At 36.9% G+C, this 72,089-nt stretch overlaps 3 protein-coding genes across 4 annotated transcripts; 2 read left to right on the plus strand and 1 right to left on the minus strand.

The window, feature by feature from the left end:
* The first annotated feature begins 3,871 nt into the window (after positions 1–3,871).
* Positions 3,872–6,148, plus strand: LOC145115525 (Concanavalin A-like lectin protein kinase family protein). The gene has a single exon (XM_079051819.1). The coding sequence runs from the start codon at positions 4,116–4,118 to the stop codon at positions 6,000–6,002; it is 1,887 nt and encodes a 628-aa protein (XP_078907945.1). The 5' UTR covers positions 3,872–4,115; the 3' UTR covers positions 6,003–6,148.
* A 767-nt stretch (positions 6,149–6,915) lies between these two features.
* On the minus strand, positions 6,916–11,401 carry FRO8 (ferric reduction oxidase 8). Of its 2 annotated transcripts, none has more exons than XM_079051642.1 (8): positions 10,836–11,401; positions 10,639–10,732; positions 10,353–10,541; positions 9,811–10,048; positions 8,790–9,117; positions 8,443–8,707; positions 7,313–8,001; positions 6,916–7,222 (listed from the first exon to the last, which is right to left on the minus strand). In XM_079051642.1, the coding sequence occupies exons 1-8, from the start codon at positions 10,987–10,989 to the stop codon at positions 7,041–7,043; spliced, it is 2,139 nt and encodes a 712-aa protein (XP_078907768.1). In that variant the 5' UTR covers positions 10,990–11,401; the 3' UTR covers positions 6,916–7,040. The 2 variants fall into 2 exon arrangements, with proteins under 2 accessions (XP_078907768.1, XP_078907769.1); XM_079051643.1 differs by having other exon boundaries at positions 10,353–10,538; positions 10,836–11,400.
* A 6,306-nt stretch (positions 11,402–17,707) lies between these two features.
* On the plus strand, positions 17,708–19,546 carry LOC145115811 (U-box domain-containing protein 33-like). The gene is made up of 4 exons (XM_079052163.1): positions 17,708–18,139; positions 18,690–18,808; positions 18,891–19,009; positions 19,097–19,546. The coding sequence occupies exons 1-4, from the start codon at positions 17,857–17,859 to the stop codon at positions 19,338–19,340; spliced, it is 765 nt and encodes a 254-aa protein (XP_078908289.1). The 5' UTR covers positions 17,708–17,856; the 3' UTR covers positions 19,341–19,546.
* Positions 19,547–72,089: the final 52,543 nt, after the last annotated feature.

A 72,089-nucleotide genomic window follows, 5' to 3' on the forward strand; every position in this document is an offset into this window, starting at 1 on the left:
AGATATTTTAATTAATTCAATATGATTATTTTTGTTTTACTAAAAATAAAACTTGACTTTTAGTGTATTAAGTGCTTCTTTGACCATCAATTTTTCTATACCATAACACTTGAGTTTTTCGTCCTTTATTCATTTTGCTTTGTAATTTGTTATTGTACCTGTTGTTTTGCCCTTGTGTTTCATTTTGCTTTGTAATTTGTTATTGTACCCGTTATTTTGCCCTCGTGTTTTCATTTTGCTTTCTAAGAAGTTGTGCCTTTTATATATTTTGCAGTTTAAAAAAAAATGTAAATTTAGAAGCATTCACCCAACTTTTCACAATCTTAACATCAATTTCATTCTTGATCGTTCAATTAGAAAAACCAACACTTCTTATATTTTTTTTTCATATCTCTAATTAATTATCAATATATGTCGATGCTTAAAGATCTCCTCCATTTAAATTTGGTCGGCCGAACCACAAGTTGGGCTAATGGTCCCAATTGTCCCAATTGTGCATCAGTGAAGTTGACACTAATGTTATGAGTAATGAAAAAGTCATAGTAAGGAGACCAAGCAAGAAGCATAGTGAATCAAGACCTTTTCATTAAGCCCCAAATGTTGCTAGGGTGGCCAACCTAATCCTGGGTCTCTTTGAAATAAAATAAAAATATAAATTATATTTTTTTATTCTTCAAAAAACTCATACAACATAACATAAGGTAATGTTTGTTTGATTCATAGAAAGTGATAGCTCAAAATTTAGATAAAATGGACAAAAATCTGGTCGATGAAACTCTGACGCCTATTTGGTTGTCAATTTGGATGAAATGTGAATTTCATTCATTCCATCAAAATAATCAATTGCCTTATAAACAGGTTTTTTATGGGTTGTGCTATGGGTTATGAATTAGATATAACAACTCCCTTTCATTCCTCATAGAGATCCAAACATAGTGAAAAATCATTTAAAGCAACATTGTGCTTGGAAATCATTTAGAAGCCAAAATCTGATTTTTTTTTTGGGTTTGGAAGTTGTTTCAGAACCTACTCTTTATCAAGATACATTTAACCTGTGAATTTGATTGATTCGATCTCACTTTTGCTTATTGTTATTGATTTGTTTAAGATAACACTGATTTTGAGTTTTGTAGATTTAGGCTTTAGTTTTGCATTTTTGTGAAGGTGTTGAATTTTTATTATGGAGGAGACCATGAATGGAACATGAGGGAATGGTCACCGGAGAAGAAGGATCAGAAGAAAATGGTAGGCGTAGGGTGGGTGAGCAGGAGGGTAGGAGATGATGACGGGGTGGTGTGGGTTATTGAATCAAACCAATATAATATTTAACTAATACTTTTTCATATTTAATTAACTGATAACTAAAAAAAAAAAGTAAAAATAAATCAGTAAGGGTAAATCAGTCTTTTTAGAAAGGACAGGACCAAGTGTGCAACAAAAATATAAAGTATGGATAATCTGAGTTAAAAAAAAAGTTGTTAGAGACCAAGCATGCGGATTACCCTAAACCACATGGACCATCCGTTTAATTTACTCTATATAAAAAGTATTTTTCGTGTTCTTGAGTTGAGAAAGAGAAAAATGCAAATATATTTTGTTATTATTTTCTCTCATACATGTTTTGTTGTGTATTGGTCATAAGAATCATTTTACTTTTGGTACATATTGTTAGCCTAATAAGATTTTGGTCTTTATTTTGTATTGGGTTTTATGTTGGCTCAATAGCTAGAAAACTTAATTAGCTAGTCTATATATTATGACTTTTCCTTTCATTATAACTTGTACTTCTCCTTTGATAATAATATAAAACCCTAGTTGTTCTATGTCTTGATAGTTCGCATGGTATCAGAGCTGGGTTTGATCATCCGTATTTTTGTTTTTGGGGGCGAGTTGTAGTAGACACGACGTTGCGAGGATCGATGGGAGACTGATTTGGTCTTTTGGGTATGGTTTTCTTGCTTGTTTCTGTATTCCGTTTGATTTGATTTGTTCGTTTCATCGATTTCGAGGGTTTCGTTTCGTCTGTTAGTTTTGTTGATTTAGAGATCTTGATTGTTGTTGTTGTTACTCGTATTTACTGTTATTTTGGTTATTCTCGTTTGACTGATATTGGAAATATGGCCCGGAAAGATGATTTTCTTCAGTCCATTAGTATCCAACTTGATGGCAAGAACTATGCCTATTGGAGTTATGTTATGAAAAATTTCTTACGAGGCAAGACTATGTGGGGGATTGTTATAGGTGACAAGAAGAAACCAACAGACGAGAATACTACTAATTATGCAACCTTACTGGATTTATGGGAGACTGATAAATCTAATATCATTACTTTGATTAATAATTATGTTATCCGGTCTATTGGTACTCAGTTGGCAAAGTATGACACAACAAAGGAGGTTTGGGATCACTTGGCTAGGCTGTATACTCTGTCTAAATTTGCAAAGCAGTATCAGTTAGGGTTTGATATTCGACCCCTCCAACAGAACAATCTCAGTGTTCAGGAATTTATGTATCTATGTCGGATTTGTGGGATTAGTTGGCTCTTACAGAACCTGATGTGTTGAAGGCTTTTAAGCCTTATATTGATAGAAGGGAAGAGCAATGTTTGGTTCAGTTCTAGGTGGCACTACGTTAAAATTTTGAAGGCTTGCATGGATCAATCTTGCATCACACACCTCTTCCCACTGTTGATTCGATTGTTCACGAGTTGATTGCTGAAGAAACTCTTGTCAAGTCCCATGCTGACAAAGGTCCCAAACTATGAACTTAGAATGATGGGTTAAGCTATAAAAGGGTATATTGGTCATTTGACAACCTTATGATGATGATAATAGGTGTTGACATAGAAGCATAAGTTTGAATAGGTTTTATCCAAGCGAAGAAGAATGTTGTGTTGCTACGCATTAGACTAAGGCGAGTTTACCGAGAGCATATGTCCTAAACTATGAACTTGCCTTTAAAAAGTTTTCATATGATATGATTTGCAAATATGATATGAAACGTTTTGGTGATCCTTATGTTTTCTTACATGCTACATGCTTTCCATAAATACTAGTCGGGAATATTAATACAAAAAATATTTTGGAAAATAAAAGGGTTTACCTTAAAAGTTGAAATGATGATAAAATGATTTATGGTGATTTATTGATATTCTCTTTTAAAAAGGTTTTCTTTTAAAAGAAAAATGATGTTTTATGATGATATGATGTTTTTTTATAATAAAATGATGTTTCTGTTGAAATAATGTTTTATGATGAATTGATGTTTTATAATTTAATGATGTTTTATGATTTGGGGAATTTAACATGTACATACAATCTAGGATGGGTTCCTATCTGAGCTTATCATTATATCAGTACGAGATTGACCATTATGATATATCATGACAATGAGTGATTTTTGGAAAATTGTTAGTATGCACAAGTGGGATAATATCCATTATGTGGTATTCATATGATGGTTCATGAATACCTAACTTATGATGTGAACTTGGAAGATGTTTGTTTGGAATACGTTAAAAAAATATGACTTCCTGACATCCAAAATTGGGGTGTAATATGTCAATGAAATGTCTTTGTTACAAATAAAACGATGAAAAAAATCAACTTAAATAAAGTCCATATGAAAAAATTATAAATGTTCGAAGTTTGAAAAAAAAAACAAAATCAATTTGAAAAGCATATGCCCCAAATACAAAATCAAGGCTATTTTAGTCATTTTCTTTCACTTTTATAGCTATTTCATGGTAAAAAAAAAACTTTTAAAAAATAACTATTATTATCATTTTTCATATTTATAGAGTATTAAATTACATATTATTCCGTTGATGAAGAATGATTTCTTACCCAAAAAAGTATACATTTGGAAATGGTCTTTTGCTAATTTTGAAATGGCAAATGACTTGCGAGCTTTCCCGATAGAGATGTTATCTATACAAGATCTAATTCGTATAAAAGAAACCCAAATCTTCAACTTTCAAGTTTGAAGAGACATTGTCCCATGTTTGATTTGAATGTCTTATAGTCAGATATCAATAAACACAATTTGTAGATTTGCTGTAAAACAATTTCTTCAGGTATGAAAACTCTTTTCCCATCTGCAAATATTCTCCGAAAATGAATCCCGGAAGCCTTGTAATCACTCTACTCTTCCTCCTATCACCACCCATCGCCGCCGTGGACTTCCTTTTCAACTCCTTCAACACAACCGCCAACCTCCTGCTAGTACGTGACGCCCGCATCGAGCCACCGGTGATCCGCTTATCTAATGACTCCAATCAGTGGTCAATCGGCCGAGCTTTCTACTCAACGCCAATTCAAATGTTCCGGCAAGGATCCAGTAACCTTACTGTATTCTCGACGCAGTTCGTCTTTTCAATCTTACCGGAAATCAGCTCCAGCCCCGGCTTCGGCATCACTTTCGTGTTATCAAACACCACCGAACCCAACGGAGCAATCGGCGGTCAGTATCTAGGATTGTTCTCCAACTCCGCGGCACGAACTGTAGCTCCGCTTATTGCCGTGGAGTTCGACACCGGTATAAACACGGAATTCAACGAGACGGATGGAAATCACGTCGGAATTGACCTTAATAATATTGAATCAGAGGTGAAAGTTAGCGCCGGTTACTACAATTCTACTGGGAATTTAATTTCGGTGGATATGCGAAATGGGCAAAACGTACATGCTTGGATCGAATTCGATGGATCTAGAATGGAAATCAACGTTACAATTGCTCCAGCGGGTATGTCTAAGCCAATCACACCGTTACTCACCTATCGCAATCCAGCTATTGCTAATTATGTAACTTCTGATATGTATGTCGGTTTTTCTGCTTCTAAAACCACTTGGGTCGAAGCACAAAGGGTTCTCGCATGGAGTTTTAGCGACACCGGCGTTGCAAGAAACATCAATACTACTAATCTACCAGTTTTCTTACTTCAATCCAATTCAAATTCCGGTTTATCCACAGGAGCTAAGGTGGGTATAATATGTGGTTCAGTGGCGTTCTTTCTATGCCTGCTAGGTGTCTGTTATTATGTCTGGCTGAAACACAACTCCAGAAATCAAGAAGATGAAATCGAAGACTGGGAGCTTGAGTATTGGCCTCATCGATACTCATACGAAGAGCTGAAAGAAGCCACCAACGGATTCTCAGACAAGGAAGTTCTTGGCGCAGGTGGATTTGGTAAGGTTTACAAAGGAACATTGACCAACAAGACAGAAGTCGCTGTAAAATGCGTGAATCATGACTCAAAACAAGGATTGCGAGAATTCATGGCTGAGATTTCGAGCATGGGTAGACTTCAACACAAGAATCTGGTTCAAATGAGAGGTTGGTGTAGAAAAGGAAACGAATTATTACTCGTATACGATTACATGCCAAACGGAAGCCTCAACACATGGATCTTCGATAAACCAAAAAAGGTTTTAAATTGGGAAGGGCGTAAGAAAGTTTTAACAGATGTAGCCGAGGGTTTAAATTACCTACACCATGGATGGGAACAAGTGGTGGTGCATAGAGACATCAAATCAAGCAATGTGTTATTAGGGTTTGATATGAGAGCTCGATTGGGTGATTTTGGATTAGCGAAACTGTATACACATGGTGAAGAGCCTGGGACTACACGAGTGGTGGGTACCCTTGGGTATTTAGCACCGGAATTGGCCATGCTGGCATCTCCGACAACCGCTAGTGATGTCTACAGCTTTGGAGTGGTGGTGCTAGAGGTGGCATGTGGCCGGAAACCTATAGAAACGTGGCAGGAGAGAGAGGAGGATGTGGTTTTGGTGGATGTGGTTAGAGAGAAGTATGAAGAGAGAAAGTTGGTTACAGTTGCAGATGGGAGAATTAAGGGGGAGTATGACGTGGAGGAAATGGAGGCGGTTTTAAAGCTAGGGTTAAGCTGTTGCCACCCTGATCCGGTACACCGGCCCACCATGAAGGAGGTGGTTGCACTTTTGTTGGGCGAGGATGCCACTCTTGCTACCATAATCATGTAACTATATTTTGCCTTTTTTTTTGTGTTATATTTTACAATTTCATTTATTTATTGTTGTTACAAATTATACTTTCAGTTCGACACCGAGGAAAATCTTGTTGGTATCTTTGTATATTACATATTTATACGTGTTGGTTTTTCTAGAAATTGTGTATTGTTTTCTTGCAAAATTAGATTGATTCATGGGTATATGTTGCATTTATTTTTGGGCATTCTAGATGGAATATCTGTTTATTACATCAAAATACATTTTGACTTTTCTTACTAAATTGGATTGATTCATGGGTGTGTTATGCATATATATTTTTTTTGGCAATCTTGATAGTATCTTTGTTTATTAAATCCATTATTCATTTTTCTTGAAATTCTGTGTTGCTTTCTTGAGAAATTGGTTTGATTTGTGGTTATCATCCATGTATTTGTGCTTTCTTGAGAATATGGGAACTGTTCTTTATTTTCTACCCATAATAGCAAAGTACTTACATTTCTTTACCCATAATAGCAATGTACTTTATGTTTACCTATAATAGCAATTTACTTGTGTTTTCTTACCAATAAGGATATTGTACTTTATTTGTTACATATTGCTATTATGTAAGGAAATGTAAGTAGATTGCTATTATGAGTAAAGAATTGTAAGTATGTTACTATTATGAGTTACATATTGCTATACCGAAATAATGTTATTAGGTTGCTATTATGGGTAAAAAAATAAAGTATATTGACTATATTGGTAAAAAAGAGATACCAACATTGGTTAAATGAGGATGCCATATTGGTCAAAATGATAAAGTGATTACCTAATTTAAATTCAAAGATATCGGCCCTTAATCTTTGTTCATTAAATAATTCAGGTCAACTGTGGTTGGTGCTTTTCCTGACCCACTTAATTTAGTCTTGTGTTCATACAAGACTTATCAAATTAGAACTTTTCAATATACTTAAAGTAAAGTTAATCAAGACAAAAACAATAACATAAAGCAAATATAACTTCAAATATACACATTATTCAGCTATAAATAGGTTACTTTCTTTCTTCCTAAAGACTAAAGTTTAGGGAGTGAAAATTGAAATATGTCTTCTTTCTTAGAGCACCAGCGATTGAACCTTGAGAACTTAATTGACAAAACGAAGCTACTGACTCCTTCATTGTTTCTGGTCCACATACCAACACCCCTACGTGGGACCCACCCGTTTCATTCGGGAATTTTGAAAATATTTCTGCTCAATTTACACATGATTAGGTACTTACAAGAATGCAAATATTGATTTATAGCATAAATAACATTAAAAAAAAAAAAAAAATCGTACCTTGGAACCTGGGTCTTGCTCCAAAATGTAGTTCATGATCATCAAGATTTCTTGATTGAAAGGAACTTGCTTGCATTTCTTTTCCATCATGCTTAATCCCCATCAATAGAGGTTGTTTCTTTAGATGTTTCAATTTCAAAACTAACGACATAATTGTGACAATGAGGATGGATAGAATAAACGAGCATGTGAGAACAAGATCGACTAATGATGAGGGGTTTTGGGTTTTCTCTTTGGAAGAAGGTTTTTTAGGTTGAGGCAAAAAAACATGGCTTAAAATGATTAAAAAACCTAAAAATAAAATAGATGAGAATCCGATAATAGCAGCCATAAAGAGTGAGCTCCCGTATCCATTTGGTGAATAACTTATACGCCCCGTGTCAAAGTTGACTGTTTCCACTTGAGAAAACTCGCTTATTAATTCACCAAGTGTTGTGCTGGATTTCGGTTCTTGGGTAACAAATACTTTTAATTTCAAACGAAATTCTTTGGTGTTTTTGTTTGAGAGAAGAGGTAGAATTGAATTGAGCATGCTGATGCTATTGCGTTTCTTCGTGATGTACACGAGTTGTATATTTGTCGGGTAATTCTTTTTCCCATGATTTTGAGCCCAGGAAATTTCTTGCAATATGCTCAAAAATGGAGTCACCCCTATTCCTCCGGCCACCAAAAGCAAACTATCGTATTTACTGAAAGACATTATATCATAAAGTATGGTGTTACAAAGTTAGACACAAGACAAAATACAATACGTAGGTCCCACATGACATGACAAACTAATCGGACCAAGTTGTACAGTTAAAGTTTAACTGTTAACGTTCTACATCGGTTAGATACATTCGTCTCTATATATTTTGGAGTCTACCATCTCTCCTTAAAGGACATTTAAAAGAGAAAATATGTTACTCCAAAAAATTTAAGCTAATATAGATGTCAATGAGGCAAAAATTGTAACTTTTTGTCCTAAAAAAAAGGTGGAACATGGACTTGCTCTGGATCTTAAATTCATATAAAACACACCTAAATGTCTTTCTAGTCCTCATCATCAAAATTTATAAATAGTCCTAGAAAGTTGTCATGTTATATATGTAACAAATCTAGCCTTAGTGACGAGAGCTTATCTTTGCTACCTTAAGAAGTCCGTTGATGTGGGTCCATATGGTCCTTCAACAGAAACCGGAATGCATGTTTCCACTTTTTGATTAAGACCTGAAACGGGCATTCCTTGGATCATGTCATAAAGAGAATTTGTCCACGACCCATCACATTTTATGATAACCGACATCGTATCATCATCAACGCTTGAGCTTGAAGCTATACTAAACGAATGCCATTGGAATTTAGAAATTCTTGGAACCTTTATAAAGATTATGCTTGTCGGGGTGTACTTCAAGCCTGCATACATATATATGTCATTCAAAACTTTTATAAGATCAATTATCTTTATTCACTTTTGATAACGCGATAGATAAATTACTTGGTTCTTTTGGAAGTATAATTTCAATGGCCTTGAAAGGGAAGATTCGTGCAGAAAGAATGCATGTTTGTGGCCTTGATTGTATTATTCGGAGCAACCTTTCAATGGCAAAAAGAAAAATTGCAGGAAACACCATGTAGAAGTGACGATCACCCGTGTGAAACAAGAAGAATATGATGAAGATGATGTACAAGTGGTGTGTGTAATAAAAGATTTCAAATCTTTTTCTTCTAATTTGTGGAAGTGATGTGATCCCAATCACTAATCCCACGATAAGTGCAATTTCGCCAGCTAGGTATATTCTTCCCGTTTTCTGCCATTTCCATATCTATTTTCCCCATAAAAACAATAAAAAAAAAAAACTACATGTTATATATGAATATAAAGAAAATAGTTTATAATTGTAAAATTTAATTTTCCTTATACATAAAGTAAAATAATATTTGAAACCAAAGTCTAGTTCCTGTTAAGTCCACCAACTTGTACTATTTTGAGTGGAGATGTTGAATTTTCCACTAATTTTTCTTTACATTTTTTTTTGTGGGTTGATTACTTTTGGATAACCAAACCAAAGATTAAACGCAAACTGCAAAATGAGTCTTAAGTTTGGGTTCTGCTTTTTGGCTGAAAAGCAATTAGAAATCTAAAAAAGTTTGAGGTAATTGAAATGCGAACATCCTTACCAAACATTACTTAAAACAAGAAACCTAGTTTGACTTTTTAGGTCAAACCCTTGCCGTTTTCAATCATGTCACCTTTTTCTCTTTGTAGTTTTGTCATAAAATTCAATGCATCTCAAAAAGCGAAAAGGACTAATAATTAATATCATTATTGACCTTGGAAAATTATTCATATTTTGTTTTTAACAATAGATACTTGAATTAAAACTCCAACCTGAAATAATTTTATTTTAAAGTGTTTAAATCTTAAATGATCACTTATGGGTCGTATTAAAGGCGAATTGAAAAATTACTCATTTGACCCTGAGATTTTGCGAAACCGAAGAAATAAGGTAGATTACCTCGTCTTGAATTTGATGTTTGATGCCCCAAATGAATAAAGTCCCAATACCATGTAGAGTGGAGAATGATAGCATCATGGTCCCGAGCCAGATATGATATCGAACGGATGCTTCAAATTGGATACCGAATAAGCGAAATACTGTCATTGCCCTCATGATCGGGAATAGAAGCAACCCTAGGCAGGCTTCTGCTAGCAATCCAAACCGTGTTGCTATCCTAAATGTCTTATACTGCCACCTATCAGATACGAATATCATATGAATATCTGACTTAACCTAGTAAGCTATATATTATTTAACCTAGTAAGCTATATATTATTGTTTTTTTTTTATTAAATTGAAAATAATGTGAGGAAAAGAAGGCTTTCCCATGTTAATTATTAAATTTTTACAAAACTCAATTATTTTTGTCCTTCATTTTTCCAAGTATGCCATTATTTTCTTAAATATCTTAAACATCATTTATTCACACGTATTTAATGGGGGAAAACTAAGAAACGAGACATATAAGTCTATTACTTGTTTATATTCTTAGTACTCACATGTTTAATTTGAGTGATTTGACTGGCATCATCTTGTTGAAGTCATTAGAGATGCGTATGTAAAACGTCCACACGAGAAAGATGAGGAAAAGGGACATCACAAGGGCTTCCATGGCAGACAAAACACCCACAAAACCATTGACGATAATTGGATTCGATAAAGCCGTGATGAAACTCCTCCCTTGTCTTCTAACATTCAAAGCAAAACACCCCAAAACATTAAATTACAGGTAATTATCAAGGAATTTAATCATAATTAATTGTTATCTATCATAATATCATTTACCTCTGTCTTCGTTCCTTTGGTTTGAAATGCATGTACACAAATCCAATCATCACAGAGACGATAATAGGCAATGACAAAACAATGAAATCAAGACCTGAAAGTAGGTGTATGATGATCATGTTAGAAAATCGTTTGATTTTTGCTTTTAGTTTCTTAATCTATCTTATGTATAGCTCCTATGAACTTGAAGATCTTACCATTAGAACCGAAAACTGTAGTTCTTGCAGCATCTTCAGCTTCCTTCCATGTTCTTGTCCATATTTGTGTAGGTTTCAGAGCCCAAATAGATACCCACCCGAGGGCTAGTAAGACCATTAAAAGTTTGAGAACAACAAGAAAAGATTTCGCCATTTTTGAGTTTGATTATGATGAAGAAGATCGAGACTTATGTCAGTGCCAGAGACTTCTCTTCCAGAAGCTTGTGAAAACCAAGTTGGAGATATGAAATATGTGAGTGTGTGTATATATACATACATATGTGTGCGTGTGTGTATATTAGATATGGATATCATTAGTGAAACCCCACCATTTGTGTACAGTTTACATCATTATATATGATAATATTCAAATAATCTTATCATATTAATCATTTGTATTTCTCCCCTTGCCATTAGAATTTAAACACATGGCTTGTATGCATCAAGACATCAAGTCTCTTGAAAGATGATAGCATAAAATTTCTTTATATTGTCAACACGAAGTGGAAGACGAACAGTTGTACTTTTGGGAATTGATAATTTAACATTCACATTTCTACACATAAACAAACAAAAAAAGATTTATATAGAGATGAGTATTCGATAGCAAGTATTGTGACGTGAAGAATCAGAACAATAATCATAGATAATCATTGTTTATATAGCTAGAGATAGGTAGTTTTTCATTTATCTTGATTATCAGTTTTCTTAACCTTAACTAATCAGAAAATCACAATCAAAATTAAAATCAGTCAAAACCGACTTCAAATTACAATAATAATGCCCATCAAAAACGACACATATACACTTATAATATGAAGTCCTGATAATCAAGTTCAGAAGCAATGTGAAGACAATGTTTTTGAGTTCTCGAGTCTAATTGCTTCAGACTCGAGAACACAACAATACTGTCTTCAAATAGACGTGGGTCCTACGTACCTAGGGGGAAATGGAGTGCAAGAATAAGGGTTTGAATATTATGTTATTGTGACATGTAAGTGATTAGTGATGGTAGAGTTTGGCGTTCGCATGTTGTCAGCCTCATGATATTTTTGGAATCTATTTTCGTTAGCAAAATTGACCCGCATTTATATAGTGGATTCTTGGTCCCATCCACTTCTTGCACTCTTCTTTTTTGGCGTTTTCAATCTTCATTCATGGAAATCCATATCTTGATAACAGAGACTAAATTTATTCACTTGACTTTTCTAAGAGTAAACTCTGGTTTTTATCTGTTTTGTCGACATATAAGGAACTTGCATATATGCTAGAAATTGGATAAGGGAATTGAACCAGAATCTGGTCCTGGATATAGTTAAAAGTAAACCCGATCAGTGCCACAATGTTCATGTTTTTAACCTCGAAGTGGAATGGAATTTTGCAGATCGCATAAGAATGTTACACGTGGTGGTCCAGATATGCAATATCAGTTATGGAAGTCCTTAATTTGCACTCAGTTTTCCTGCAACAGGTTGCCAAGACCTTCAAGTTGTCAATAACAAGGACATGCATGAGACACTTGTCTTTCAACTCTTTTGAAAAGTAAGGTTGCACTTATTACACTATAGATGATAGTTTTTAACGATCTTCAAGGGCTTTTAAGTCTTTTGCACAAATAATAAATTAATCAAGAATTAGTCTCGGTCTAGTCAAACATACATGAAATACAATAAGAAATATTAATTATATGTAATATTACATAATTAAATGTGAAATTTCTTATAATTAAATGTGATCTGTATACAACAGTTTTTTACCATACACAATAATATTCCCCATAATTATGGTTCAGTTAATGTTTCTTATATGTGTCGCAAATAGCGTCCAAAATGCTAATGCTATGATGTTCCTAAATTAATTAATCTAGTCTTGGTTTTGTGCTTCTAATTTTATGCCAAACTTCTAGTGCTCATTTACAAGGATGGCATGATCGATAGTTGTGCTAATGCTCCCATGGTGGGTGTTGTCTATTTTTTTTTTCTTAAAAATTTGTAAATGAAAACAAAAATAAATGGGGGGAGCACTACCGATATTTGCTACTTCCTAATTGAGTGGAGGAAAATCTAGGGAAAAGTTTTTAAATCAATACTTATTGGGGATTCCATCATTTCAAAACCCTAATTTTAAAATATCAAATCACATTGATTTGAACCCTAGCTTCCGTTAAGTAATCTTGTCATTATGCAAAATGGGTACACATCAAATTTGATCAATGCATCTCAATATCATGTGGCTTTTATAAGGCACTAGAATTTGTGCGACTATAATGTCGAATATATCCTGTAAATTGGATTAATACTAATCACTATTTTCTATGATGGAACTTTCAACATTTGGATGTTTCTCTTTAGCCTTTTGTGGAGCTAATTTTAGTTAAAGTGTCTTGTTTTGTCTTTTGGCATCAAGAGTATATGTTACGACCTATACAAAATCACACACAAAAAAAAAAAAAAAAAAAAAAAAAAAAAAAAAAAACAAATTGACTTGTAAGAGAGATATCAATTCAATGGATGTTGGAACAAATAATGTTGGATTTTTGGGATGAAAAACAAGTTAATTTAGGTCATGTTTTTCCTATCAAGTATCCATTATCCGTGTAAATGTTATTTAAACAATGTTTAAAAAATACAACAAACACACGGAAATGAAAGGAATCAATGAACCGGGGTAAATGTGTAAAAGACAAGATTCACGAACTTAATAAAAAAAAGTCTACCAAAAGGCCTTTGGTCTGGCGGCAATGAGTCACTCTCTCATTTAAGAGGTCATGAGTTCAAGTTTCGCTTGTGACATATGTGATGATAGTTAGGAGTATATTAGTTTGCCGTTGTAAAAAATAATAAATAAATAAAAAGTTTTATTTAGACAAATAAAATGGTAAACATTCATGTATAACCATCATATTCTCATTAAATTCATTATATAAAAAACAACTAAATAACCTCAAAAGTTTACAAACCCAATCGGCACAAAACATCACTAGTCAACATGTTGGCCTTCGGACATATTGCATGTGCACAAAGCCAAACTAAAGTGATCTATAATTGAATACCCATTTGATACAAACATGTAAGGTTGAAGCCAAAAGATGCCTTCTTTCAAATGTCAAAGTAAATTGCTACAAAAGATTAACTAAATCTTGTAATATCGATGAATAGGCCAAGTTCTTTTAGGCAAGCATATTGTTGCAGACTATGTGGTCCTGCAAGTTTGTACATGTATTTTTAGAAAAGAATTTCGTATTGTGAGAAAAAATATATAATAAAACATACCAAAATCCAAAAACCTATATACACCATTAAAAGAGGCAAATACCTTTCAAAGTATAATTATATCAACTATTTGAGAAATATACCATCATTGGCTTTCACCCTTTTCTTTTACATTATTTTTTATCATCATTGGCTTTCATCCTTTTCTTTTACATTATTTTTTATCATTGATGTCTTTTGTCCCAAATTTTGAGTTTCATAGAATGGACGATCTCATTTAGTACTACATATGGTCGTTTAACTCTTTGTTGTGTAGATCTGTAGGGTCGTTTAACTCTTTGTTGTGTAGATCTGTAGGTATTAATCTATACCCACGTAATCCTATTAAATAATAATGCATTATTTATAGTTTAGTTTATTTGTATACATAGTGTCATGGTATAGAGTACATGGGATGTTATATATATAATATATTTTTTCAATGCAATACATTGTAAACTCTTAAGGGTTTTCATTATTTTTACTCTTGTTAACATGGTATAAAGCCTAAATGAGTAACAACTCATCTAAAATTTTTTCAAAATATCATTGAATCAAATAAACGTTGTCAAAATGTAACAAATTTTTATTTTTGTTTTTAAAAGACCATTATAACTTAGAATATAACTTGGAATATGTGGTTTTTCCGGTTTTTCATTTAAAAACGGGAATAAAAAATTTGTTACCTGTCGAAAAAAAAAAATTGGTTCAATGTTATGTTGAAAACAATTTGGATAATTTGTTACACCATTATTAGGTGTTTAGCCCTAAATAATACTCATATATTTTCATGTGGGGAAAAACATAAAAACTAATATATAAATTTCATTGTGTACCTGAGATTTTCCCAAACACACACATACACACAGATAGAAACTTATTTTTCTTGTGAATGTCTTTCTAAATATACAATCCTACTAATATTAGTTTAAGCAAGGTTCCATTCATTGATGAAACTTATTTTTTGTTAGAAAATCGGTGTATAGATATACTTGCATCAATAAGAGTTGTGAAACAATTTCAGATTAAAGCATTTCGAGGGTACACTCAAAATCTCTAATCGGATGAAACTCACTGTTTTCTAGAATGGAGAGTGAAGAAGATGTTATGAAAATTTGTACCCAAAAATGATTTCGAAATTGATCATATAACATGAACTACTTCCTGTCTTAAAACTGCCATATAGTAGTTATAGGAAAACAATTTCCTATCCAAAAATTGTCACATTACTAGTCACAAACTAACATAAAACCAGGTCTATAAATGGATCACAAAACCGTGTGTATTTACAGATAATACGGATTTCTGAGGCATTTTTTATATAGCCCTTGGACCCCGCCACTTGGACCCCGCTCCCAGGGGCGCTGCCCCCGGACCCCCATCAGTTCAGAGACTTCTCCCCTGAATAGCAGTATACTTTCAACAAAGACAAAATTAAACAAATGTGCACTCCGCACCATACCAATTTGTTCAATAATTGTCAAAGTGACATTAATCAACAAATTAACCCCATTACACTTAAATAATATTAGTGATATAAAATCACCAACATTTTTTTATGTGAAAAAAGTAAGTTAATCCTTCATCACCAAACCATCAAATTCTCAAAACCATTATTGATGGACATACTAAGCCCATTATCATTGTTCCTCCTCCATGTGAAACTGGTGGAGAAACCCTAAACCTAATGATGATTCTCAATGATTAATATGGAAATCACTTCATCCTTGGCTAATGATGACATGTGAGTCGCAAATCTTGATATGAAGGTAAAATCTGTAATAAGTAGTGCTCCCTATTATAGCGCTTATTATTCTACTAAAATATGCATATAACCAAATATATGAGTCTTTAAATAATAAAATAATAATATATTTTTACTTTGTGTTTTTTATAAAATTGTAGAAATGGTTCATGTGGTTTTCAAAAAGTCTCGATGTGATTATAAAATTGTGTTTTTTACATTAGGATAACTTTGCAAAACATTACATTGATGGTTCTTTTAGTTTCAAAATCTTGCATTATTGATCCATTTCTCTAACTCTTTTAGAAATTGGACGTTAAGTATGAGTAAAATAATCAAAATACCTTATTTTGTCTATTATGTTTTTACAAATCAATAAACTATAGCTACCAAATACAAAATTTTAAAAGATTAAATAAGAGCCCTAACGGGCTCCCATTGTTCACCTTCCCAAGCAACTCCACCAATCGCCTCATACTATCACCCTTTAATATTAAAGTCCTTCACTTTGGGTCATTTCATATTGTCACCCTTACAACTCCATCATTCGTCGCTTGCAAGCAACTCTACTGACTAACAACCACTATAAGCCACTGCTTCCTCAATATTTAGACAAAATGATACTTTGTCTAGGTTGCTTCTAGATCAATTACAAGAACATAAAGCAAATAATCAATATATATCATTTAGTTATAATGATACATAAGTATATAAATACATATACCTTATGGTTCTTGTTCATATTCCATTGTGTAGTATGAGAGAAAGAAAGAGAGAGAGATGTGAGTATCTATGCCTTTTGATACTTTGTTTATTTCATAGTATCATTTTTCAAAATCATTATTAAACTATAGAGCATCATTTTCCATATGTATATAAACAATCAATCTCAGTTGTGTGTCAACTTGATTGGCATACACAGTGATTTTTAATTCAAGTTCTTAATGATTCCGATGACGAGAGTATTCAATAGTTGATTAACGAAGACTTGTCAAAATAGACACTCAGAGGCTTTAACAATGTATACATAAATCGACTAAATATGAACAATCAAACATCAATGCATGGATTAAGGAGACTTTTTTTTTTGGTTTTTAGGACTCGATTTGTTGATTAATATAAACAATAAGCCCCATCCGAATGAATTGATTTCGTTTGTTGATGTTGATGTGTTGTGCATAGTTTTTTTTTCTTGAATGAGGTGTTTATACCATATGAAGTACTTTGGTACAGTATTATTATATATTACATTTTTCATCAAAAACTCAACAACTTGCCAGGGTGGCGGGTTAGAGACTGACATAAGAGCACTTGGTGTTGGGTTTAGGGTTAGTAAGGTGGGAGTCGCCAAAGAAGGTTATTGTTTGAGAAGAAAGGCTTCACTAGAAAAGAAGATTTTTCTAGCATTGTTTTTCTTGTTTAAAATGAAAGAGAGATGGGAAAGGGGGTATATTGTATTACTTTTAGTCCATATGTAAATTGGTCATTAAAAAATAGCATGTCAAAAGTTAAACCTAATGAGACATTCAGTGCAAAGTTTTGGAAACATAAGGACCAATGATGTAATGTTTAGCAGAATTGTCCTAAACTTTAGACTTTTTGGAAACTACTATGACCTTTTTGCAATTTTGTCAATATTCTATATTTATTTTCCTATTATAAAACTATATTTTAGAAAATATATCTATTTATAGGAATTATATGAATTAGGAAAATAATTTTAGAATACCATATCTGAATAAAAAACTAAAAATACAATATGGTGATCAAATCGACTTTTAGGAATATATTATTATTTAATAAAAAGAGAATATTAGAAAAATGATATAAAGGGAAGATTATTACTAAATTGATGAAAGTTATTATTTCTTAATTTAAGCCAAGAAGGAATGAAGCATTTTTTATATGAAAAAGGCTTTGAAAGCAACGAGACAGAATTCATATTTCACAATAAGCCACCGCCACCACTCTCACACACACCTTTGTTTTCATCTCCACCTTTCTTTGTTATCTTCTGGTAGTTCTTATGTCAGGAGAGAGAAAAACTGATGATGATCATGAGATAATGGAGATCGAAGAAGAAACCTCACGCCAAAGCTGGCGGCGAGTCATGTCGCCGGAGATTGTGGAGGTCGAAGAGCACGAGAACCGGCCAAACGTTATTACCAGAGACGCCGTCGACGTTTTTGTTGCCGTCGGGAAGAACGATCTCGACGTCGTGAAATGGGCTGTCGATCACCTTGTCTCTCCCGGAGCTCGTCTCTATCTCGTTCATGTCTTCCCTCCCGTCACACACATCCAGACTCCTGGTACTCATCACACCTTCAATTTTCTTCCATTTCTGTTTTCTCCGACTCCTCTGCAATTTTGACTTTTCATTACGGGTCGGGTCGGATGATCTGCTAACACTGTTTTATACATTCTTAAGAATACCATAGATAATAAAGATATTCAACATAAATTCCAAAAACTTATTATTGAAATAAAGATGTAGTTCGTTTTCGAAATATCATAAAAAACCGAAACGAGGATAAACACCAAGATTTAAATGGATTTAAATGTATTTTTTTTTCTCCAATTTGCTTGCTAGGCTTGTTTATTTTCATTAAGTATTGTGTAAATAATGTTTTAAAAAATTGAGTAAATACCGGTACATTTAACAAAATGGAATACAAATGAAATAAATACAAATGTGTCTTTCAAACGTCCTAAAAAAGTTAGACTTGATAAGAAAAATCGTTTTCTAGCATTAAAAAAAAGGACCACTTATATATAGTTTATCAAGTTAAGTTAGAAAGTACAAGTGATAATAACGGGAAATAAATTCAATTAATCTAACTTTTTTTTATGTCATAAAAGTTGGAAAGCTATCAAGAAGCCAATTAAGCAAAGATCAGGTCCAAATCTACATAAACGAAGAGAATAATAAGAGAAGAAACCTCCTACAAAAGTATATACGTCTTTGCACTGATGCCAAGGTGCATTTCGTCTTATAATATTTCACATCAAATAGACTTTATTTTGTATGTAAAATAATAGAATTTCAGTAATCATAAACAGATAGTTGTTGAGACAATGCTTCTAGAGAGTAATACCACAACAAAGGCTATCCTTGATCTAATCCATGTCGTCAACATTACCAATCTTGTTATTGGAACTAAACGATCACCTCCACTAAGGTAAATTTCAAAGCCCTTGATTGTAATAATGTTAAACTTTTTTCTCCCTAAAAAAGATAAATACAAACTATTTGTGTTGTGGTGTAGGCGATTGAGAAAAGGGTTGGGAAAAGGAGAGTTCATTAAGAAGAATGCTCCGGATTTTTGTGAGGTTTCCATAATTTGCAATGGGAAACAAGTCACAACAACCGGTCAACAACGACAAGTTGCAGGTCGGGTGGTTTCTCCTTCTGATATCCCTACAACGAGTAAAAATGAATTGAAAATCACTCGTTTCCAGTCTGAACGAAAGTTTTTTGAGTGTGCATGTTTCTCAGGGAATTTTGATTGATTTTACTTTTACTTTTGAATGTGCATTACTTACATGATGATCATGTGTGCTCGTATCAACTTAGAGTTGTTTCATAGTATGGTTTTTAGAGCATAATTTTTTGTTTTTCTTTAGAGTTGATACAAAATTCTATGACATGTACGAATAGGTATGTAGATGTTTTAAAAAAATGATTAATGTTACGTTTTCTTGTGGGTGTACACAAATTGATGGAGACACAATAAATTTTTAGACGTGTTTCAAACGACATAAAGTACAATGTTATTGGTTTTAAGCAAGATTGGGTAATATGATACAAAATGAGCATCTCAATCCAGATTAATATAATTGTTGAGAGAAAAACTTAGAGACACACTTGAACAAACGTTAGAACAAGTAGATTGCGGAATAGTTAATCTCGAAGGATCTAAAAGCTCAACAATAATATTAATAAGTTAGAGTTAGATAGTTAGAGAGTTAGTTGCGGAAAAGTAAAGAAATAGAAATGACAACAATTGTTATATCAAGTATACACATAAGTTGATTCATAACAAGGAATGCATTCAAACCAAGTTAATAAGGAAGATCAAACTTAGTGATTAAGTCACGAAAGACTTGCTCAGAAGAGAGGTTATAATCAGTAGTATTCTAGTAAGATTTGAGAGTAAGAAGTGATGCGTAGTAAGATAGAGAGATAGAAAAGATAACTTCAGAGAAGTGTATTCAGTAGTAATCTAGTAAAGTGACTGCGGTAGGTAGAGACTCCGGATGCTGTTGCTGATGAAGGTGCTTGACTGCGGGTGCTTGATGGCTGTGGTAGCTGAAGTTCAAGAGGGTCACTTTTATGATTCAACAATAATGTTGATATTTAAAACAAATTATGTTTTATGTAACATCGAAATATAAGTAGATACATGACACTTTAAACATCTTAATCTGGATTAATATCAAGTTCATGGTTAAAACAAATTAGCCTTTATGTAACATCAAAATATAAATAGATGATAAGTCGAAGAAGACAATTTAAGCAATCCATTCACGACAAGAAAAGAATATGTGTTCCCTTCATTTAATTGGTTTTCGTCTAGAACTCGTAAGTCTAGAAAATTTGGATTGAGTGGATGCAAAACCATTCATGAATTAATTGTTGTCTTCTTTTCTTGTTAGCCTCTAGCTAACTTGTGTTTATAAAATCCAGTCATTCCAACAACAAAAAAAAATGTGTTTGATGACAAGTGTTGGGTATTAAAATGCAAACTCGATAAACTTAATAACACAAAATGGGTGATGACGCTCAAAAGATCAGGATAATCAAGTTATGTGTGCAAGCAACTAAAGAGATTCTTGTATTGATTAATGAATGTTATACGTATCTAACTATAGTTGCATCGGTGGCTCATACTCTTATTTTCTAATAAAAAGTTATATATGGTTACAATAATGAAATGAATTTATATTGTAGTTGACATGAAATTTTAGGTTGGCCAAAGAGCCTATGAAAGGTTGTCATAAAGTTATATGGTGTTTCCCAATGTAGCGGAGTCAATATTGAAGCTTTGACGATAATTATTTCGCTGTAAAAACTTCACGGAGACATTGAAAAAAAGACTTCTATGGACGCTTCAAGTTCCCTATGTTGTGCTTCAAGAACTTAAAATTATTTATTCGGATTTCTTTTAATTGTTAAAAACTTTATCGACTTATACTTTCATTTTTGTTTACGTGAAAATAACTTTATAAATTGGTTACACGAAGATCTTATATTCTAATTCGTTTATTTGAAAATAACTTTATAAATCATGCGTATATATTATTCACTACTTGTAAGATCCGTGTACTACATGAGTTTATTAAAAAAATGGTTATATATGAAGGTCTAGAGATTTAGAAAGTTTGAATTTTAGGTTGGACAAAGAACCTATGAAAGGTTGTCATAAAGTTATATGTTGTTTCCCAATGTAGCAGAGTTAATATTGAAGCTTTGACGCTGTAAAAACTTCACGAAGACATTGAGAAAAAGACTTCTATGGACGCTTCAAGTTCCCCTACGTTGTGCTTCAAGAACATAATATTATTTATTCGGATTTCTTTTAATTGTTAAAAACTTTATCGACTTATGCTTTCATTTTTGTTTACGTGAAAATAACTTTATAAGTTGGTTTCACGAAAATCTTATATTCTAATTCGTTTATGTGAAAATAACTTTATAAATCATGCGTATATATTATTCACTACTTCTAAGATCCGTATACTATACAAGTTTATAAAAAAATGGTTATATATAAAGGTCTAAAGATTTAGAAAGTTTGAATTTACAAGAAAAATAAGAAAAATATTGAATTATTGAAATTGAATTGTTTATTTCTCATTTAAATTTAAACAAGTAATTTAAATAAATAAACAAATGAAATAATTCGGTTTTAATTTATGAATTTTGAAATTAGAATAAAAGTTGCATCAATGAAATTGATATACAATTATTATTACATTTAAATATTATGTTGAATTTAATTAAAAAAACATAAAATCACATTTGGAAAAAATTTAATTTATGATAACCATAAAATAACATGTGGCAAAATGAATGAGAGTTTGACATCTGACAAAAAAAAATTATTTATTTATTAGACACTAGGTGTGGAACTCGTGTACTACACGAGTTTATTAAAATTAAAAGTTTAATACAAAGCTGTAAGCATTACTTTTTTTTTAAACTAGTATTTTTATATAAATACAAATTATATAATGAAAAAGTAAGTAAGTCAATATATTTTGGGAGATTTCAAATAAGAATGAAAGAAAATGGTTATAGAGCATTTATTTTGAAATTTAGGTAGTGTTTGACGTGTCACAGCTAGCTGATAAACTAGCTTATTTTTCGAGTTTTTTTTTATGTTGTTGTGTTTGGCAAGCCAAAAAGTAGCTTATAAGCTATATTTTTGAAAAGCTACTTATGCTATGTTTGTCGTATTAGCTGAAAAGCTAGTTCTTAGCCGAAAAACTAACTGATAGCTGAAAAGTTATCTGATAAAATTTGACGTTTGGTAAAATTAGCTGAAAGATATTAAATAACATAAAATGACATTTAAAATAATATGTTTTCTATAATTAATAAGGAGTATATTTGGAAATTTTTAAAAAAGCTCATGAAAAGCTAGTTTTAGTAGTTTTTCAAAAAGTTAGCTTATAAGCTACTTTTTGATTGTCAAACATGACAACTTAAAGAAAAACTCGAAAAATAAGCTAGCTTATCAGCTAACTGTGGCACGCCAAACACAACCTTAGACTAGCTTTTTAGGAGTTTTTTTAAAAATTTCCAAATATACCTCTTAATTAATTATAGAAACAAATAATCTTAAATGTCATTTTATGTAATTTTATATATTCAACTAGCTTTTCAGCTAGTTTTACCAAACGTCATTGTTTATCAGTTAGCTTTTCAGCTATCAGCTAGCTTTTTATTTAACAGCTAGCTTTTCAGCTATCAGCTATCTTTTCAACTAACAACTAGTACGCCAAACATAGCCTTAATAAAATGATCTACCTTTCATATATAATCTCTTAGTAAAATGTGGATTTTAAATTTAAGAAAATAAAAAATACCAGAAAATGACAAGTGGAAAAAGAATAATTCAAAAAATCCTAAAAAATAGCATGTGTCAAATTCAATGAAAACATGACATTTGGCAAAATTGATTTTTCTTTATTAGGATAAATTGTGTAAATAAATCTTTAATTTTGCTATTGTACAACGCAACAACATATATAAAACTAAAACTAAAATAAAAATTGTGATAATGACTTAAAATTGTAATAAATTTTTTCATTTGTATATATTTGGTCACTGAGGTTTTTGACTGTCCACATTTGTTCATTCAATTTGTTTAACTATACACATTCAGTCTTTATGACCAGCTACTCCAGGTAAGCCAGAAAAAATGACTTAATAGGGTAATATATTTCTTATTTTGTACACATTTAGTCATTGCTATTTTTTTGTTGCAAAATAAGTCCTTGTTTTTGTACGCATTCAATACTTATGAACGATCTTTTTAGGTTTTTTTCACGACATCCTACATAAGACAATGATTAATAAGGTGTTCGGGATTGTTCATGCTTATGGCCACTGCAGTCGCGATTGCTTGGTGCTTAGGTCTTGTGTTATGAATGTCGTAACTTCTTCATATGATTAACGATCTTTATAACCATGTGTTTGTATTTTAGTCTACTATAATTTCGTTTAAATTACTCTTGTTAAAAGTAAATATATTTTTACTGACGAATTTATGAAAAAATATGCATACATAAATTCATAAAGAACGCATGTAGATAAAGATTGTAAGTAAAAATATAATACTTGTTAACATGAGTAATCTAAACGAAAGTTGTAGCAGACTTAAATATGAATGTGCAGATATAAAGATTGTTAAAATCTGAGATCGTATGAAGAAGTTGCGACTTTCAGAACACAATACCTAAGCGAAAAAATAGACCTAAGGACTAAGCAATCGAGGTCGCAGTGGCGATAAGCATGAACAACTGATAGCTTATTTTATTTCCTTATTTTTATTAGTTTATTTTAGATTTTTAGCTCTTTTTATTAGTATTGCATTGGATATTCTATATTTTCTTCATCATGGATCGTATCGGGGACTTTTTATTTTGCATGAGGAATTTTGCAGGGTTTTGGAGCTTATCGCGATTGTGGATTAGAGTGAAGATGGACTTGTGGGCTCTCGAGGCGCTATTGGGCTTGGCGGATCCATAAAAGAAGACTTGAGCCTTAAAGAGTTGAAGACTTGGATATTTTGGACTTGTGAAGATGGGTCATAAACTTCTATTTTTGGGCTTGGAGCATCCATTTTTGTAGCTAAATGATGATTGGTTGGTTTAAATCACATGGATATGGAGGGGACCAAAGGAATCTTTGGTAGTTAAGGGGGGGAGTGGAGAAATGAAGGACCAATAACATTACAACAACATTTGTGCGGGTGGAATTTTCGTCGCGCGGGTACCCGCGCAACTGCCCAGTTTGGGTATTTTGGTCATTTGGTACACCATAACCTGGGGGGATCAGATCTACTAGCCATACTCTCGATTTTACACCGTTAGAGATGTAACATACATGTTATGTGAAATTGAGTGTTGAGTTCTAACGGATAGTTTTTTTACTAGAAATAAGGTAAAACTATGTTTAGAATCACTCATAAATTATTGGAAGTCTTATGAGATTCCAATTAAAAGCTAAATAGTGAAATTTGGCGAAAATATAAAATTTGAAATAAGTAAAATTTTATTATTGAAAGTTGTAGATAATCTCGTTAGAAACATGTAGGCGAAAACCTCGTCGAAATCCGAGTTATAACGAAGAAGTTATGACCAATCGAAGATTCACGATAAAACCGGCACGGTGCCGAATGACGTAAAAAGTGAGTTTTTGATAAACTAATTTTTAGTCTTAATGATCTAAATGAAAGTCGTAGTATTCGTTAAACCGAGAAGTTCGATAAAAAGAACGCCAAAATCTGACTTCGTATGAGGAAGTTATGATTTTTACAAGTTTCAGCTTAGCAGTAGACAGCTAAAAACTCGAATTTTAGATCGAGTGATTTTTAGCCGACACAACCTAAACGAGAATCGAAGGTCTCGTCATTAGTAGTACAACGGTAAAAAGTCTGACGAAAACGGACGTCAGATGAAGAAGTTATGAATTTTTAACGGATTTACCACTCCCGGTCTGTTAAAAATAATAATATAAAAATAAAGTCAAAATTTTCCGACGAAGTCTAAACGAAAGTTGTAGAGCATAATTTTCTCTACGCGTGCATATAAAGAACGTCAAAAACGGAGCCCGTATGAGAAAGTTATGGATTTTACAAGATTGGGCACATTTTTCGAGAAATTTCGCATGAATAGTGATTGCCACGTCACCCTCGCTCGGAGCTGACCACGTGTCCGAAGCTGCTGCGTGGCATGTCCGAGAAGCGACGCGTGTCGCACATGTGTCAGAAGAAGCCACGTGATCTCGCATGTGGCCCACGTGATCCGACTCGCGTGTTGGCTCCTGATTCGACCGAGGAGGAGGCCCAATCCGAAGCGCACATCTGTCCGAACCGAGCCTCGCCCTGCTGACAGCTGGTCCGAGCCTCGCATATGAGCCTCTTGCTTCCCAGCCTCGGATCCGAGCCTTCGGTTCTCCTCCCCTATAAATAGCAGCCATGCGAACCCTCCCGGGTATTTTTAGAATTTTGGCACTTTTCACCCTTTTTCAATATTTTTACTATTTTGACATCCCCCGAAACCCCGGGATTAATTCCAATGCCCGAAACACGCCCCGAGATTCCCGAGAAGCCCGAAAAATTTATCTTTTCGGTTTCGAAGCTCTACCTTCGCAGAGCCCGGTTTTCAAGAAAACTCCCGGTTTTCAACGAAGAAAATCATATTTAGAGCTGAAGTGCTGCCCAAATTATTATTGTGACCCCCGGTTATTTCAAGGTGAGTTTAATATATAGGAACAATTGTATGTTATGTGTTATATGTGCTATGTGTTTTTCCATGTTATCATCTCGAGTTGTTGTATCTGCAATTTTATAGCAAGGCTGTACCTCTGACTTGAAGTGTATGACATAAGCATCACTTGGGTATTGGTATGAACCGTTGACCATGAAGTGTATGACATAGGCATCACTTTAGCTTCGGTAGTATGCTAAGATAAGGCTGAAAGCCTAAATATTCTAGCAAAATGATATTCCTGAGTATTTACTGTGCCATTTGTGCTGAAACTTTATTGATTTTATATCAAGTATGGAAATTGTTATGTCTCATTGATTAATATGGAAAGCTTTTCGCATTATGCCTTTGTTGTTCCTTGCTCCTATTTGCTTCTGCCATATTGGTATATATATGGCATAACGTTATATTGTATCTATTATTGAACTCACTAAGCGTTATCGCTTACCCCTCCCAATGTTTTAACCTAATGCAGGCAATAAGCACCCAGTATAGTTGGAAGACTTAGAATAGTTTGTAATAGTATTTTTGTACTTCAGTTTATGTTTGTATAAAATTACAATATCCTGGGTAGTTATGTAAAATCTTAAAACATAGTCGGTTTGTATCCAATCTTTTGTAATCACTTTATCAATGTAAAATATTAATTTTATAAATATGCATGTAGCATGTTTTGGAGTAACTATATTTTCAAGTATGAAAGTTTGGGTCTTTCAGAAATATGAAAGTCAAGAAAGTGGTTCTTTCAAGAGACCTGCAAGAGGCGATTTTGGAGCTAGAAATCAATTTCCTTTCATTTTTCCCAGTCTTAGGTAGTTTCTTTATGCAGTTAGACTTTTGTGATTGTTATTCTATTGCCATGAGTGGCTAAACTCTCTAATTTGGTTAACTTTGGCTAAAAACCCTTGAATTTTTGTGGGTTTTTTGAAGGATTCATGTTTGATTATCAATTATCTCATGTTTATGATTCTAGTTCATATTTCTTATGCTTGTTTGATACTTTGATCATGAGCTTGGTACTTGAATGAGCAATTGTTGGTTTAGTTATTTGGTTTTGTATTGAATCATTGAATTTACTTAGAACAAGAGCTTTATGATGGTAGAAATCATCTCTAGCTTATGAATCATAGCTCCTTTATGGATGTGTAAGCATTGACATCCTCTAGGAATTAGGGATTCCTTCATTCTTAAGGCTAATTAACTTCTTGGGTTCAATTGCTTCAATTGGATCTTTGATCTTGATTAAGAAGGTGTTTTGTGGGTTTCCCCAACCTCCATACTACCTATGAGGAATCTTGGCATATCATGCTTCATGATTGCTATAACCAATTTGGGATGAATGATAAACTTTGTATTGAATCCTAATGATAAACACACAAATGTTCATTGTGTTGAATTGTCTTGGTTAACCAATTGTTCCCAACATTTGAGCATCTCACCATCTTGCTATATTGCAAGCTTTTTAGTTATTCAAGTCTTTTAGTTTTCAAGCAATCACAACACCCCCCCCCCCCCCATTTTAGCTTAATTGTAGTTAGTTAGTTTATTTGCACTAGTTCTATTGGATTGCATTGGTGATTGAATACAACCATTTCCCCGAGGATCGATACCCATTTTTACCATTATATTACGTTTGTTTTGCAAACAAAGGGTGTAATTTGCTTGGTGGACTTGACATCCCACCAAGTTTTGGCTCCGTTGCCGGGGAATACAACCATTTCCCCGAGGCTGTACCTCTGACTTGAAGTATATGACATAAGCATCACTTGGGTATTGGTATGAACCGTTGACCATGAAGTGTATGACATAGGCATCACTTTGGCTTCAGTAGTATGCTAAGATAAGACTGAAAGCCTAAATATTCTAGCAAAATGATATTCCTGAGTATTTACTGTGCCATTTGTGCTGAAACTTTATTGATTTTATATCAAGTATGGAAATTGTTATGTCTCATTGATTAATATGGAAAGCTTTTCGCATTATGCCTTTGTTGTTCCTTGCTCCTATTTGCTTCTGCCATATTGGTATATATATGGCATAACGTTATATTGTATCTATTATTGAACTCACTAAGCGTTATCGCTTACCCCTCCCAATGTTTTAACCTAATGCAGGCAATAAGCACCCAGTATAGTTGGAAGACTTAGAATAGTTTGTAATAGTATTTTTGTACATCAGTTTATGTTTGTATAAAATTACAATATCCTGGGTAGTTATGTAAAATCTTAAAACATAGTCGGTTTGAATCCAATCTTTTGTAATCACTTTATCAATGTAAAATATTAATTTTATAAATATGCATGTAGCATGTTTTGGAGTAACTATATTTTCAAGTATGAAAGTTTGGGTCTTTCAAAAATATGAAAGTCAAGAAAGTGGTTCTTTCAATCATGGTATCAGAGCAGTGGTTTAAGTGAACTAAATTCCATGGATTGGTATTTAGACTTAAACTATTGGAAGTTCAATATATGAACTGAATCATTGTAAATATATGGATACAAACCATAGGAAACACTTAAGTGGGGTATTGGGTAGTGATAAACGCTAGTATTCTAAGATATTAAGTCACTTCAAAAATTTTAGAGAATTAGTTTATATGAACTAGGAATTTTGAGAATTTCTAGATTTAAACATAAATTGTTAAGTGATGATACAATATGTATCTGGTATACTTTTGGTTGGATACCTAATGGACACCAGCACTAGAATATTGAGAGGGGATATGCCTTATATTCTAAGATGTGCTAAAGGATAAATAAATATAGCATTCCTTAAGTTGTTAGGTATATTGCTATTATTTGAGAAAGTTTAAGGTCTGTTGCCGACCTTGATTTAGAAAATTTTATGTTCAGAATTCTAAGAATTTTCGTAATAGAATTTACATAAAACTTTTCAAAGTAATAAAGATACTTATGATAGTTGACATTGATAAGTTTATTGATAAACGGTCGAAGGATATCGTAAAATAATAAATATGAAGTGTTATCGTAAATAGTGTATTAATACCAATAGAGTGGTATTATACATTTAAAGTATGTTTTATATATAATAACATCTTTGGAAGAAAGATGTGCGTTGGGCAAGATAAATGTTTTGGCATAACCGATGAAGTTGTTCCACCACTGTCCAGATTGAAGTAGTGATTGTTTATAGAGTCAGAAGAACCGAAGATGGTGATAAATACTTCGACAGTATTGAAATTAATGTGGTACAAGATTTAGAAAAATTAAATGAAGATCAAAGGAAAGTCTAATGAAGTTTTTAGACTCAATAGGCCAAGACGTTGTGATGTAGTAGGTAGTTCGAGTAGTAACCCTATACAAGATGTTCAGACTTAGCATTTAATAATACTGAGTGATGATTGACTACTATCACATCCTAATGGAAGTTTCGATGTGTGTTAAGCCGACTTTAACATACATGATTAGGATGCTGAAATAAGTTATTTGGTTGTGAAAAGGCTGAGTGGCTTACTTGTTAGAGTAAGGTAGAGTACTTAGTTGAAGAAGATATATACTCATATTATTATATGAGAAGAGATGTTGTAGTTAGGAATGGTAGAGAACCAAGTTGAAGCTAGTAGAGCTTGCTGAGATGCAGCTATAATGCAAACTTCTTAGGATAGACCCCTATGAAGTAGACTTAGACTTACTCAGATACAAGAATAACGATGTCATGAAAGGATAATGAAACCAACTAATGTGCATGATGGTTTGCATGAGTTAGAAGTAGATGCAAGAAGTTGAAGACCGTTTGTCTCCATACTGCTAGAGTAAATTTTGGGTGTAGTATGTCTTGCAGAGTAGACACTACCCGAGAAAGAATTTATATGAAGAAATGGAAGTAAAATTTCTATCGACCTATGGAAAAGTATTAGGATATATTAAATCGAGCATATGCATGAGAAGAATTTTAGAAGGCGAGTATAAGTAATCCAAGATATGGTTGATAGAAACGCGAAAACCCTAGTTGAGTCTAGGAGAAATTGTTGTATGTACTTGTTTGAACACACTTAGGTGTGAAAATTTGCTTTGTGAAAACTTTTGAATGGTGACTTGGGAACTGCGAGACAATACTTGGGACGAGTATGAGTAGGTGTGAATAGTAGTAGAGGCCTATACTACTGGAAGCACAGGACTCACACTTGGATCAGGAAAAGTCACAAGGTTACCAAGAAGCTAGTAAATAATTCCGTTTTATTCATGTGTGTCGTTACCTTCATTTCGGTAATGACTAAGGAAATAACTATCGTTCAAATCTTAATGTCATAAAGAGTGGAGTCCGATTAATATAAATCTACAAAGATAAAGTTGATTGGTTTAGAAAGCCATGTATTGAGTAATGACGAAACTTCAGTAGGAATACTGAAAAAGTAAATGGTCGAGGTAGTCGATAGAAATATAAGAATCTTCATTAAAGAATTGAGCAATCATTAGCCAGAGATGTGACTTGATATGTGGTGTTACTGGCGACAAGAAATGTTTCCGCCCTACTCTTACTATTCAAATGGCGGGGAGTTAAGTTTCCGTTCAACAATCAAAGAGTACTCCAACTAAAAAGGAGGAGGTGCCAAAAGCTAAAAGATGTGTATGTCCGAAAGCACAAATTAGAGATACGTGGTGCTGCTCTTTCTGTTCCAAAGCATCCACGTGTTGATCAAACTCTTTTCATTTTCTTTATTCCATCAGTTTGATTTATTCGATCTGATTCTAATACAAGAGTTTGGTTCGTTATGTGTCTTGTGCGTTATAAAATCAAATGTCATTAGAATAAGACCATACGAGTTGTTGTTATAGCAAAAGTAAAGACCTTATCTTGGGTTTAGTCTATAAACCAAGAAGGAGCAGGAGTCTGCAATGAGAATTGAGTTTTAACTGAAAGATTAGGATCGAAGGCCCAATAAAGAATGATGAGCGGGTGCAGGTTTGAGCGCCGCTAGTAATTAAGAAGTTTGAAGAGTTTGACAATCTTTTGGTAAACCAAAAGTTAAATATCGTACATTTTAGATTACCACAGAGGAAGTAAGTTAGGACTCGAATGTTGTGACTAGTAATTTCTCGTAAACTTTAGATCTGCTCACATCTTATTTGATTGTGATGCCTCAGATTCTTTTGTGCCTTATAAATTCGCACATTCTTTTCAAATTGCTTGTTACGCAATTGTCCAATCATTTCATATATATAACATAGGAAATATATCATTACTTGCTGACAAAGTCTATAGAAATAGTGTCATAGGAATTAAAAGTTATAATCTTCCTGCTAACCTAATTCCTATCTTCTTTCCCAAATTTGATATTATTCTCGACATGAATTGATTGTCAAAGAACTACGCAGATCTCTTGTGCTACGAAGAGATGATATGCATCCCTATCGAAAGGAAGGATTCTTTTATGTCTACGGTGAAAATAATAAATTTATTTCTTAAAAACTCGTAAATTTATATCGAAGGGATATTCTACTTATCCGGCTTATACAGTTAATACCTTGAAAGAGGAGAAGAAAACTGTGAATGATAACCTTTGGATAATTATCGACCGGCTGATTAAGAGTGCATATTTTCTCGCCATACGTACAACGGTTCTAATGGAGAAATAAGCACAAGTTTACTTAGACGAAATTGTGGCGAGACATGGTATGCCACTAAAGATTATTTCCGATCGTGATACTCGTTTCACTTCTCATTTTTGGGCGAGTATGAAAAGTGAATTGGGATCTCGAGTTGCTCCTAACACAACTTATCATCCCCAGACAGATGCTTAGATGGAGAGAACAATCCAAACAGTAGAAGATATGTTTCGTGCATACGTCTTAGAGTTCGGTAGTAACTGTGAACACCATTATGTTGGCATAATGTAGGACAGAAAATCCTTGGTGGTCCTGAAATGATTCAAGACACCACTGATAAGATTCAAATTATACCTAGGGAAAATAAGAATGAGATAAGAGCGACATATCCTCATTTGTCTAAATCGTTGTGATTTCGGGGACGAAATCCTCAAAAGGAGTAGGTATTTGTAACATACACGTTTTAAAATCGTGTTATGTAATTTGAAAAGTTAATAATGTTATGAAATATTATGTGAAATTGAGTGTTGAGTTCTAACGGATAGTTTTTTTACTAGAAATAAGGTAAAACTATGTTTAGAATCACTCATAAATTATTGGAAGTCTTATGAGATTCCAATTAAAAGCTAAATAGTGAAATTTGGAGAAAATATAAAATTTGAAATAAGTAAAATTTTATTATTGAAAGTTGTAGATAATCTCGTTAGAAACATGTAGGCGAAAACCTCGTCGAAATCCGAGTTATAACGAAGAAGTTATGACCAATCGAAGATTCACGATAAAACCGGCACGGTGCCGAATGACGTAAAAAGAGAGTTTTTGATAAACTAATTTTTAGCCTTAGTGATCTAAATGAAAGTCGTAGTATTCGTTAAACCGAGAAGTTCGATAAAAAGAACGCCAAAATCTGACTTCGTATGAGGAAGTTATGATTTTTACAAGTTTCAGCTTAGCAGTAGACAGCTAAAAACTCGAATTTTAGATCGAGTGATTTTTAGCCGACACAACCTAAACGAGAATCGAAGGTCTCGTCATTAGTAGTACAACGGTAAAAAGTCTGACGAAAACGGACGTCAGATGAAGAAGTTATGAATTTTTAACGGATTTACCAGTCCCGGTCTGTTAAAAATAATAATATAAAAATAAAGTCAAATTTTTCCGATGAAGTCTAAACGAAAGTTGTAGAACATAATTTTCTCTACGCGTGCATATAAAGAACGTCAAAAACGGAGCCCGTATGAGAAAGTTATGGATTTTACAAGATTGGGCACATTTTTCGAGAAATTTCGCATGAATAGTGATTGCCACGTCACCCTCGCTCGGAGCTGACCACGTGTCCGAAGCTGCTGCGTGGCATGTCCGAGAAGCGACGCGTGTCGCACATGTGTCCGAAGAAGCCACGTGATCTCGCATGTGCCCCACGTGATCCGACCCGCATGTTGGCTCCTGATTCGACCGAGGAGGAGGCCCAATCCGAAGCGCACATCTGTCCGAACTGAGCCTCGCCCTGCTGACAGCTGGTCCGAGCCTCGCATACGAGCCTCTCGCTTCCCAGCCTCGGATCCGAGCCTTCGGTCCTCCTCCCCTATAAATAGCAGCCATGCGAACCCTCCCGGGTATTTTTAGAATTTTGGCACTTTTCACCCTTTTTCAGTATTTTTACTATTTTGACATCCCCCGAAGCCCCGGGATTAATTCCAATGCCCGAAACACGCCCCGAGATTCCCGAGAAGCCCGAAAAATTTATCTTTTCGGTTTCGAAGCTCTACCTTCGCAGAGCCCGATTTTCAAGAAAACTCCCGGTTTTCAACGAAGAAAGTCATATTTAGAGCCGAAGTGTTGCCCAAATTATTATTGTGACCCCCGGTTATTTCAAGGTGAGTTTAATATATAGGAACAATTGTATGTTATGTGTTATATGTGCTATGTACTTTTCCATGTTATCATCTCGAGTTGTTGTATCTGCAATTTTATAGCAAGGCTGTACCTCTGACTTGAAGTGTATGACATAAGCATCACTTGGGTATTGGTATGAACCGTTGACCATGAAGTGTATGACATAGGCATCACTTTGGCTTCGGTAGTATGCTAAGATAAGGCTGAAAGCCTAAATATTGATATTCCTGAGTATTTACTGTGCCATTTGTGCTGAAACTTTATTGATTTTATATCAAGTATGGAAATTGTTATGTCTCATTGATTAATATGGAAAGCTTTTCGCATTATTCCTTTGTTGTTCCTTGCTCCTATTTGCTTCTGCCATATTGGTATATATATGGCATAACGTTATATTGTATCTATTATTGAACTCACTAAGCGTTATCGCTTACCCCTCCCAATGTTTTAACCTAATGCAGGCAATAAGCACCCATTATAGTTGGAAGACTTAGAATAGTTTGTAATAGTATTTTTGTACTTCAGTTTATGTTTGTATAAAATTACAATATCCTGGGTAGTTATGTAAAATCTTAAAACATAGTCGGTTTGTATCCAATCTTTTGTAATCACTTTATCAATGTAAAATATTAATTTTATAAATATGCATGTAGCATGTTTTGGAGTAACTATATTTTCAAGTATGAAAGTTTGGGTCTTTCAGAAATATGAAAGTCAAGAAAGTGGTTCTTTCAAGAGACCTGTAAGAGGCGATTTTGGAGCTAGAAATCAATTTCCTTTCATTTTTCCCAGTCTTAGGTAGTTTCTTTATGCAATTAGACTTTTGTGATTGTTATTCTATTGCCATGAGTGACTAAACTCTCTAATTTGGTTAACTTTGGCTAAAAACCCTTGAATTTTTGTGGGTTTTTTGAAGGATTCATGTTTGATTATCAATTATCTCATGTTTATGATTCTAGTTCATATTTCTTATGCTTGTTTGATACTTTGATCATGAGCTTGGTACTTGAATGAGCAATTGTTGGTTTAGTTATTTGGTTTTGTATTGAATCATTGAATTTACTTAGAACAAGAGCTTTATGATGGTAGAAATCATCTCTAGCTTATGAATCATAGCTCCTTTATGGATGTGTAAGCATTGACATCCTCTAGGAATTAGGGATTCCTTCATTCTTAAGGCTAATTAACTTCTTGGGTTCAATTGCTTCAATTGGATCTTTGATCTTGATTAAGAAGGTGTGTTGTGGGTTTCCCCAACCTCCATACTACCTATGAGGAATCTTGGCATATCATGCTTCATGATTGCTATAACCAATTTGGGATGAATGATAAGCTTTGTATTGAATCCTAATGATAAACACACAAATGTTCATTGTGTTGAATTGTCTTGGTTAACCAATTGCTCCCAACATTTGAGCATCTCACCATCTTGCTATATTGCAAGCTTTTTAGTTATTCAAGTCTTTTAGTTTTCAAGCAATCACAACACCCCCCCCCCTTTTAGCTTAATTGTAGTTAGTTATTTATTTGCACTAGTTCTATTGGATTGCATTGGTGATTGAATACAACCATTTCCCCGAGTATCGATACCCATTTTTACCATTATATTACATTTTATTTGCAAACAAAGGGTGTAATTTGCTTGGTGGACTTGACATCACGCCAAGTTTTGGCTCCGTTGCCGGGGAAATTAGTTATTGTTATTTGATTGTTTATGCCTAGGTCTATAAGAACCGGTGAACTACTCTACAATCCGGAGATTGAAAAAGAAGCAAAAAGATTGAAAAAATTAGCCAAACAAGCAAAGCAACAACAACTCGTTCAAGCTTCTTCCTCTTCTCCACTAATCAACATAGATGACCAAGTTCATACTTCAAGTGATACCGACACCGAGCCGAGTTCTCCAATTGTTGGTCATTCCTTTGAAGACATTTCGTTTGAAAACTACATAGCCATGAATCACACTCCACCTCATAATCCCAACCCAAACCCAAACAATCAAGATGCCAATACACCACCCCATCAACCAAGACAACAACCACAAGAACCTCTAATTGATATGCCACCTTGGAATCAAGCCCCTCCACAAAACCAACCCAATTATCAACCACTACAACCACAAAACCAACACTTCCACCAAAACAACCAACCTCAAAACAATGCTTTTCAAGTTCAACAAGTACATTACCCAAATCAACCCAATTACCAACCCCATCCAATGTACCAAAACCCGATGTACCCACAACAACAACCTCCCTACAACCAATACCCAAACTACCAACCTTATCCACCACCAATGTACAATCACCAACAATACCCATACCCACCTTACCAATAACCTCCCAATTACTTGCAACAAAATCCCAATTACCCCAATCCACCCAATCCCCTTCAAGAGTTGACACTTAGACAAATGATGGAGACAGATGTTACTCACACACCTCTTGGTATTGTTTATCCCGCAAACCGCCGAGCGATTGAATTGAAGTCAAATTTCATACATCAACTTACCAAGTTCCATGGTTTGGATAGAGAAGATCCTCAAAAGAATTTGAAGTCCTTTCATATGATATGTGTTAGAATGTTGCCCGAAAATGTGACATTGGATGATTTCAAGCTAACCGCCTTCCCACTCACCTTGGAAGATAAAGGTAGAGAGTGGTTATTCAACTTACCACCGGGATCAATTCACACATGGGAAGAGTTACTCAAGGCCTTCAATAGCAAGTTCTATCCCATCTCCCAGATACCAAGTCAAAGAAGTGACATTTTGGGGATTCGTCAAGGGGAAAATGAGACCTTTCATGATTTTTGGGAGCGATTCAACAACTTGTGTACAAGTTGTCCTCAACACAACATTCCCGAACAACTACTTATTCAACAATTTTATGAGGGTATGAATGAAAAAGATCGAAGGATGATTGATGCTTCAAGTGGTGGTGACATCTTCAACAAGACACCTCAAGAGATAAGATCACTTTTTGGAACCATTTCTCAAAATCAAAGGAACTTTGGGACTCGCAATGAAATGAAGAGAAAATCTCCACAAGTGGTTGGCGAAGTTAGCAACACCCAACACTTGGAATCAAAGCTCTTGGATTTTACTAATGTGCTAAGTCAAATGGTGGTGGGAAGTGGTCAACAATTGATGGTATGCGGTATTTTTGCCATGACGGGGCATTATACGGATAAGTGTCCCACTCTTGGAAGTGAACCGAAAGATGTGAATGCAATGGGAGGATATCAAGGTCAACCAATACCCATGGGATTTCAAAACAACTTCAACCCAAATTGGCGGAATAACCCAAACAACTCATATCCACCAAAGCAAAATCCACCAAACATTTTGATGAGACCCCAACATCCACAATATCCTTCCCAAAAACCTCCATATCCACAAACTTCTTATGACCCTTCCAATTACCAAAAACCTCCACAACAAGGCCAATCAAGTGGTAACCATCAAATCAGCCTTCAAGAACTCGTCACTTCTCTTGCTCAAAGCCAAACCCAATTTCAACAAGAGACCAAGAACACTTTCTCCAACATTCAAGCACAAATTGGAGACTTGGCCACCACTCTCAACAAGATGGAACAAAGGGGTAAACTTCCATCTCAAACCGAGAAGAATCCCAATGTGAGTGCAATAACCTTGAGAAGTGGGAAAACACTTGGAGAAAGCAACCCTAAAAGAGTTTCAAGAGAAGATGAAGATGAAGTTATTATTGTTGAACCTTTGAAAGTTGTAGTTCCTCCAAAGGAACCGGTTGTGCCAAACATTGATCAACCCGAATATTCCAACAAGCCTATCAAGCCATTGGTCATACCACCACCCTTCCCTTCCCGGTTAGCCTTTTCCAAAAAGATAGAGGAAGAAAATGAATTATTTGAAACTTTCCGCAAGGTCCAAATCAATATTCCACTATTGAGTGCTATTAAGCAAATTCCAAGTTATGCAAAATTTCTCAAGGATTTGTGCACCAAGAAGAGGAAATTCAAGGCAAATGAAAAGATTCAAGTCAATGCAAACGTGTCTGCGGTTATCCAAAAGAAGTTACCTCCCAAATGCAAGGATCCATGAATATTTGCTATCCCTTGTACCATTGGTGATTTGCATGTCGAAAGTGCCATGTTAGATCATGGAGCCTCGATCAATGTGATGCCATACTCGGTTTTTCAATCTCTCAATGTTGGACCTTTGGAAGAAACGGGAGTAATCATTCAATTAGCGGACAAGTCAAGTGTGTCTCCAAGAGGAGTGTTGGAGGATGTGTTAGTACAAGTTAATCAACTTGTTTTTCCCGCGGATTTTTATGTCATTGATCTTGAAGAGAAGACACCTTCCAAATCATCTATGATCCTCCTTGGAAGACCTTTCATGAATACCGCTCACACGATCATTGATGTCCATAAAGGAAAAATTACTATGAAGTTTGATGGAGAGATCATTCACTTCAACATCTTTGAAGCAATGAGGTACCCTAGCAACATTTCTCCATTGTACCGGGTTGATGTGATTGAGCCAATAAACGGGATAAGCCCTGAAGTATGCACACACAAGATTCTTATGGAAGATTATTGCAAGCCTAAGAGAGAGGCTCAAAGAATATTGAATCCTCCAATGATGGAAGTGGTCAAGAAAAAGATAATTAAAAGGTTTAAAAGGTGCAAAGAGAAGAAAAAGGCATTTCATGACAAGCACATAACCCAAAAACACTTTATTACGGGTCAAGAAGTTATTCTTTATAATTCACGCTTAAAGATATTCCCGAGAAAATTGCGATCTCGATGGCACAGACCTTTTATTGTTATAAAAGTGTTTGATTATGGTGCGGTTGAAATTAAGAGTTTGGAAACGAATAAAATACTCAAAGTGGATGGACACCATTTGAAACCATTTTATGAAGGCTTTGACATGGGAGAATTCGACAACGTAACATTGGAAACTCTGATTTATGAAAGTTGACGGAAGCGGGGCTATGTCTTGGCAAAGACGTTAAATAAATGCATTGTGAATAAATAATATCGGCTTGAAGTTTGGATGTTTCTAGGCTTGAAGTTGGTAAAAAATAATCATCTTGAGGTTTAGCAATGATCTTGGTAAAGTTTGCAAAAAAGTGTCAAAAATCTGCAACTTACGCGGGTACCCGCGTAAACGTTGCGCGACCCAACCCTACCCGCACAAAATCCGAGCTCAAATTACCCCCACACAAGTTGCATTCTGATATATGCGCACGACTGCTCCCTACCCGCGCAGAGTTTGCGCGGGTACCCGCGCAAATCTACCACTTCATAATAAAATTTCTAGTCATTGCATCGGCTTTCTTTGCGCGACCAAGCTTTCATCCATGTGTATTTAGGTGGCCAAGAACTCCACCCACACATCATTGTACGACCCATGTGTTGCTTCCGTACCGTCCTCGCGGGCCTCCTCCACCTTGATCCCGGTATGATCCTTCCTTACTCTCATCCTAAGCATTGAGGACAATGCTTAATTTTAAGCTTGGGGTGAGGTATTATTATATTTTATTTTTGATTGCATTTAGGTTGTATATTGTTGCATTTAGAGTAAGTCATTTAGGCCATTCATAAAAATTGCATAAAAATTTCAAAAAATATTGCATATTTTATTTCTTTGTTTTCTAATTTTCATACTTTTTAGATGCATTCTAGTTTAAGGTCATGCATTGTTGTTCTCTCTTGTCTTCTCATCCCTACAGGTACCATAGCGCCGAGTCATAAGTATTGAATCATAGATTGGTCCCGGGTCTTGATATAGAATTCCTTGTATTTGAGAAATGGGACACGTTTTGAGCCTCACGGACCACTTTGAGACCGCTTGTGTGGGGGTCAGATGCAGGTAGCTTGATTGGGCTAGGTGCGGAGGGATGTGGTTGGTCAAGCCAATGTGTGCGAGCAAAGATTAGCCCGGTAATCTTTGCTCGCACACATTGGCTTGACCAACCACATCCCTCGACACCTAGACCCAATCAAGCTACCTGCATCTGACCCCCACACAAGCGGTCTCAAAGTGGTCCGTGAGGCTCAAAACGTGTCCTATTTCTCAAATACAAGGAATTCCATATCAAGACTCGGGACCAATCTATGATTCAATACTTATGACTTGGTGCTATTGTACATGTAGGGATGAGAAGACAAGAGAGAACAACAATGCATGACCTTAAACTAGAATGCATCTAAAAAGTATGAAAATTAGAAAACAAAGAAATAAAATATGCAATATTTTTTGAAAATTTTATGCAATTTTTATGAATGGCCTAAATAACTTACTCTAAATGCAACAATATACAACCTAAATGTAATCAAAAATAAAATATAATAAACAACCTCGAACACCTCATTAATGATTGTCTTATGTAGGATGTTGTGAGAAAAATTAAAGAAACCGTTCATAAGTACTGAATGTGTACAAAAACAACAAGGACTTACTTTGCAACAAAAAAAAAATGAATGACTAAATGTGTACAAAGTGAAAAACATACTACCATGTTAAGTTATTTTTTCCGGTTTACCTAGAGTAGTCGGTTATAATGACTGAATATGTATAGTTAAACAAGTTAAAAGAAAAATATGGACGAAAAAAAACTCAATGACCAAGAAAGTATATTAGCCTTTTAACTTATTATTTCATATAAATTTAACATCACATTACGATGACACATCATCAAATATACACTTATCAACATACCATAATTGGAACGAGAAACCATTTTCAAGGGCCTTTAACATAATTTATAAAGAATTTAAATATTTATTTTGGCTAGTTGATTAGGGTAAAAGGTGTGATGATGTTTTTGTCAATGGTAAAAAGGTGTCGCGTGGGCGCCACGTTAGCATTTGCCTTTCATACCAATATTGTAATGGTCATGTTTCATGTTAGATTAGTCGTAGTCAGTAATCAATTTGATCAACTATTGTCACCTTTATATGAATGAATAAGAAAAGATTATTCATATATTTATGTGCTTATGTGTTTTATACGATACTTTATGCAAATTGTATAAGTATTGGGAAATTGAGTAATATAACCTTTATAAATGATCGTTTTGACAAAAATGACCCAATTTGTTATTTTATTTTATTATTAATTTTTTTTATAAAGTAACCACATTCTCCGAAACACATTATTGCAGAGAGGTCTCCAGAATTCCAGAGTACGATTCCGGACCATGGTTTCGTAATACATTTTAATTGTTTAATTTTTTTTGCGTGTAACATGTGGTTTTTCTTTTAGTATAAGTTTTTGTTTTATAAAATATGCAATGCAATTAAAATCAACAAACAACTAATAAATACATAAACTAAATAAAGGATTTGTCTGTAGGTCATAATACAAATATGATGTTCAAATTATCTTTGTCCTTGCACCCCAAAAAATTTCCGCTAGTCGTTTTCGATAACCTATACCCCATTGACCAGTTTTACCCTTTATAGAAATCGATTTCCCGTCAATCAACGCCTCCAGGAACCAACACAAAAATACCTCACAATCCGCTCTGTTGTCAATCTATTGTGGTACTTCTGTAGCCTTTTTCGATGGTCATTTTGAAGCTCTCAAGTGGGATTAAATCAGTTGGTTCAGTACTCAAGTAGTTGACTTCCACTAGCAGTTTATGGATGTGGGCTCTCATACCTATAAACCAATCCTCATTTTCCAAACAGTAGCCGCCCGTCCAATGACTATCGTATATAGTCATTTTGAATGTCTTCAAATCCAAAGCACCCAAAAACCAATGAGCATGTGGTATATTGATTGGGATGTAAAGATACAAAAAGGGTAGAATAATTAATTAGTATATAAATACTTAGGTAATGTAAACCAAACAAAATTATACCGTATCACAGTCTACCTAAGCTAGGTAAACGGATTCGTTAGCCATGTCATTCCAGTCAAATGTATCAGTGTTGAAAGTTGACAACACAACCGTCCACCGAACATCATCTGCTCTACACTCTAGCAGCAATGAGATCCACATCATGATGTGCTGCCAATTAATTTTTTTGCAGTAAAGTAAGTATTGTTATTAGAAGCGTAGTATGTAATGAGAAAATAGTTATATTACTTGCATTACATGACAACCATCCTCCATGACTATCCGCATATAACCGTGTCCAAAACTCAATCATAGCAAAACCGGTCAAATAATTATGACCAAACAACAGCGAACCATCACGTTCTTTATATACATTGTGTACGGTAGGCTCTAAAAGATTGTCCAGCGGTGCTGGTTGTTGTCGTGTAACACCTTTCGTCTTCATTTGTATCCATGGTGACTTATACCATATGAACATAACTTTTTGGCGCTTAGAACGCCTAAGAGGTGCTAGCGACGATGTTTTGTATTCATCCCGCGGAATCTCTTTTACATCTGACAACTGAATAATCGGAGACGGCTGCTCATGGCCATCATTCAGCAGTTGTTTGGGGGTGCTGAAGACATAATCATGCTCCAATAAGTCATTGTCATTGTAGTATCCCTGTATGGTTCAATAATGTATACTTGTAAACGATGCAAAAACATAACGACCATAAACGATGAAATAATTAAAAATATACCTATATCCCCTTCGAGGTACCAACATCGTCTCCAGGAGTCTTATTGAAAAATTTTAGAACACTGGCTAAAGTGGTGTCATGCTCTGTTAAACGCTCATCCTGAGACCTCAACTGCTCGCGACATTCACGGACCTCATTTTTCTATTAACGGACCTCACTTTGCAAGTCACTAATAATTTGATCCTTGTCAGTTAATGGGTCAACGACCGATGGTGGTGGTAGTTGTAACACCTTGTTTCAAGTCATTTCATAATTCAGAACCGTGACCCGAAGATCAAGTATCATAAGGCTTCAGGCTTTGGAAAATAGAGGTTTAGACCCATTTGGATGTATGTAATGTAGATTACGTGATCCAAGAGTTCGGTTTGTGCTTTGGAGTCAATGGATAAAATGGGAAAAATGGTGTTTTAGACTTCTTTTATGGATTAAGGATTTTAGTTCGATGTGTTTTAAGTCAAAAGTAATTATATAGGATTGTAGAGCTCCTCAATACCTTTCGTAGATATAAATATCGTTGAAAACGAAGTTGGAACGAAGAACTTATGATCGTTAGAAGTTAGGAAGGTATTGCACTTAGTCTAGTACATTGGGCGTACTAAGGCATCCCTGGTACGTTGGGCATACGCGATCAGTGCCCAAACCCTATTTTCGTGGTTTGAGCCCTATTTAAGCTCCTTAACTTCCTCAAACCCATTCCATTATCAGCCTCTACCTCTCCAATACCCTCCCTTGAAAACCATAACCCTAGTTTGAGCCTTTTGAGCAAAAGAAGGTGTTGTTGAGTGCTATGGAATGTTCTTGGTGCATCTTGGAGAAGAATGGGCTATTTGCAGAAGTGTTGGTTGCATTGGAGCTTGTAGATCCAAAATTTGTTCACCTTGATCTTTCTTTTAGAGGTATAAAGCTTGAATCTTGATGATGCATTTTTTAGATCTAGCTAGTTTTGGGTGTTATGAGCTTGTGGTCACTTTAGTGCATTAAGTGTAGAACTTAAAAGTTTGTGACCTTGTTATGGATAAAGCTGGAAATTTTATCCATCTAAACATTATCTTGATTCAGATGTAAAGGTTGGAGACTTGGACTTAATGGATTAAGTTGGAAAAGATGCACTTTTGGCCCCTTTGAGACTTAAAGACTAGATCTTGGTTGTTTGGACCATGCTAATGGATAAAGTTAGAAACTATATCCATCATGGAGTTATTAGGAACCATTAAAATGTAATCTTGGACCTTAGTTTCATTCCATGCATGAGCTAGGATGTCTTAAAGAGTTAAGAAGTTAGGATATTTGGTATTGAGCACTTAATATCCATGCAAGATCACAAAGTTGGAAACTTTATGATTGTGAACATCATTTGAGGGCTAGATCTGGATTTTTGGACGAAAAAGCTTAAGGATTAAGCTCTTGATGGGAAGAAATGGTGGCAGTCGCATACGTTGGGCGTACCAAAGGGTACGTTGCATGTACGTGGTCAGCCCCTTGACTCTAGTCAAACATCTATTACGCCCAGCGTACCCATTGAGTACGCCCAACGTACTCACCGAGTTGACCCGGTTGACTTTGACTTTGACTTTAACCAGGAGTTTGACCAAGTCTGACCTAGGGGTATTTTGGGTATATTGATTATAAGTTAAGTTTGGTAATGTTCCAATGAATAGGTGACCGATAGAACTGATATTCGGAGCAGTGTTCTGTTCGGTGATATTTTCCGATTGAGAGGTGTGTCTCCTCACTATATTTATGGGTCGAAGGCACCAATGTTGGCCTATTATTTGGTTATGTAGAATGCTAGCTGCTATGTGATATATATTTGTTTGTGTGATCGAGTTGAAATACACCCCAGGGCGGGGCCCACTATTGTATGATTGGGTTGAAATACACTCCAGGGAGGGGCCCACTATCATATTATCAGGTTGAAATACACCCCAGGGTGGGGCCCACTGTTGTATACCAGGTTGAAATACACCCCAGAGCGAGGTCCACTATGGCATGTTCGGATTGAAATATACCCCAACACGAGGCCCCAGGGTGGGGCCCATATTTGTTTATCGGTTGGATTATACCCCAGGGTTAAGCCCAATTGTGTGTTTTGGTATGTGGTATTTTGGGGAACTCACTAAGCTTTGTGCATATGGTTTTACGTTTATGGTTTCAGGTACTTCAGGTACGAAAAGGAAGGGTCCGGCGTAACTGCACCGCATTCACCAGAGTTTTCTGCATCAGTAATTTTCAATATTTACTATAATGTGTAAATAATATATCCAATTTGATTGGTTTTGGAACAACTCGTTTGTATGGTTTATTGTTTTAAAAAAATGAAAATTTTACTATGAATTTTTGGGACGTTACAGCGGTGGTGGTGGTGAGTGAGATGGATCATCTATTTGTGCCTTCTTTTCTCGAGGCTCATGGGTATGGGAGTTTTTGGGTGATGATGTTAGGGAAGGTCCCCTGTGAACTTCGGTGTCGGGAAAATCAGGGTCATCAATCCATGCCGAGCTAATTATCCACCATTCAACACACATCTCATCTTCTGTCGACTCCAACTTCTGTATGAGTCTATTATCATGCTAACAAAATTGTAAATGTAACGCCCCGAATCTCAGGTGATAATTTTATGGCTTTGATTTTCATAAGTTGTAAGGTCTACTCGACGAGTTGGATGCCCTGAATCGTCGAGTAAAAGTGGTTTGGGCCACGTGTTTAAGTGACCTACTCGCCGAGTCCAAGATAGGACTCGACGAGTAGGAGCTAAAGGATGAAACCCTAATTTTCGGGGTTTTGCACCCTATTTAAAGGATCATAAGCCTCCTTCATCCCCTTTACAGCCTCTTGAGAGTCCAGCAAACCCTAATCCGTGTGTGTACTTCATTCTTGTGTGTTTTAAGCTTTGGAAGGTGGATCTTTGTAAGAAGAGCTTGGAGAGCAAGTGGCTAGAAGTAAGGAACGTGTGGGGATCTGATATCTACCTCAGTTAGCATATTTTGTAAGGTATCAAGTCGTTACCTTGACCTCATTTCATTCTAGATCTCATTTGGTTAAAGATTAGGGCTTTTCTAGCATAATAAGAAGCTATTCTTGGGTATGAGCTAAGATCTGAAGTTGTAACTTCAGATCTGAACTCTCTTTGGTCTCTAAGTCCATAAAGCTCTCAACTTTAGCAAGTATGAACCTCTCCTTAAGTGTGAAACTCCATTTCAAGCTTGGTTTTGACATTATAAGACTTTAGAGCCTTGCGTGCACGTAAAGTTTGCAACTTTACGTGATAAACATGCCTTGGGAAGCTGGATCTGCAATATGGAACCTTAAAATGGCTTAAAAAGCATCTGAATGGATATTGGACTGAAGGGACTCGGCGGTTGCATGGTCAACTCGGCGAGTCCGATGAAGATTGTCGTGTAAGGACTTCTGCATGGACTTGGTGAGTCAGTGGGGTGACTCAGCGAGTCAACTTGGGTTTTCCCAAAGTTTGGACACGCTTGAACTCGGCGAGTTGCAGGAAACTCGACGAGTGAGTGGGGGGTTTTCACGACTACTCGAGTTCTGGAAGGACTCAACGAGTCAGTGACTGCACTCAATGAGTCGGGTCAACCTGGATTGTTGACCTTGATCGTTGACTTTGGCTTTGGCCAATGGTTGTCTATTTGACTTCTGGGGCATTTTGGGAAGTTGGAAATTTATGAGTTTGGATCATTGGTGGTTATAGGTGTTGGAGTTTGGGGCAGTGTTTCAGGAGCGCGTTTTCGTGGTTCAGTTCGACATTGCAAGGTGAGTTATCCTCACTATATCAACAGGGTCTAAGGCACCAATGTCGGCCCTTATCGGATTGTATCCGGGTTTATAGAATGATATGCTTTTATTGATTTACATCCTGGTAGTTAGGATGGTGTTATGCATAGTGACCTGATTAGGTCGGTATCCTAGTATATATTGGATGAGGTTATGCTAGTGACCAGTTAGGTCAGTATCCTGGTTAGGATGGTTGTTGTGTTAGTAAACTGTCAGTTCGGTATGATTATCTGTTATATACATGCTAGCGTATGATATTTATGTACACATGATTGTTTGATTGGTATGGGGGTTGGTTTGAGGCGGGTCCTGCTTCGTGCTGTAAGCCAACATACCCAGGGCGGACCGGATAGACTGCAGGCCCAGGTGGGCACATAGTCAGGCTGAAGGCCCAACGAGCGGTCCGGATAGGCTGAAGGCCTTGCGAGGCGGTCTAGACGAGCCGAAGGCTCAGAGAGCGGTCCAGTTAGACTGAAGGTCTGCGAGGCGGTCCAGTCAGGCTGAAGGCTCATTATGCATACTGTAGACTCGGAGAATGGACCAGGTGGACTGAAGGCCCGGTGTGGGCGAACCAGTCACACTGTAGACTCAAGATGCATGGTTGTTCTGTTGCTTATATGTTATATGTTATGGTTATATCGGTATGGCGTTGGTATTTTAGGGGTAACTCACTAAGCCTTCGAGCTTACAGTTTCAGTTTATTGTTTCAGGTTCAGCGGATGACCACGGGCAGGCAAAGGCGTGACCGTACACTTCCTCGATTGATGATTTTGATTTCTAGGAACTTTGATGTTTAAACTATTTTGAAAACAAATTGTAATAACTGAATGGTTTTTAAATGATTTAAAAGTTTGAATTGGCTCGAATTTTATGGATGTTACAAGTTGGTATCAGAGCCTTGGTTTGAGTGAATTGGAGAAACACTCGTGTGAATCCAGTCTCAAATCAAGGAAAGATTTTCAAAATGATTTTTAAATGGTTTTCAAAATAAGTAAAGGAGGATGCAAGTGTACGATCAGCCGGAGCCAGTAAGTAGACCCCAAAATACCATACGGTTATTTGAGTATGTGATATGATAAAACAACATGCTAGTACTAGGCTAGGGATCTTCAGAAATTGCATGATAGAATTGCCTGATTACATGATGCCTGTTAGCCTAGGGTTTTCCTTTATATGAGATTGACATCATTACTGTAGGTACTTGTGTATGTGTCGCGGTTGTACATAATTAAGATCTTATAGCCCGAGAATGTTTGATGTGGCCTTATGTTCTGTTCTTATTGATTAGGGCTTAGGGTAGGATCAGATATTCGAAAGTATATAGGGTCCAGCGTTATGTATGGTTAGCATACACTAGTGTTGCAGTGTTGGTGGAAGTTTCATGGATGAGTGGGTAGAGAGAGGACGGGAGGCCAGTTACGAGATATTTAACATTCCTCTAGGATTGAGGATTGAGCGCTCGCTATGATTATGTATATTGTTAGGGCGTTGTGATGATACTTGAGACAAATATGGGTAGGTGTGGAAGGTAGTATGGGCCCGTACTACTGAAAGCACAGGACCCATACGCGTAGCAAGGAAGTCACAACCCCTAGGATTGGGTTGGGAGTTGGTCCCCTATCATTATATGGGTTATTAGAGATCTTTCTGGTGTTTTACCGGAATGGTGGTTACAAGACGTCTTGAGACCGGATCCATGTTAGGATCGGGAGCGGGCAGCCAGGATAGGCCAGCATTTTCAGGGGATTGTGTTAGTGAAATCATCCTGGAGGAGGTAATCAAGATTGTCCGGGGCAGTTTCTGGAGATGTCGGGTCTATTAAGACCGCCATGGTTGAGTATTTCGACGAGCGCTATGCAGCCATTGCCGAGACGGTTGTCGTGGCAGCTTTAGCAGCTGTAACGACGGCAAGGGGAGGCGTTGGTCGAGCTTTCTAGTACTGGGACATATTCTGATGAGCGGAGGGCTGTAGTTACTTGAGATCAGAGAGGTATTCTGAACTCATTATTTTTTTTCCGCGAGCTGAGTGGGAGTGGCTATCACAGGAGTGTATGGATTTGAGGCTTCAAGGGTTCTGCTCGAGACCGGAATGTGAGTCGCGTGGACTCTGGAAACGAGTGATGATTATGTTCAGCTGGGGTTTTGGCATATGGAAGTGGAGTGGTTAATTCATGGATTGGGCTGTCATTTTATAGGGCAAGGATTGTTTGTATGCTTTCTGGATTACGGTCCGATGTTGGGCGGTGCCCGATGAATGTTTATATGTGTTTCCGGACTACAGTTCGATGTCATGTCGTACCCGATGGATATGTACATGTTTGATTATACTCGTTGTCTGTGTGATACTTGTATGTGCCTGGTTAGGGAGGTGAGTATGGGCGAGGTCCCGTATCTCATCATTAGCAGAGTGTGGACGGGGTTCCATATCTCATCATTAGCAGAGTAGGGGCGGTGCCCATGATAGGTAAGGCCTTAGGACTGGTACGTATATTCATGTGTATGATTTCTTTATGTGTAGCCTGATTATATGGTATTGATTGTATGTGTATAGCGGGCGAGGCCCATTGATAGGCGGGGCCTGGGGAAAAACAAATATGTATACCGAGCGGGGCTCGATGCCAGGCAGAGCCTGATGTCGGGCGGGGGCCCAGTATATGTGTTATGTGTATGGTATGTGGTAGTTTGGGGAAACTCACTAAGCTTCATGTTTATGGTTTTTAGTTTTTGGTTTCAGGTACTTCTGGTAGCAAAGGGAAGAGCTCGGGATGACTACATTGCACACACCACGATGTTTAGCCTGGGATGTTTACTCTGATGTTTTGGTATGATACTCTAATTTGATGTTTGGATACTATGACTTATGTTTTTGATAGAATGATTTTAATAAATGTAACATCCGGATTCCCAGGTATCTTATTTTAGTTATTTGTTTTGGGTTTTATGGAGGGACTCGGCGAGTAGACGCTCAGACTCACCGAGTAGGATCGCGAGTTCTTGACTGGATTAATGACCGGACTCGACGAGTAGATACGTGGACTCGGCGAGTCCGCGTTGTAAAGTGAAACCCTAAATCCCCGTGCCTGTGCCCTATTTAAAGGCCTTTATGGCCTCCATTTGCGGCCAATGCACCCCAGAGAAACCCTAGAGAGAGCAGTGAGAGAGTTGAGAGCAAGAAGAGGCTAATACATCACTTTTGGTGTAGTTTTGCTAGAAGGAAAAAGGAAACACCCATCTAGAGCGTGAAGGGAGCTTGGATCTGGGCTAATCATCTTGAGAGTTCATCTCTGGAGGTATAATCCCTTCTATTTCGTGTTGATATGATAGATTTCATGATTTTAAGGTTTTTACCTCCATTTTATGTAAGATCTAGTGAGTATGAGGCCCCTTTTGTGTTAATAGCATCAGATCTGGACCATGAGAGGTCCATAGAGTCACTATCCCTCAGCTTTATGCAAGCAAATGAAAGATTGGGGACTAGGTTGCCATATTTAGAGTTATTTCTCCATTTATGACTTGTTGTGGGTTGCATGCACGTAAAGGTTGTACCTTTACGTGACATTTGAACATTTGAAGGGTAGATCTGATAGTTAGGGAAGCAGATCTGACCTTAGGAGGTCATTTGAGGATGAACATGGAGGCAACTCGCCGAGTCCATAAGTGGACTCGACGAGTCGAGTCGGGGTTGCCCCGCGATTCGTGACAGGTGTAACCCGTCGAGTGGAAGGATGACTCGACGAGCCAAGAGAGGCTGAAAGGATTCAGAGGACCCGCATGGACTCGCCGAGTCGCCCTTGTGCACTCGACGAGTCGGGTCAAAGTTGACCGTTGACTTTCGTTGACTTTAGGGTTCTGGTCAAGACTGATTCAGGAGAGTTCATGGAAGGGTAGAATGGCCTTCTACCCAATCTGTAGAGATGAGATCATGAGTGAATATTGATCGGGGATGTTATCTGAATAATAGGAGGAGGCTAAGTCGGGATGTTGAGCTCGAGAGTTTATCCGATTTCATTGAGGTGAGTCTTCTCACTATACATTACCTAGAATGGTATTTATGTGTAGACCAGAGGGTCTTATATGCTATGTGTATATATATGAGTTATGTGCATTGTGTTATATGTATGCTATGTGTTGAATAGACTGGGCCGGAGGGCCCAACGATATAGACCGGACCGAAGGGTCCAACGACACAGACTGGACCGAAGGGTCCGACGAGCTATGACCGGACCAGAGGGTCCAACGAGCTACGAGACTGGAGGGTCCCGCTGAGACACATCGACCGGAGGGTCGTATTTGTTGGGTTATGAGCATTCTAACACTCCTAAGTGTACATGCAACCCTAAATACCTTGGATCTATGTTTTCTCTATTATACATACAATTATGAACATCCAAGGTATTATCCTAATCTAGCATACAAAATAATAAATATAACAAGATAGAATACATACCTCTTTGATGTAGAATGTCTTCATGAAGCTTGAGTGCCTAGTGCCCCAAGTGTGATACCTCAAATGGTTCACACAACACCAAATACACTTGGAATAACTTGAGAGAAACTTGAACACTCCTTAAAATCGTCTAGCCCTCACCCTCACACATTAGTGCACGATTTCTTGAGCCATGGGATTCTTTTATATTGTGGCTATTAGGGTTACACCATGTAACTCATAACTTTACCCATTCCTTATGCTCCATGGATTTTAACCTCCATGGAGTATCCATGGGTCACCCCATGGACTTAGTCCAACATAAGGAATCTTGGATCACAAGCCCACATATATAAGAATGAATGATTTACACAATCAACCCATATATTTAATTAGTGTCCTTTTGATCACTTAATTAATTCCAAATTAATTCTTGATCAATACTAATTAAATAACCTTATTAATATATTAGAACTTATAATATATTAACCAACCTTAAGTGTTATTTCTCTCATTATAGTCTATCCAAATGCATGATGCCATGCAACCCAAATGGACCATGTCGGGTCGGGTCAAGTCTTACCAATTATAGTTATGGACTTAGACATTAATCCAACAGTATTGTAGCCTCGAGTGGCGTATGTGTTGCATGTGGTATTTTGGGGAACTCACTAAGCATTTATGCTTACAGTTGTTGTGTTATGTGTTTCAGGTACTAGCGAGGATCGCGGGAAGGCGCCGGCATGATCCGTACACACTGAGAGGATTTATGTATTTGAGGATCTTGGGATTTGTTTATTGAGATAACATGTGTTACATTGGATTACTATGATATTTTATGAATGAGAGTATGTTTTTAAAATGAAAAATTGTTTTGGAAATTTACGTTGTTACAAGTTGGTATCAGAGCCTTGGTTTGAGAGACTCGGATACACCTCCGGGCGTATCTGAACTCAAACTGAGGATTTGAGAGAATTTTTCATAAAAGAAACAATTTTTCCAAAAGAGTAGAGGACTTTTGAGAAAAGCGGAACGGAGCAGTGTGTACGATCAGCCAGCGCCCGAACGGTGATTTCCCAAAATACCCTTACATTATGTGTTATGAGATATTATGTGATATGTTATGCATGCTAGAGTAGGCTAGGTATTGCCTTAGCCTAGGAGTTACTGCTACTATGAGATACTTCGAGAGTAAGTAGGTAGCAGCGAGGAACTTATGAGTGGTCTACCAGAGGGTAGCCTGAGTTTAGTGAGATATAGAGTCCTTGTGATCTGGGATCCTAGGAGGAGGACTTGGGGTGAATACCGATGCGTTGTGGAAGGTAGTATAAGGGCCCGTACTACTGGAAACACCAGATCGGTGAGCAGTCCAAGTAAGAATCCTCAGGGTACTAAAGAACAAGTAGGGTTGAGTATCGAGTGCGAGTATACTCGAACGAGTCTCTGATTCTTTTGTGTTGTATTTCAGAGACATCATGGTTGGGACGCGCCACCACCCAGGAGGTAGTGGTACCAGTGGTACCAGCGATAAGGAGATTCATAGGTTGATTCACGAGGAGGTGGCTACGGCCATTCGAGCTGAGATACCAGAGATGTTCGGGTCTATCAAGACCACGCTGATCGAGACTTTTGATGAGCGGTACACTGCTCTTACTGAGGCTGCTGATGCTGCGGCCACCGCAGCTGTCGCTGCTGCCAGGCCCCAGGGAGGTGACTCGTTGCTGTATCGAGAGTTCAGCAACACGAAGCCACCAGAGTTTGATGGGACGCAGGACCCGATTTCTGCGATGAGGTGGATTTCTGACATCGAGGGATGCTTCTACACTTGCTCGTGTCCGGAGCATCTGAGGGTTAGGTTTGCGCTTAACCAGCTTCGCTTAGGAGCGAAGGATTGGTGGAAGTTTGTGACGGCAGACTTCACTACGACAGAGCTTACTGCGGTGACCTGGGAGAGGTTCACCATGATGTTTTGAGATGAGTATGTTCCCCCTGTGGAGAGGGAACGTCTAGCCCAGGAGTTCTTATCCCTCAAGCAGGGAACTGAGTCTGTGACGGTGATTACGAGGATGTTTCACGAGAGGGCGTTGTTTTACCCTGAGCACGTGTCGACTGAGCAGGCACGTATGAGCCGGTACTTGAGCATACTGAGGAGGGATATCCGTGAGTTCGTGGCGAACTCGTCATACCGTACATTTGCCGAGCTTCAGGCAAATGCCCGGAAGAGAGAGATTGAGCTGGAGACTCAGGTCAGGGAGGAGGCCGAGTCTCAGAGGAGGGACAGACGACCGACACAGGCGCAGCCGGCAGCCAAGCGGGCAAAGCCCACTGATTCGAGATCAAGGGGTCCGAAGGGCCGCACTTGTGGGAAGTGCGGCAAGAGTCACGAGGGGGTGTGCAGAGCTGGGGTGTGTTACAAGTGTGGGAAGGAGGTGCATTTCGCGAGGGATTGCCCCAAGGGATTCTCGGTTTGCTTTCATTTCAACCACACCGGCCATCGGAAGGCCGAGTGCCCTCAGCTACTACAGGGATCAGCACAGGGGTCTACACCTACTGCTAGAGCTATCGAGGTCCGGCCAGCGAAGGCCGAGGCACCGAAGGCTCGCGGGAGAGCCTTCCAGTTGACAGCGGAGGAGGTCCGCGCAGCGCCCGATGTCGTGGCCAGTATGTATTCTTTTACTTACCTATTTTGAGTTTGAGATTTTGTGCTTATATTGTGTTATGCTTAGGTACTTTTCTTGTGAGTTCTGTACCTGCGTTGGTGTTATTCGACTCGGGTGCGAGTCGATCTTTCGTGTCATTAGCATTTAGTCAGCACATCAGTGTTCAGCGAAAGGCGTTGAGTCGACCTCTACGAGTTTCTATAGCCGACGATCGAGCGGTGTATGCTACTGATGTGATCCGAGGATGTGTACTCGAGATCTTCGGTGTTGAGTTTCCGATTGATTTGGTCCCGATTGCGATGGGAGATGTCTGTGTCATCGTGGGCATGGACTGGTTGAGCAGATTTGGAGCGGTTATCGACTGCGAGCGACAGTTGGTGACCATACGAGACCCTAGTGGGGGAGTTCTTACGGTGTACAGCGAGGGTACCCGTTCAGGGTCAGCATTCTGTTCGGCTGCTAGAGCGAGGCAGAGTCTACATCAGGGTTGTAGTGGGTTTGTGGCCTACGTGATGGACACACGAGTAGTAGCGGAGAGGCCTAGTTCTGTTGATGATGTGTCGATAGTGCGTGAGTTCCCGGATGTTTTCCCCGAGGAGTTGCCGGGTGTGCCTCCCGAGAGGCAGGTGGAGTTTCGCATCGATTTGGTTCCGGGAGCGGCACCTATCGCCAAGGCGCCCTATCGCCTTGCGCCACCAGAGATGCAGGAGTTATCCTCACAGCTTCAGGAGTTGTTGGGGAAGGGATTTATCAGACCGAGTAGCTCGTCGTGGGGAGCGCCGATCCTTTTTGTCAAGAAAAAGGATGGTTCACACCGGATGTGCTTTGATTACCGGGAGTTGAACAAGTTAACGGTCAAGAACCGTTACCCACTGCCGAGGATTGATGATCTGTTTGATCAGTTGCAGGGAGCGTCTTGGTTCTCCAAGATTGATCTGAGGTCTGGATATCATCAGATGAGAGTGCGTGATGAGGATGTCCAGAAGACGGCGTTCAGGACTCGTTACGGGCATTATGAGTTCGTGGTGATGCCTTTCGGGCTCACCAATGCACCGACAGCGTTCATGGATCTCATGAACAGGGTGTGTAGGCCGATGTTGGATCGATCGGTGATCGTGTTCATTGATGACATATTGGTGTATTCGAGATCCAGAGAGCAGCATGAGGAGCATTTGAGGGAGATCCTCGGAGTTCTGAGATCGGAGAGGCTTTACGCCAAATTCTCCAAGTGTGATTTATGGTTACGAGAGGTCCAGTTCCTGGGACATCTCGTTAATCAGAATGGGATATTGGTCGATCCGGCCAAGATTGAGGCGGTGATGAGTTGGGAGGTGCCGAGATCCCCCACCGAGATCAGGAGTTTCCTGGGGTTGGCCGGCTATTATAGGAGATTTATTAAAGATTTCTCCAAGATCGTCGTGCCTCTCACCAGGTTGACCCGGAAGGGCGTTACTTTTTCGTGGGGTCCTGAGCAGCAGGCCTCGTTTGAGACTCTTCGCCAGAGGTTGTGCGAAGCCCCGGTGTTATCCCTTCCAGAGGGAATGGAGGATTTTGTGGTGTACTGCGACGTATCGATATCAGGGTTGGGTGCGGTGCTTATGCAGAGAGGGCATGTGATAGTGTATGCATCGAGGCAGCTGAAGCCTCATGAGACGAGGTATACCACCCACGATCTGGAGTTGGGGGCAGTGGTGTTCGCCCTCAAGATTTGGCGCCATTACCTGTATGGGGTTCGGTGTACCATATACACGGACCACAAGAGTTTGAAGTATCTGATGGATCAGCCCAACCTGAATATGCGCCAGAGGAGATGGTTGGATGTGGTAAAGGATTACGATTGTGAGATCCTGTGCCACCCGGGCAAAGCTAATATTGTAGCTGATGCGCTGAGTCGTAGGGCGGAGAGTGCCCCGATTCGAGACACTTGTATGCGATTGACAGTGATGACTCCGGTGTTGGACACCATTCAGGAGGCCCAGGCATAGGCCGTGAGACCGGAGAACCGCAAGATAGAGCGGGTGATTGGGCAGGTACCTGAGTTTGTTACCGATAGTCGTGGGCTGATGACCTTTCAGGGTCGGATTTGGGTGTCGTATGCAGGCGGGACGCGCACCACTTTGATGGAGGAGGCGCACCGATCGAAGTTCTCGATCCATCCCGGGGCCACTAAGATGTATTTGGACCTGAAGATGGACTATTGGTGACCCTGTATGAAGAGGTATGTAGCATGGTTTGTTGAGAGGTGCTTGACCTGTCGTAGGGTTAAGGCCGAGCACCAGCGTCCGCATGGCAAGTTGCAGCCCCTTGAGGTTCCCCAATGGAAGTGGGAACAGATTTCTATGGATTTCATCACCAAATTTCCGAGGACCGCACGGGGTGTCGATGCAATTTGGGTGATTGTCGACCGGCTGACGAAGAGCTCGCATTTTCTTGCTATCAGTGAGAGCTCTTCTGCTGAGAGGCTGGCAGAGTTGTATGTGAGGGAGGTGGTATCGCGGCATGGGGTGCCGATCTCGATTGTGTCAGATCGAGATGTACGTTTCACTTCCAGGTTCTGGAAGAAGTTCCACGAGGAGTTGGGTACGAGGTTGCATTTCAGTACCGCCTACCACCCCCAGATGGACGGACAGAGTGAGCGGACGATTCAGACACTCGAGGACATGCTTCGAGCATATGTGTTGGACTTCGGGGGAAGTTGGGACACGTACTTGCCGTTAGCTGAGTTTTCCAACAACAACAACCACCATTCGAGTATTGGTATGCCTCCCTTTGAGTTGTTGTATGGGAGGAGGTGTCGGACTCCCATTTGTTGGGGAGAGGTAGGGCAGCGTGTGATGGGTAGCATCGAGATAGTGCTTCAGACGACAGAGCATATACAGCAGGTTAGACAGAGGTTATTGACGGCTCAGAGTCGTCAGAAGAGTTATGCGGATAGGCGACGATCCGAGCTTGAGTTCCAGGTGGGAGACTTCGTACTCCTGAAGGTGTATCCTTGGAAAGGAGTGATTCGGTTCAGGAAGAGGGGCAAGCTGGGGCCCCGGTACATCGGTCCGTTCAGAGTGACCGCGAGAGTGGGCAGGGTAGCGTATCGTTTGGAGCTACCTGCGGAGTTGAGTTAGATTCATGATACCTTCCATGTGTCTCAGTTGAGGAAGTGTATAGCCGATGAGTCAGCGGTAGAGCCGATGAGTCAGCGGTAGTGCCGCTGGAGGACATTCAGGTAGATGCGAGGTTGAATTTGTTGGATTAATGTCTAAGTCCATAACTATATTTGGTATGTACTTGACCCGACCCGGCATGGTCCATTTGGGTTGCACTTCACCGGCACAATTTATATGGATAGTCTTTTGAGAATAGTATATTTATGATTTATATTAATATATTATAAGTTCTAATATATTAATATGGAATCATATTATTTAATTAGTATTGATCAAGAATTAATTTAGAATTAATTAAGTGATCAAAAAGAACTAATTAAATATGGACTCTTATATATATGGAATGGGCCAAGTTCATTTAGGTTGGGCTAAGCTTTCATGGATGGTCCATGGAGCTTTTAACCCATGGATCCTATGTAAATGAAAGGTCATGGGTATTAGGGTTTACATGGATGTAACCCTAATCCTCCATAATATATAAAGGGGTCCTTGGCTCACAAAATTGGAACAAGTGTGTGAAAATAAGAGTGGGCCGATTTTAGTGTGCATACATATTCTCTCAAGTTCTTCCAAGGTGATTTGGTGATTTGTGATTCCATTTGAGGCTTCCACACTATTGGGGCTAAGCTCTTAAAGCTTGAAGACATCAAGCTACATCAAAAGGTATGTCATCTAACTAGAACTTTGTAGTATAGGTGCTTCATCATATGCTAGTTAGGATGAAACCTTGGAATAGTTAATATTTGCATGTATAATAGAGAAAACATAGATCCAAGGTTTATAGGGTTGCATGTACACCATAGGAGTGTTAGAATGCTCAAGACCCAACAGTGGTATCAGAGCCATGGGTTGTTTTCTGTTATATTGATGCAAATGTTTTATTTTCAAGTTGGAAAAAAAAGGAAAAAAAAACATGACGTTTGTCAAATTTTAAGATAATTACTTGTTTTGTGAAAAACGAATTATTTGTAAAATTTGAATCATTTGTTATATGGGTTGAATTATGTCAAATTTAGTAAAAGATAAAATGATATGATTATTTTATTAATTTTAAAAGTTTGATCTAAATGTTTTAAGGAGTTACATATTTTGTCATAAAATTTTGGAGCTCAAAAGTTTTTTTTTTAAAGTTGTGATCTTAAGGGTTTTTGAAACTTCCATAAGTTATGGATATGAAAGTTTTTTTTTTTTAAAAAAAAAAATTTGATTCAAAGTTTTTATGGAGTTACAAAATTTGGTGTTAATGTTTTAAAGAATTCCATAACTTGTTCTTAAGTTATGGAACATGGAAAGTTTCATCATAAAACACCATTAATTCCATAAGTTATGGAATCCAAATGTTTTCAAGAATTACAAAACTTGCCCTCAAGTTTTGGAATTTGAGAAAAGTTTTTTATGAAAAAAAAAGAATTGAATTCTAAAACTCTTGGGTTCATAACTTAAACAATTAATTAAATGGTTTTTATTTTGAGTTTAATAATTGGAATTATGATGTTTTGTTGAATAGTTCAAATTAACTCTTATGGACTTTATTAATAGTTAATTAAAGCGTTTAATTAAAAGAGTATTATTAAATCCATAAATATATGGTTTGAGTTTAATTAAATTAAAAGTCTAGTTTAATTAATAGATTAAACCATCAAGTATTTTAAATGTCTAAAATACACCCTTATACTATTATAATATTAAAAGTTTAATATATTATATGTATAAGAGCAAGTCGTCTTACCATTAGTAGGCATCATTCACGAAGTCGGTCTATAAGGGGGGTATAAGGTTACTGCCTATAAAATGGCAGTTTAATGGGTGTCCACTCTCACTCACCGCTTCCTTGACCGGTGGAGGGTCGTTAGCCGAACAGGTAGGACAAGGACTATAATTCTCCATTCATTAAAAGTATTAATGACAAATACTAAGTAACTAAACCTTTTATTAATTCCCAATCTTAGTTACTTAGGAAAATGTGAATAAGGTGCTAATCCATGAAATTACACTTTGCACTTTGTTTAAACCGTTAGTGGAGCGTTTGTGGTTAACCGGCACACTAACCTGGATTTAACAAAGTAGGCAAAGGGTAACTTAATATTTATCATAGTATCGGTGGAGCTCGTGTGGTTAACCGACACATCGATTGAGGGGTAAATATTAAGGGTACCAAGTATATTTGCATGGTTACTTCACACCTTGTTTTGTGATCCTCGGCATCCCAGTCACAAAACCTGAAGGGCACACTCGAGATTGAAACATGCCATTGAAAAGTTCAATGAATCTCAAAAGATCTAGGAGTTTCAAATCCAAGTAAAAAACCTAATTAAATTATTTCGTTTTTCATGGTGGAAATTGGTAAATCGTCATTTACCTACCTTCAACTATTTTATAACTCGGATTACGGCATCCCTCTTCCAGTTATAAATAGGTTGTTGGATCCTAGCCTTAATATTTCATATTGGGTGTTATATTAAGGACTTTAAATCAACTATCTTGAATATCTCCCAAAAGATGTCGAGTTCAGACATCTATGATCTTCCCAAATCTCTTGGAACTTTACTTCCTCCACCTCCTCCAATTATTCTCCCTAACCCACAAGTTCAAGGTCACTCAAGCCCTAATGGCAAGCAAGGTCTATGTGTGATCACATCTTAGAGATGAAGTCACATATTGACAAGCCGAGAGAGTTGGGTTTCAAAGTCTTGAGAAAGTTGGATGTTCAATCACTTTCTAAGTCACAAAGTGAGTTCCTTTGGGACTACTATGATACAGACTATGACATGAACCTTAATGATCATATCTATTTGCTTGGTGCTGCTGAATCAACAATGATTTGGAACGATAGTGAAGCAAATTTGATTAGAATATCAACTTCCCAAAAACTTTATGGACAGTGACAATGGTGACACTGGAAATCCAGAAAAAGCATTCTCTTCCCAATGGAAAGGGATTGGCCATAGTCAACCCGGTTGACCAAATGGTAAAGAGAAAGGCTAAGTCTGAGATAGTCCCATTACCAAAGGGTCCATATGTTTATTTTGCCAAATGAATGGGCGTTGATTGCAAAGCTGCCAAATTTACCTAAGGATGTTAAAGTCAATAAGTTTGACTCTACATCAGGTAGAGCCCATTATCTAACTCTGTTAAGTTCTATTCTGAGATCCTCATTACATGATGTGACTGGGTCACATGTTGATGTTTTAAGAATCAAAGAATAGAGAGAAATCTTAAAGGAAGTATATGCTGATTCTGATCGCGAAGGTGGATTTCGATCGCATCAGAATTTTGAGCAGTTGCTTAAGAAGTTATGATATATTGCTAAGGAATAGATAACAACAATTTTCCATGTGGATTGTAAGGATAAGTTTTTCCGCAAAGTTTTAAAATAAAAGAAAATTGTTTAATTTTGTTTATTTGAAGTATCCTTACAATGGCATTTGTGGAAAATTGTTGCTTATATGATTCCACTGACAGCAATATTGGAAAATGGATTTGATTCTTTCATTTGTGGTAGTGTCTAAATTTACCAAATCAGGAAAGTTCCTCATCACCCAAGTTTCAATTGGACCGAAACTTGGAATCATGCAAGTTGAATAGTATGATGAATGAGAACTTTCAAGCATTGGAAAATCAAGACTAATTACTTGTTCACATGGATGTGTGAGTCAAGTGAAGGACTAAAGGGATCGAGTACACATTCTTGTGCACTGGTCATGTCCACCACAAAGCTCGTTAAGACTATTTGATTTACTAAAGCTTAGTAAATATGGTTATACTTACAAGTTTAAGTATAATTCTGAAACATTGGAAAAGTCTCAGTGTATGGCAGAACGAATGGGAAGAATCAAATTAGGCAGAAAGATAAAAGTTTCTCAAATCTGAAAAAATGGGAGAGTACTTTAGTATCGTGTTTGTGATCATCTTAATGATTTAGAAATCATATCACAATTAGTCCTCTAAAGGTCTTCTTAGTGCATTCTTATGACTAAGAAGAGGAGTCATGAATTGTTGAAATGGTTAGATCAGGAAGATGAGTCATACTTCGTTCCAAAACAATTCTTAGAGTCATACTCCAAGATTGTAACTTGAGTGACATATCTTAAAGAAAGGTTTAAAACACTTGTCAAATGTAAGAGTAAAAGTGTCCTACTCTTGTACATTTGAAATTGGTAAGTTGTGATGTTTTGGATAAAACAAAGACCAACTAAGGCCAATTGTGTGAAGTGTTTGTCTTGATAAAGAATCCGCACTATCTCTTGAATATTTGGCAAGATAGTCTTATATGTCAAGAGGATAGTGGGAGTCTTAAAGATCCTAAAAAGAATTTCAAGAACTAATCAAGAATAAAACCTGAGGTTCTTCACTAGCACACGACTTGAGGTTTATAACCTATCGTGTTGACATATTCTGTGCCCATTCCAGTTAAAGTTGGCTTTGCATAGGAGTTCTGAAAGTTCTCAATTGGTTGCATAACAACTTGGAAGCAATGGCAGGCCCTGTACTGCCAGGTGGCAAGAAGTTAAGATTGCATAAGTTCAGTCCATATGAGTTTGGATTTGTCATTATCCTTGTCTTGTGACTATGGTTTTGACGATTCACATGGATAAGAACACATACACCATAAAATCTAAGGGTCATAAGGTTTCTCTCCGATTCATGAAAATGATGGTGAGGAAACACTTCCACCAAGTAGATTTGAAGCAGATGGCAAAAGGTCTAAACAATTGAGACTATGATTACGGCATCCCTTTTCATAGTTCTGAAATTGTTTAGACACACATGCATGCTATCTAAGGAAAGGTGTATGATTTTGATAAAGTTTTATCAAAGCATCTCGTATCAGAAATCTGAACTTTGGTAAGAAAGTCAATAAAGTATTGATTTCTAGAAGTCCAGCTGATTTCTGAGTACATGTCAAAGCTAGTGGGAGCATAAGTGTTATGCTAATAATCATCATGTTAGTGGGAGCATGATAATTATTGTTAGTGTTGCAAGTTAGCAATGTTAATTATAGAAAACAAAAGTTTCAATTCGTGAGGGTGCAGGGATTGAAAAAGTTGTTTTGCTATAATTAAGGGAGAGGATATACTTCATTTCAGTTCTAAAGGCTTAGATTGAGACCTTAATCATCTTCAGTCAAGAATATATATATGAATTTCATGTTGGATTGGTTCAACTTAAGGAAATTCTATATATTGTGTTCTCAAAATTCGATTATGATTACGACATCCCTCTTCATAGTCAAATTTTGAAAACATGGCAAATAAAAATATTGTAGCAAAAGACTGGTCTAGAATCATGTCTTTATGTGAGACATCATGAATCGTGTACCATTTGCTTTGGGTACAGGATCGATTGCATGTGCTATAATATTTGTCATTTCTAAATTTTTCCAAATGCCCAGAGGCATTAAGAAGGGAAAAGGTCTAGAATTGGATATGACTAAAATGATTAAGCAATTGTCGAGGACAATCTGAGGTTTACCAAAGATTGGTTGCTCAGGGACAGTTGGAAGTATAGTGCTAATTTTGGAAGGACCATATTGACATATTCTGAAAAGAGGCATCTCTTATTCAGAAGTGATAGTCAAAATGAGAATATGGAGTTGTCTCCATAGGTGGAAGTTATCTGTGTAAGATTAGAAAACTTAATGCAAGAAGCATGTCCAAAGCAATGTACTTTGAATATGAGACTTAGTTTCCATGGAGTTGATCTCCATTGGAATACCTTATAATGACTGTTGACAAGTCTTTGTGACTTTGTACATATTCATTACAGGAGGGTCAGTGCATATAAGTTTAAAATCTAAACAGATTTCGATAAATGATAGGAATTTGAAATTCTCACATTTTTCGATAAGGATTTGGGAGTGTGAAATTAGAATCATTGAAATTATGTTCAATTGGTTTATTTCACAAAGTAAGGATCATAGACAAACATAGAGTGCATACTTGGTGTATGGCAAAGCTATTGTTTAAGAAAAACATAGTGTACATGCTTGGAGCATGGGACAACTAGTGTTTTTAATTCAAGTATAAAGTTGATAAAACCGAAACAATGAATAATGAGTAATCAGTATGGTGATAAATAAAAGTGTTTATTTATATTCATAGGGTTTGATACCATATTTGATTCATTTATTCTTGTGTTTCACTTTGCATGTTTTGACTTCCAGAATAACTAAGTCGCTCTTCCTGAATGATTAAGTTATTCAAACCATCCACAGTCGGTCATATGTTGGAAGTAGATATGAATCAAGACTGTCATGGGTTGGTTTGTAGAGGTCCAAGTTGGTGGACAAAGTGGTGCCAACACTCATGAGTGCTCATAAGTTCTGAGTATTGGATTCAACCCGCGCTCATTTGAATCACTTCATGGATTTTATCACGAGTGATCATGTGACGATAATATCTTATATTCTTCAAACCTAGAGATATGAGTTGTTACTATGAGTTGGTTATACATTGATTGCATGAAAACGCATTTGGTAACTCGATGTTATAAAACGTGCCTTTGTGTATGATTCAACAAGTAGTAGAACAAGCCATATGAGTCGAAGTTTATCCATTCCTTTTACCTTCGGGATAAAAGCGATATCTGTGGGCCCCTCGATGATTTAGCGATGACACATGTGAGTGCTTGGCCAAGCCAAGCCAGGACTGATTTGATTTGTTCAATCAGTCAGTCATCATAAATCGAAAATCGGGAAACAACAAATGGACAAAGAGAATGATTATAATCCATGTCTCAGTCCATATGATATCTAGAATGGAGGAATATATGATCCCTTATCTAATGGACAAGTCATTGACAAGGTCAGAGTTCGACAGCGGCTTTAAGAGCTACGATTGTCAGTTAGGTTTTGAAGTCATACTCAATAATAGTTTTAGACTTATCCAAGTGGGAGACTGTTGGATTAATGTCTAAGTCCATAACTATATTTGGTATGTACTTGACCCGACCCGGCATGGTCCATTTGGGTTGCACTTCACCGTCACAATTTATATGGATAGTCTTTTGAGAATAGTATATTTATGATTTATATTAATATATTATAAGTTCTAATATATTAATATGGAATCATATTATTTAATTAGTATTGATCAAGAATTAATTAAGTGATCAAAAAGAACTAATTAAATATGGACTCTTATATATATGGAATGGGCCAAGTTCATTTAGGTTGGGCTAAGCTTTCATGGATGGTCCATGGAGCTTTTAACCCATGGATCCTATGTAAATGAAAGGTCATGGGTATTAGGGTTTACATGGATGTAACCCTAATCCTCCATAATATATAAAGGGGTCCTTGGCTCACAAAATTGGAACAAGTGTGTGAAAATAAGAGTGGGCCGATTTTAGTGTGCATACATATTCTCTCAAGTTCTTCCAAGGTGTTTTGGTGATTTGTGATTCCATTTGAGGCTTCCACACTATTGGGGCTAAGTTCTTAAAGCTTGAAGACATCAAGCTACATCAAAAGGTATGTCATATAACTAGAACTTTGTAGTATAGGTGCTTCATCATATGCTAGTTAGCATGAAACCTTGGAATAGTTAATATTTGCATGTATAATAGAGAAAACATAGATCCAAGGTTTATAGGGTTGCATGTACACCATAGGAGTGTTAGAATTCTCAAAACCCAACAGAATTATGTTGAGGAACCGATCGCGATTTTGGATCGGATAATCAAGGTTCTGAGGAACAAGGAGGTGCCCCTGGTTCAGGTCCAGTGGCAACATCGGAGTGGGTCCGAGCTGACTTGGGAGCCGGAGTTGGAGATGCGGGAGCAGCATCCATAGTTGTTTGCTGGGCAAGACTTCGAGGGCGAAGTCTGATTCTAGTGGGGGAGAATTGTAACATCCGGATTCCCAGGTATCTTATTTTAGTTATTTATTTTAGGTTTTATGGAGGGACTCGGCGAGTAGACGCTCAGACTCGCCGAGTAGGATCGCGAGTTCTTGACTGGATTAATGACCAGACTCGACGAGTAGATACGTGGACTCGGCGAGTCTGCGTTGTAAAGTGAAACCCTAAATCCCTGGGCATGTGCCCTATTTAAAGGCCTTTATGGCCTCCATTTGCGGCCAATGCACCCCAGAGAAACCCTAGAGAGAGCAGTGAGAGAGTTGAGAGCAAGAAGAGGCTAATACATCACTTTTGGTGTAGTTTTGCTAGAAGGAAGAAGGAAACACCCATCTAGAGCGTGAAGGGAGCTTGGATCTGGGCTAATCATCTTGAGAGTTCATCTCTGGAGGTATAATCCCTTCTATTTCGTGTTGATATGATATATTTCATGATTTTAGGGTTTTTACCTCCATTTTATGTAAGATCTAGTGAGTATGAGGCCCCCTTTGTGTTAATAGCATCAGATATGGACCATGAGAGGTCCATAGAGTCACTATCCCTCAGCTTTATGCAAGCAAATGAAAGATTGGGGACTAGGTTGCCATTTTTAGAGTTATTTCTCCATTTATGACTTGTTGTGGATTGCATGCACCTAAAGGTTGCACCTTTACGTGACATTTGAACATTTGAAGGGTAGATCTGATAGTTAGGGAAACAGATCTGACCTTAGGAGGTCATTTGAGGATGAACATGGAGGCAACTCGCCGAGTCCATAAGTGGACTCGACGAGTCGAGTCGGGGTTGCCCCGCGATTCGTGACAGGTGTAACCCGTCGAGTGGAAGGATGACTCGACGAGCCAAGAGAGGCTGAAAGGATTCAGAGGACCCGCATGGACTCGCCGAGTAGCCCTTGTGCACTCGACGAGTCGGGTCAAAGTTGACCGTTGACTTTAGGGTTCTGGTCAAGACTGATTCAAGAGAGTTCAGGGAAGGGTAGAATGGCCTTCTACCCAATCTGTAGAGATGAGATCATGAGTGAATATTGATCGGGGATGTTATCTGAATAATAGGAGGAGGCTAAGTCGGGATGTTGAGCTCGAGAGTTTATCCGATTTCATTGAGGTGAGTCTTCTCACTATACATTACCTAGAGTGGTATTTATGTGTAGACTAGAGGGTCTTGTATGCTATGTGTATATATATGAGTTATGTGCATTGTGTTATATGTATGCTATGTGTTGAATAGACCGGGCCGGAGGGCCCAACGATATAGACCGGACCGAAGGGTCCAACGACACAGACTGGACCGAAGGGTCCGGCGAGCTATGACCGGACCAGAGGGTCCAACAAGCTACGGGACTGGAGGGTCCCGCTGAGACACATCGACCGGAGGGTCGTATTGTAGCCTCGAGTGGCGTATGTGTTGCATGTGGTATTTTGGGGAACTCACTAAGCATTTATGCTTACAGTTGTTGTGTTATGTGTTTCAGGTACTAGCGAGGATCGCGGGAAGGCGCCGGCATGATCCGTACACACTGAGAGGATTTATGTATTTGAGGATCTTGGGATTTGTTTATTGAGATAACATGTGTTACATTGGATTACTATGATATTTTATGAATGAGAGTATGTTTTTAAAATGAAAAATTGTTTTGGAAATTTACGTTGTTACAATAACTATGGTTTTATTTAATGTTTTAAAACGAAATTTTTGGTCATGAAATTTTAGGATGTTACACAAGGCCCCGAATTGTTAAACGACTCGAAACATGGTGTTACAATATATATATATATATATATATATATATATATATATATATATATATATATATATATATATATATATATATATATATATATATATATGGGCAGGTTCAACACATAACCACATGCATCTCCCTTAGATTAAATTCAGGTAAAAAGGTTATGATGGTCAAAAAAAACTTTAATGTTGATAAATGAACATATGTTTATAAATGAACGTAAGTTCATATTTACAATAAGCTCAAAAACATTACATACATTCATTAAGAACATTGTTCTATGTTCATACATGAATATATATTCATATATGAACATATGTTCATAAATGAACAATGTTGAAAAGCATTTTACACAATGTAAACGAGAGAAGATGAAGAAGATAATAAAAGTTCAAAAAAATTACATAAATTATTACATGCGAAATACACTATTTTATGCTGGTAAAAAATGCTAAAACAATTACATATCAATCAATGTTCATAGATGAACCTATGTTCATATATGAACATATGTTCTTAAATGAACAATGTTCATTGATCCAATCAACATAAACACAACAAATTTTCTTATTATTTTTCCACTTGAATTCCCACTGTTTTTCATCAATTCTTTTCTCAAAAGTCTTATCGATCCAATTGGATGGTGCATCATTTTGCAATGTTGTGAAGGATAAAATGAAGAATCTGTTAACTAAAATGGAATAATAAAGTCATTTTGTTTAGAATTTGAACATTAAAACATTTATGAATACAAAAGCAACGAATGATCAACATGAATGGAAAATGAGTAAAAGAACTTGATTGATTCATATATAAACATATGTTCATTTAGGAACATATGGAAAATGTTAGGATTAAGTGCTCATCAACAAACTTCATTATGGATCACAAATCTCCAAAATAGATGTTGAATTTTGAAGCAATAAAAAAATTAAAACCCAAATTTGGCATAATCATCTAGCATGAAAATGAACATATTCATCTAGCATGAAACCTGCAAAGATCTTTGTCTCTAGCTGGAACAGACTTTACCACATGCATGTTCTGAAGTAAACCATGGTGGACTAATAAAACAATGGAAAATACCGCCAATAGAAAAAAATGGTGGTCAATTTCAAAATTTAGTCATAAAAAATGACTTTTCCGGCTATAGACATGCATTCCGCGGAAACCAATTTGATTACATGGAATATATAGGTAAAATATACAGATTTAGATGAAATCGAGTTTGACAGGTTTCCGATTGGGTATGATCCATTCCGTGGAGGTGTATGTCACTCCGCGGAGGGTTACGTCGGTCCGCAGAGGACCCTCCACGGAGTGATGTATTTTCTCCACGGAATGATAAAATGGAATAAAATTGGGCCTCCACGGAGGTATTGGTCAATCCACAGAGGGTTATCCGCAGAATGACCTTAAACTGATTTTTCTAATTTTTTTTCTGCTGTTTTTCCTGCCCTTTTATATGAAATTAAATGTTATGTTTTGCAGCACGAAGATCTCAATCAAAAAGCAGATTTAACTTTAAAATGTGTGGTGGGTACTATCATTAAAGACTATTTTCCGCGCCTAACACAATCACAACGACAATTATTCGAAGCTTCGCCGTTCGGAGTATTCCTAGGAATGCATATCCCACATGGTGATCCGTTACTTGTGCATTTGATGATGTTGCACGAAGTAAGGTGTCAACAAGTATTTGAAATGGGGAGGTTTCTTTTTCATATACAAGGGATGCATTTGGATTTTGGTGAAACTGAATATTTTATCATTTGTGGTTTAAAAGTTGGTCCTTATGTGGATTTACTCCACGACGAAAAAGGTCGGTCAGATTCAAATCTTCGTGCTCGGTTGTTCCCAGACATTTCTGATGCACGTTTGCGGTTGAAAGATTTGGAAGACTTCATTATGTCTCCGAATTATTTGGCAGTTCAAGATGAATATGTTGTGATGTTTATCCAGCTTGTTTTTATGTTGAAGGGACTCCACGAACGGGACGTTAAAACGTGCATTCCCGCTGCAGTATACAAGCTTGCTGATAATAGAGATGATTGAAACAGGTATTACATTTAAATATTGTGTATAAATACAATACAATAATAATAATTATAATAAATAAATTGAAAATTGCAGGTTTGCATGGGGTACGTATTTTTGGACCTATACTTCGCTGATGATGCGTGGAATGTTTAAGAAAATAGAAGAATTTAGACTATTGAAGCAGGCCAATCCCGAAGCCAAGAAAGTACACAAATATACCGTTCCCGGTTTTATGCTTCCGTTTAAGGTTAGTTTCTAATACATTTAAATAGTTATCATAGTTTTGTTTTTATACGATAAAAACGTTGAACTTCGGTTTGTAGTATAAAATACCGTTGTATTATGATTTTTATACTATAATAGCATGACACTTACATTTTTTTCTATAGATATGGATTTTGGAGACGTTCCCCGATGCAACCAATTTTTATATACGCACGCCGACAGAATTGCCGCAAATGAGGTCGTGGAGAAGTAAAACACCGTTATCTTGGGATAACTGTCGTCGAATAATCAACGTGTATGTGGTATGCTTTTTATATTAAGGATTATTTATACTTACAAATTCCAATGTATTTTCATTTTAAACTAACAATTTGATTTTAATTTTTGCAGCCTAACAACGAACCTATTCGAGTCGTGGCAAACGCGACGAAGCTGATGTTGTCGTTTTATGTTCGCTACGTCAATTGGACTCTTAGCCATGAAGAGTCTCCCCCACCGGCCCCACGACAACATAGTCCGGTCCGAAATAGTCCACCTGTTGTTGCCTCACCTCCTCGAAGAAAGATGTACAAGTCGGAAACATCTTCGACTGAATCTGTCACAAATGCTTCTTCCTCGCAACATCCTGAAATAGAAAGAACTTATACGTCAAGCGACACATCAACGAAGGTGGTAAAGAAGAAGAAGACTAGCACAAAAGCATTACTGAAGCGTCTACTAGGCGTTGTGGCTGACTTATCTTCTAAAGTAGATTGTGTATTACAGAAAAAAGATGAGTTAAACACACGGTTTATAGAGGAGGAGGAGGAGGAGATGATAAATGAAGAGGAGGAAGAAGCATGTTACCATGGTACACAGTTCGAATATGGTGGTTTCGAGGGGGAAGTTGGGCGTACACCTACGCATGGTGAGCCGTCACCGGACGTGGGTGAACATCACAAAAAAACAGTGACTCCTATTGGTAGGCCGCAACGAAAGAGGGTTGTTGCATGGTATCAGCGGACTCCGTTCACAATGGTACAAAACTCATATTTTAAATTTCGTATATTTATAAAATATTACATTATTGATAATGATTTAACATGTTAATTTTTTAGATGTAATCGACACCAAAATTGAAGAAAATCAGCAAAACAAGGAAGAAAAAAATAGTTGAGAGTCCTGAAAAAGCAAATGAGGACATTGTCATTGAAATGGTCCATGACTCGATGCAAGCAGTGTATCTTCAACGTGCTGCGTTTGGAGGTAATTATAAGTTATGACATCACTCAAATGGTCAATTGATATGTTATTATACGTTATGACATCATAATTTTTGTTTTTACATTCAGTTCATTTCACAGGGGATTTTCATGGTCTTCTAACCCCTTATGCACTTAATGTGATTCATAAAAGATTTATCCACTCGGATGGTTGTAGGATTAGGCATATTGTTGGCGACAGATATGAAGTGAGTAAGTATTCAACAACCGAATCTGTGCAATTAGACTGTGGTATTTGTAGTTGCGGTAAATGGAAAAAATGCGGTATACCTTGTGAGCATGCTATTGCTTCACTACAAAGTCTTGAAATTGCAGAAATCCAGCAAATGGTAAATTTAAAGTTAAGTATCGCGGTGTATCGAAATGGTTATCAAACTGAGACGGTCAATCCTATTCCAACCCTTAGGCATTGAGAAATACCAGTTGAAAGTGTTGTGGTCTTACCTCCACGACTATTCAATTGAACTGTATTATATGGATCACAACGAATATTAGTTTGTATTCAGTTCTATGTTAACCGTAGTTGTAATGGTCTGTTGGCGTTGTTTAGTTTTTAATAAAAAATGTTTACCTTTAAATAAATAATTGTATTCCCATAATTGTAATGTATGGATGACAACGACTAGACAAACAGCTCTGCGGACTGACAAACATTATTGCGGACTGACAAAAAGCTATGCGGACTGACAACAACTCTCTGCGGAGTTGAAGGGACTATATATAGTTATGGATGGTCGTTGGATTTTTGGTATAGAGTTATAATTTTTTTTAATTTAAAATGAGTTCATCGTCAAGTTTGTATATTTGCTCGTGCAACGAAGTTGATTGTTTCTATTATGATCCGATCGACCCTTTTCTTGCCCCATCACCAAATTTAAGAGAGTCGTATATGTCTGAGGATACTTTGCAACAACTACAATGGGCTGAAGAACAAAAAAAAAAGATAAAGAGTCATCTCAAGCTCTCACTGAACGTCGTGACCTCATTGCGGCGGAGTGCAAAGAGGTTGAGGAAAGGATGACGATTACTAAAAAAAATCAAAGATCATGAGGAATGGATAAAAAACTAAGAAGAATATCAAACTGTCTGAAAAATGGCTTGCTGACAAGGATGCAGAAATGATAGAACTTGGGAGGCAAAAGGACCGTATGGAAGATAAAATAAGAATTAGGGACGACTACATAACAATGAAGAAAGAAAAGTATCATTTGCAATTCCATTAAGTTAATTACTGTTGTTGTACGTTTACTATATGTTTCTGGTTTGTTGAATGTATTATCTTCGAGTTTTAGTTATTATTCTACTAGCAATGATGCACTAATATAATCATAATATTACCCATCATCTTTAAAATAAACACATCATTTCAAAATACACAAATTAATGTCCTCTAAAACAAAACATAATTAATTATAAATACAACATCAATCATTCAAATCAAACGTTGAACAACAGTCTTCTCTCTGCGTCCCACTCGTCCAACGCGTCTCTTGTGTCCCGTGCGTCTCTAGCGTCTCCTGAGTCCCTTGTGTCCCTTTCCCTTTCCCTTTTATGTTACTACCTGATGTCGCACTATTTTTTATAGCCTTTTTTTGATTCATTGGGACCAATGTCGGACAAGTCGCTGCATTATGTGTTGTACTATCACATCTACTACACCTTCTTACTATAGGTTCCTCACCTTGTGACGGGATACGATTTCTGTTTCTCGGTCTACCATCTTGACGTGTATCCGTTATCGGGGGTTTAACAACCATCATCTCAGCAGGAATCTCCCAATCACATGGTTCTGGAAGTGGGTAAATCGGCTCCTCATACGTACTTCGGAACGTTTCCATTTTGTAAGCATCTATAGCCAGATGTCCGAAGTTAGTTTTTTTCAAGTGCTTTAAGACCATTATGACATAACCACAAGGCAACCCAGTTCCTTCCTAATATTTGCATATACAAGTCTCTTGCCTCAGATCAACTATGCCACCATGTTTGAAATCATGCACTTGATATATTGCATCTGAAACACCAGAAACGGACCATCATGTCGTACGATATTCATTTTTACTAACTACTTTTTCAGCCCACTCGGTTAGCACTGTTGAACGTTTCACTGTAAAGGATATATATATATATATATATATATATATATATATATATATATATATATATATATAATTAACTTATTATTCGAGATAATTAAAGTCGTAATTAAATTCATACCTCCATCGATGCGACGCTTGTTACACCATTCCTGTGAAAGACGACGGAAGAACTCAAGAAGGGGTATTATAGGCATCTTCCTTGCATCTATAGATAAAGCGTTCATGGACTCTACATTGTTCGAGGTCATGTAATCGTACCGTTTCGACGGGCAATATGCTTTAGTCCATTTAGCACGTGGAATTTCACTTAGATACGCCGCTACTTGCGGCCTAGTAGAACTAAATCTAGACCACAATTCTTCAAAAACATTTCTTTTGTAAGCTTTCACAAGCCTCCAAAACAACACTTTTGTTTTATCATTTTTCCCAAACCTGTGTACTATATTTTAAGTAGATGAAAAGCACACACGCCATGATGAACATGAGGGAAAACATTTTCAATACTAACCCGAATTGCATCGGCCCTATCAGTTACAAAAGTCAATTCTTGACAATCACCAACACATTCATACAACTTTTCAAGAAACCATGTCCAAGTAAGACCACTCTTTTTTTTGCATATTCCGTGCGCAAGGGGAACTATCTGGTTGTTCCCATCCATAGCTAATCTATGCAATATGGTTCCCTTAAAATCACCCTTCAAATGGGCACCATCCATAATTATAACTTTACGACAAAAACGTTTGAACGCTCGTATCTGCAATATATTAAAATGGAACACATAAACACTCTAAATTTTTTTACAAATAATTATATATTAAATAACAACAAGTTTTTTGTATTTACCGTGCTCCCAATGGCATAAAAACAAGACTCAAAACAATCTTCAGAATCTGTTTGTATATAGGCCACTGTACCGGGATTATGCCTCTTCAAATTGTGAAAATAAATAGGAAGTTT

The sequence above is a fragment of the Lactuca virosa genome, chromosome 5 (genome assembly GCF_052849685.1).
Source record: "Lactuca virosa cultivar CGN04683 chromosome 5, Lactuca_virosa_CGN04683_v6, whole genome shotgun sequence".
Classification (NCBI taxonomy): Eukaryota; Viridiplantae; Streptophyta; class Magnoliopsida; order Asterales; family Asteraceae; genus Lactuca; species Lactuca virosa.

Coding starts and splice junctions, on each gene's coding strand:
- LOC145115525 (XM_079051819.1), top strand. CDS start 4,116: ATGAATCCCGGAAGCCTTGTAATCACTCTACTCTTCCTCCTATCACCA.
- FRO8 (XM_079051642.1), bottom strand. CDS start 10,989: ATGGCGAAATCTTTTCTTGTTGTTCTCAAACTTTTAATGGTCTTACTA. Junction 10,049..10,352: donor AAATCACTCAAATTAAACAT/GTGAGTACTAAG, acceptor CGTATCTGATAG/GTGGCAGTATAAGACATTTA. Junction 7,223..7,312: donor AGCAAGACCCAGGTTCCAAG/GTACGATTTTTT, acceptor TAAATTGAGCAG/AAATATTTTCAAAATTCCCG.
- LOC145115811 (XM_079052163.1), top strand. CDS start 17,857: ATGTCAGGAGAGAGAAAAACTGATGATGATCATGAGATAATGGAGATC. Junction 18,809..18,890: donor GTCTTTGCACTGATGCCAAG/GTGCATTTCGTC, acceptor AATCATAAACAG/ATAGTTGTTGAGACAATGCT. Junction 19,010..19,096: donor AAACGATCACCTCCACTAAG/GTAAATTTCAAA, acceptor GTTGTGGTGTAG/GCGATTGAGAAAAGGGTTGG.